This window comes from Schistocerca piceifrons, chromosome 7 (assembly GCF_021461385.2).
Source record: "Schistocerca piceifrons isolate TAMUIC-IGC-003096 chromosome 7, iqSchPice1.1, whole genome shotgun sequence".
In the NCBI taxonomy this organism is placed as follows: Eukaryota; Metazoa; Arthropoda; class Insecta; order Orthoptera; family Acrididae; genus Schistocerca; species Schistocerca piceifrons.
In genome coordinates this window covers 544671688-544743776 of record NC_060144.1, presented here as the reverse complement: position 1 = coordinate 544743776, position 72089 = coordinate 544671688, and the positions used below count along the sequence as shown (strand labels likewise).

At 42.5% G+C, this 72089-nt stretch overlaps 1 pseudogene; it reads right to left on the bottom strand.

Moving 5' to 3' along the window:
* Positions 1-23276: 23276 nt before the first annotated feature.
* LOC124709184 lies at positions 23277-23394 on the bottom strand (annotated as a pseudogene).
* Positions 23395-72089: the final 48695 nt, after the last annotated feature.

Sequence of the window (72089 nt, the reverse complement as noted above, 5' to 3'; positions counted from 1 at the left end):
CAACGTAGCACCGCCAAGAGGGAAGACAATCGTGTTCGACATATGCAGCAGCAATTTGAGCAGAAGTTGGAACCACAGTGACGCAACTAACTGTTACACATAGGTTGCTGCAAGGACAGCTGCGAGCCAGACCCACAGCTGCGTGCAATCCACTGATCCCAAACCACCACCATCTGCAGTGTCAGGCGAGAACTCATTGGAGGCCACGGTGGAGGTCTCTTGCGTTTTCTGATCATAGCTGGTTCTGGGTCGCTGCCAGTGATGACACTGTGTTGATTAGGAGGGCATTTTAGGACCCGCAACCAACCTGCCAACCTTTCTGCGTGCTAGACACATTGGACTTACACCAGGAGTTATGCTTGGTGTGCGATTTAGTACGACAGCAGCAGCACTATCGTGGTTATCCCACACGCCCTGACTGCAAATCTGTACGTCAGTCTGGTGATTCGACCTGTTGTACTGCCACTGATGAACAGCGTTCAAGAGCGTGTTTTCCAAACGACCACTCTCGCCCATATGGCTTTGTTGTAACACAACATGCTCTACAAAGAGACGCCATATTGTCTTGGTCTGCTCGATCACCAGATCTATCTCCAGTGGAGCACATGTTGGACAACACCAAACGACGGCTCGACCGTTATGCACAACCAGTATTATTTGCCCCTGTGTTAACCGACCTAGGGCACCAGGCATGAAAATCCGTCCGACAAACTGACATCCCGCACCTGTACAATACAATGCGTGCACTTTTGCATGCTTGCATTCTACATTCTGGTGGTTACACCGCTTATTAACGTACCACAATTTCACATTTGCAATGGCTTATCCCGCTGTGATGTTGCAGTTTTAATAACTGAGGTATGATGCCTAGAGAAATGTGCTCCAGATATTTCATTACTCTACATTATTTACTGTTTGGTGTTGCGTTTGTTTTCACATATATTTAACATATTTCACTCATATTTGTACACATAGTTCTCTTGTATCTCTAGCGAATTTCCCCCGCAGTTTCGTTTTCACGCAGCACAGTTTCTTTTTAGTCTACTGACTGGTTTGATACGGCCCGCCACGACTTCCTCTCCTGTGCCAACCTCTTCATCTCAGAGCAGCTCTTGCAACCTAGGTACTCAATCATTTTCTGGATGTGTTCCAGTCTCTGTCTTCCACTACAGTTTTTGCCCTCTTGAACCACGGAAGGCATTCCTGATGTCTTAAAAGATGTCATATTATCCTATCCCTTCCCCTTGTCAGTGTTTTCCACATATTCCGTTCCTCTCCGATTCTGCACAGACTCTCCTCATTTTTCACCTTCTCAGTCCACTTAATTTTTAACTTTCGCCTGTAGCACCACATCTCAAATACTTCAATTCTCTTCTTTTCCGGTTTCCCCTCAGTCAATGTTTCACTACCATACAAAGCTGTGCTCCAGATGTACATTCTCAGACAATTGTTTCACAATTTACGGCCTATGTTTGATGCTACTAGACTTCTCTTGGCTAGAAATTCCCGTTTTTCCGGTGCTAGTCTGCTTTTGATGTCCTCCTTGCTCCATCCATCACTCGTTATTTGCTGCAGATTTCCTTAACTTCATCTTCTTCATGACCATCAACACTGATGTTAACTGTCTCGCTGTTCTCATTTCTGCTAGTTGTCATTACTTTCGTCTTTCTTCGGTTTACTCTCCATCCATATGCGTTAGACTGTTCATTTCATGCCGGCCGGAGTGGCCGTACGGTTCTAGGCGCTGCAGACTGGAGCCGAGCGACCGCTACGGTCGCAGGTTCGAATCCTGCATCGGGCATGGATGTGTGTGGTGTCTTTAGGTTAGTTAGGTTTAATTGGTTCTAAGTTCTAGGCGACCTCAGAAGTTAAGTCGCATAGTGCTCAGAGCCATTTGAACCATTTGTTCATTTCATTCAGTAGATCGTGTAATTCTTCTTCACTTTCACTCAGGGCAGCAACGTCATCGGCGAATTGGGTCATTGATATACTTTCATCTTGAGTTTTAATTCCACTCCTCTTTCATTTCCATCATTTCTTCTTCGATGTACAGACTGAACACTAAGGGCGAAAAACTACATCCCTGTCTCACACCCTTTTTAATCCGAGGATTTCGTACTTGGTCATCCACTCTTATTATTCCCTTTTGGTTCTTATACACATTGTATATTACTTGTCTCTCCCTATAGCTTACACCAATTTTTCTCAGAATCTGGAAGATATTGCACCATCTTACATTGCAGAACGCTTTTTCTAGGCCGCCAAATCCTATGGACGTGTCTTGACTTTTCTTTAATCTTGCTTCCATTATCAACCTCAACGTGAAAACTGCCTATCCCTTGCGTTTACCTTTCGTGATGCCAAAGTGATCTTTGTCTAGCACATCCTAAATTTTCTTCTCCATTCTTCTCTGTACTAGTCTTGTCAGCAACTTTGATGCATGAGCTGTGAAGCTGATTGTGAGATAACTCTCACACTTGTCAGCTCTTGCAGTCTTCGAAATTGTTTGGAGGATATTTGTCGAAAGTTAGGTGGTATGTCGCCTGACTCGTACATTCTACACACCAACGTGAATAGTCGTTTTGTTGCCCCATCCCCCAATGATTTTAGAAATTCTGACGGAATGTTATCTACCCTTCTGCCGTATTTCATCTTAAGTCATCCGAAGCTCTTTTAAATTATAATACTGGATCACCTGTCTCTTCCAAATCGACTCCTGTTTCTTCTTATATCATGTCAGACAAATCTTCCCCCTTATAGATGCTTTCAATGTATACGTGTAAGTGATGAGTGTACCAAATTTGGTTGAAACTGATCCAATGGTGTAGCAGATGTGGCATGTACGTACATACAAACACACATACATATGTATCTACATACGCTTTATGGAATATCCACAAACACCGATACGAAAGTACACTTTTATAATATGTATGGACACCAAGTTTTATGGAAAACAAGAAGCCTGCGTAACGCCGTAAAGGACTTGAATCATTTTAAATAATAAAAGAAACTGACTGAAGTAGCAGGTTCTATACACAACCAAGGGAAGTGGTTTATCCGACGATCGCGGTCTTCTAAAACAAACGCCTTGCTTTCTATCTGCAATTCATTTAAATATATTCAGGGCCAGCCGGCTTTTCACAGGCGTCAGATGCCAAGGAGATAATGCGGATAACGTTGCTCGCTTGGAAAAGCCGTGTAGTTTTATACATTCAACCTTCTCTGTAGGACTTGATGCTATGTTTCTTCTTTTCAACAAACTAACAAGTAAACCTGACGTTAAATTATTGTCTGTCATACGACTTGGACTGGTTTACAAGAGCATGGAGGTCTGATTTTACAGCGTAGGTAGTAAAAGAAAATTTCTCTGTGGTTTTACTAACAAATGAGGGTACTTGAGAAAGAACAAATAAAAATCTCACTGATAAAAACATCAGGAAGTAATGTAAAGAAGCGTGTTCATTAATTTCTTGTTTGTAATGCTTAGGAATTTACAATTTTATTCCCAAACTGAAGAAATATTACGCACTTTACCTTCAAAACGAGTTGTGTGCGTAAGACTTCGTAATCTGTCTTCAAACTTACACGTACGTAATATACAAAGTGGAAAGGTTGTTACCAAATATGTCTAATAATTGTTGCTCGATTTACTTCAGATTTCTACACGATCCCCAGACGGACAGTTGGACGAACATAGGCAATAAGGATGACAGGATAACTTTTCCCACTCTAGGGATTGATCGATGAGAGGATATGGAACAAAAAAGATTAAATGAACTTATATCCGGAACTGCATGTTTTCCGTGCTAGATACCAGTTATTCAATCATAATTTGTTACAGAAACTGCGGTCTGATACGTGCTGTACCATGCATCCGAAGATACAGTATGCGTGGTTTCCTGCTACAGGGTGGTACTGTTCCTCATACTTCATGCCCTATCGCCCTCTCCTGCCATAGTCATTGTTATGTCCGATTCGCTTCTCTTACTGACTCACCTTGTGGTGGGTGTGATACAGCGTTGTAACAATGGTTCCGTATCCGAATCGAGCGCTTTTGCCGACATGGAATTTACTTACGGAAAGGCAAATGGCAACGGACGGCGGGCATCAAGGTTGTAGCGGGCGACCTATCCCTGCCAACAACAACCACAGCATTCAACGTTAGGAACAGTGTTTCGCCGTTTGAGACAGGGTCGTTTCAGGACACAGGAAATCATGAAGGATGTACCCAAAATGCTCAGACACCAGACTAGGAGCCAAAGTGAATAACATTGTGGACGGCGACCGCTGTGTCAGTACCAGGCAGTTGGCCCGCCAGTACAGTTAAGCCAGACAAACGTGTGGAACACTCTCCATGACAGCTGTTACTACCCTTATCACTTATAGCGTGTGCAGGGCTTGCTAGCGACAAACTATCCACATTGGGAGCAATTACGTCACTGGTTTCTCCACCAGGCAACCACGATTATGGGATTTGTGTCATCCATCCTATTCACAAATGAGGCCACGTTTACGCGGAGTGGTATCTTCAACTTACATAACAGTCGTCTGTTGGATAGTATGCAGAATTACCATGGTATGGTGACAGCGAATCATCAGCATCGGTGCAGCCCAACTGTGTGGGCCGGGATAATTGATGACCGTATTTTGTGGTCGGTCTTCCTTCCACGTAGCCTAACAGGCCGGAACTATCGGCGTTTCTTGCGGGTGACTGTGTTTCCCCTGCCGGAAGCAGTGCTATTGACGATTCGAAGGGTTATGTGGCCGCTACATGATGGTGCTCGAGCCTACTTCACCGTTAGCGTACGGAGGCATCTCAATCGCGTCTTCCCTTGTCAATGAATCTTGCGAGGGGGTCCAGTTGCATGGCCTGCTCTTTCACAGGACGGGCGCTGATAACCTCGTTGTTGTGCGCCCTAAAACACTAATAATCATCATCATCTTTCACAGGAACTCAATCCGTGCGGTGTATGGTCGTTGGGCCATCTCAAAAGTATTGCGTATGCAGATCGCATTCCAGATATGGAGACACTAGAGCAGCCCATTCATGCTGCGTTTGACGTTGTTCGGATGCAGCCTGACGGATGTGAACGTGTGAGACATATGGCTAGTGCAAGCATGCGTTGAGGCACATGGGAACCAGTTTCAACACTTACTGTACCTGTGGCTGCCCAGCACGGAGCGTATTAGACCGCAGTCCCTGTTTGTTTCAATAAGTGATCTCTAGCATGAAAACCAAGCCTTTCCGGACATAAGTTCAATAGATTGTTTTTGTTCCGTATCCTGTCATCGATAAGTCCCTTGTGTTTGTACACGGTGGAAAAAAAATCACCCTGTATATATAAAGGAGAAACTGTTACCGGACATCTCGATGAGTACTTAACCTATTTACTTCAAAATTTCCCGAACTGTGAAGTTAACTGCTTGAACAGTTCGAGTCGTACACAGACACATTCTTACATGAGACAGTGGAAACTGAGCTGAAAGAATAGAAGACGAACTCTCTAAAAGCACAATTTGGAACATTTGCATGAAGACATGAATTAAAAATACTAATAGAAAATCATTTTCTTCCTATCAACTTTTAAGAGAAATATCGGAGTTCTGTTTATCTAAGTTCTGCTTATCGAATACTCATAACGAAGCACAGCTCCACTTTCTCTGGAAGCAAACGTTTTAAATTCGCCTACGTTGTCATTTCGTATTTGGCTGTTGCTTTGTTAAATATTAAACATCCCAGGCAATGCCGATCACTGCAGCTAATTGTCGATGAAGGCGGAGGACGTATGGAAATAGACGAAGAAAAAAATAGATGGTTACGATATATGGTGACGAACACACCAGAGAAGCGATCTGAGTAATTTTAGACGACTGTGACATGAAGAACAAAATTACTAACCTACGATTAACAAATGTGGCGTTACCACTGTCAGCATTTAGCCATGTGTTCCATATTCAGTACGTAGACCACAAAGCTAGATGTAGTACAATACACTGCACTATCGTTGTTATGGAGTTAGCTTGGTATTTTACCGGTTGACATGTACTAGGACTGACTTCTTGTTTTAGGGTTCCCATGTTAGTCGTTAAGATCGGAACAGTAATCGGATTACTTTGTCGTCCGCGTGTCTGTTGGTCTGTTAAGACGCCTTTTTCTTAGGAAGTTGAAATTTAAGGAAATGAGAAGGGTTCAAAATGTGTGTGAATTCCTAAGGGACCAAACTGCTGAAGTCATAGGTCCCTAGACTTGCGCATTACTTAAACTAACTTAAACTAACGTACCCTAAAGAAACGCACACACCCATACCCGAGGGAGGACTCGAGCCCCCGGCGGGAGGAGCCGCGCGATTCGTGACATGGCGCCTCTAACCATGCGGCCACTCCCCGCGGCTAAGACAAGGGTCTACCGTCCCTTGCCGGTTTATAAAATTTAAACTTTTGAATGCATTCAAAAGATACGACCATTTGTGCACGTGTTTTAATACTCGCAACCTCACTCATCAAAACTCATGTATGAACTATCTATATACGAGGGTTGCCCAGACAGTGATGCACCGCATTTTTTTCAACAATTCTTTATTGAACATAATGAGAATTACACACGCTATTTTCCCGTGTAATCTGCATCCCGTTCTATGGCCCTTCTCCAGCACGAAACAAGGGCGTGAATGCCTTGTCGGTACCAACCCATATCCTGGTGGTGGAACCAGTGCTTCACTGTGTGAATCACCTCCTCATCGTACTAAAAATGTCTTTCACGAATGGCACCCTTTTATGGCCCAGACAAGTATAAGTCCGAGGGGACTACGTCAGGGCTGTAGGGTGGATGGGTTAACACTGTCCAACCCTGTTTTGCGATGTGTTCAGCAGCCCTCAGACTTGTCTGGGGTCTAGCGTTATCGTGTTAGAGCAAAACGTCTCCCGTGTTGCAGTGGCGGCGAAGTCGCCTGAAGCGAGTATTGGGTTTTGTTAATGCGTTGACACATGCTTCTGAATCAATGGTACCGCCTCTTGGCGTCACAGCGATGAGAATCACACCTCCACAGTCCCAGAACGCCTTACCGGCGGAAACAGTTGCTTTGAGCTTTGTTTTGGTATCAAAATGATGAACCCAGGTTTCATCACCTGTCACAATCCGGGATAAGAAGGCCTCCGCCTCGGCTTCAAAACGTTGCAGCAAATCGAGATAAATATTTTTTTCTGAGCGATATCTGATCCACCGTTAGAAACCGTGGGACCCATATTACACACACTTTTGAGTATCCAAGACTGGGGATAATTACATCCACCTTTCCTTTGCTGATTCACAGATGCAGCGCCGACTGCCGAGTCTAACGCGTATGTCCTCAAGAATGAGAACATCACCTCGCTGCAACATGTCAGGTGTGACAGCGGTGGATGATCTCCCAGACTGCCTTTTGATGACATCACCTCCGTGCCAAGCGACTAACTGGTTCAAATGGCTCTGAACACTACGGGACTTAACATCTGAGGTCATCAGTCCCCTAGAACTTAGAACTACTTAAACCTAGCTAACCTAAGGACATCAGACACATCCATACCCGAGGCAGGATTCGAACCTGAGCAGCAGCGCGGTTCCGGACTGAAGCGCCTAGAACCGCTCGGCCACAGGGGCCGGCAAGCGACTAACTGTACTTCTGTCGACAGCAGATGATCCATAGACTTTGCACAAGCGTTTGTGAACATTCCCCACAGTTTGTTTCTCTGCAGTGAGAAACTCAATGACGGCACGTTTCTTGTAACGTACGTCACCTGGAACTGTCTTGCAACTACACTATCTGTCGGAAGTGACGGAAAGCTGGCGCGCTCACTCAGGAGACTTCGAATGATACATACGTATTGTTTCGCATTCGTAGCATTGTTTTCGGCTGAGAAAAAATTGCGGTGCATTGCTTTCTGGGCAACGCTCGTATATAATTAAGTTTGTACGGAACCCTAACCGCATTTGTCAGTTTTTAGTGTGTTAAACTGTTAAAATGGAACTATGGCTTGGACACATGCAGGTGATCTAGGAAAATCAGATACACAGCAGCCACTCACAGCTCCACTCACAGCCGCAAGCAGGCATTTGGAGGACTTACATAATGCAACAGCTGCGCAGCTGCCAGACGAGACGGCGCTGCAGCCGACACGTACGAGTAGGGTAGCAGCTGCTACTCAGTAAGGTGCCGTGCCTTGTGTAAAGCATGACGAAGATCTATAAAATAAATAAAATAAATCAAAAAAAAATGTTATTTTAAATCTGTTAATTATTCTATCTGTATGATGGTGATTGTGATTACAATTGTGTTTGCTTATCTGGAACGTGGACGTTTAATTATTCGGTATCAGACGCTTGACAATGGCTTTTTCGTAAAGGCAATGTTACTCGTAGTTGACCGTGAAATAAAACTGAATAATCGGACTTCGTAATTAAATCGTTTCCAAAGACTGCTGCGGTAGGTGCGGACTCATAATCTAAATCTCAATATTACAATAATTTGCCAGCCATGCCAATACGTCGTACAGAGGTGATTGTCTACTAAACATAAAAAAGTTACACAGTTAGTTAAATCAGATATATTCAATGAATAAGCCTACAGTTCATAATCCTACTTACTTTTATAAATATAAATTCTTTACAGAATCGAGTGCCTAGTGTGGTTGCAACTCGCAGTATTCTTCTATAACATGAAATATGGCGGTGTGCCAGACAATAAAATAAAATACGTGCTTCTCGCACCACTTCAACCAGAGCTCTCTCATTTTTTTAATCAAACATAAGAGTAACGTAATTGTGCTTTTGTTTTATCAGCGACACAGCGCTGCAGTTGTGTGCCATAGGCTTTATTTATTTGTCACTGATTATTTATTTGATTAATATTTCGCGTTTCCAAGGAAACTCACGCTCGGCATGCAAATGTGCCTTTGTAGATCGTCAACAAGCTGTTTCCAGCGCTGGGCTGTTGAGTCCATAGGCTTGCAGTGCGAGCCATTACGATCACGACAGTAACCATCAGAAAGAAGAAGCACTAACGAGCCGGTAACAGTAAAAAGAGGAAACAGGAATTTTGTAAGTACATAGGCCTTATCACAAAAAAAAAACGCTGATTGTGGACAGCGTCAAGCGTCGTCCCCAATGTGACAGTTTGTAAGAGTGGGGAAAATATTACTTCGTTTTGTGTTTTTCCCATCTGCTGAAAAGGTTAATCAATTTTGGAGTGATATTTCGTCTTCCATATGACCAAATGAGGTGCGACCGTTCGATACCAAACAGAAAGTGCGCGGTGCAGCAGCTCGATCTCTTGGTCATAAAACTGTAAACACATTATGAAACCAGTAAATAATGAAAATAGGCATCTGAATTTACACCACTACAATTTGGTAAACAATCGTGCTGGAGTCTAAGAGTACCCCAGTGTGAATTAATAATACTAATTTCAACAACTCAGTGTTTTAAAGACAGGTATTCCAACTAGACATCTTAGTACATACTGACAAGGGAACCTCCCCATCGCACCCCCCTCAGATTTAGTTATAAGTTTGCACAGTGGATAGGCGTGGATAAACTGAACACAGATCAATTGAGAAAACAGGAAGAAGTTGTGTGGAACTGTGAAAAAATAAGCAAAATATACAAACTGAGTAGTCCATGGGCGACATAAGCAACATAATGGACAATACGAGCTTAGGAGCGCCGTGGCCCCGTGGTAGCGTTAGCAGCTGCAGAACGGCAGGTCCTAGGTTCAAGTGTTCCCTCGACTGAAAATTTTACTTTCTTTATTTTTGCATAGTTATTATCTGTCCGTTCGTTCATTGACATCTCTGTTCACTGCAATAAGTTTTGCGACCGCATCGCAAAACCGTGCGATTAATAGACGAAAGGACGTGCCTCTCCAATGGGAACTGAAAACATTTGATTGCAAGGCCATAGGCCAACCGATTCCTCTACAGGAAAACACATCTGATATATTCTATACGACACTGGTGACGGCATGTGCGTCACATGACAGGAATATGTTGTCGACCCACCTAACTTGTACACTTGGCGAATGGGTAAAAAGATTCTTCTACCTTGCCCGATTTAGGTTTTCTTGTGGATGTGATAATCACTCCCAAAAAAGTGATGAAAACATAAGAGTTTGACACATAAACTCAAAATAAAAAAATCAAACTTTTCACTCGATGGAAGATTTGACCCAAGGACCTTTCGTTCCGCAGCTGCTCACGTTACCACGAGACCACGGCACTCCTGCTTTCCTATCGTCCTTAATGTTGTGTATCTTCCCTTGAACTACTCAGTTTGTACATTTTGCTTATTTTTTCACAGTTCCACACAACTTCTTCCTGTTTTCTCAATTGATCTGCGTTCAGTTTATCAAGGCCTATCCACTGTGCCAACTTATAACTAAATCTGAGGGGGGGTGCGATGGGGAGGTTCCCTTGTGAGCAATAATATAATACAGTGACTGTGCTAGTATAGCAACTACGCATATAAATGAAAAGATCTTGAGCCATGGTGAGGGCACACATTAATTTCCAGTACCTCTCCAAAAATAAATGTGATATACAGGACACTGATGCTACTAGAGAAGAGGTGAATGATCCGAAAACTGGGAAAAATTACTTTATTCAGTTTCTTCATTTCGTTGAGGAAACGAACGGCGCCTTGTCTGGTCGCTAATGTTCAGTGTTCATACTTCACTTGGGACATGTTTTGAAATATATATAGTGTCTGTTCTTTCGGACAGAGACGGATCCAGCAACCACTACGGATTAAGTTATAAAGGAATTACGACATTGGCTGCAAACGGGCACTGATTTACATCAATGGGGAAAGCTGAAAGTTTGTGCTGGACTGCTGCTTACTAGGCAGATACATCTACATCTACATTACATTTGTACTCCGCAAGCCACCCAGCGGTGTGTGGCGGAGGGCACTTTACGTGACACTGTCATTACCTCCCTTTTCTGTTCCAGTCGCGTATGGTTCGCGGGAAGAACGACTGTCTGAAAGACTCCGTGCGCGCTCGAATCTCTGTAATTTTACATTCGTGATCTCGGGAGGTATAAGTTGGGGGAAGCAATATGTTCGATACCTCATCCTGAAACGAACCCTCTCGAAACCTGGCGAGCAAGCTACACCGCGATGCAGAGCGCCTCTCTTGCAGAGTCTGCCACTTGAGTTTCCTAACCATCTCCGTAACGCTATCACGCTTACCAAATAACCCTGTGACGAAAGGCGCCGCTCTTCTTTGGATCTTCTCTATCTCTTCCGTCAACCCGATCTGGTACGGATCCCACACTGATGAGCAATACTCAAGTATAGGTCGAACGAGTGTTTTGTAAGCCGCCTCCTTTGTTGATGGACTACTTTTTCTAAGGACTCTCCCAATGAATCTCAACCTGGTACCCGCCTTACCAACAATCGATTTTATATGATCATGCCACTTCAAATCGTTCCGCACGCATACTCTCAGATATTTTACAGAAGTAACTGCTACCAGTGTTTGTTCCGCTATCATGTAATCATACAATAAAGGATCCTTCTTTCTATGTATTCGCAATACATTACACTTGTCTATGTTAAGGGTCAGTTGCCACTCCCTGCAGCAAGTGCCTATCCGCTGCAGATCTTCCTGCATTTCGCTACAATTTTCTAATGCTGCAACTTCTCTGTATACTACAGGATCATCCGCGAAAAGCCGCATGGAACTTCCGACACTATCTACTGGGTCATTTATATATATTGTGAAAAGCAATGGTCCCATAACACTCTCCTGTGGCACGCCAGAGGTTACTTTAACGTCTGTAGACGTCTCTCCATTGATAACAACATGCTGTGATCTGTTTGCTAAAAACTCTTCAATCCAGCCACACAGCTGGTCTGATATTCCGTAGGAACGCCTTCCGGAAGTCAAGGAAAATAGCATCTACCTGGGAGCCTGTATCTAATATTTTCTGGGTCTCATGAACAAATAAAGCGAGTTGGGTCTCACACGATCGCTGTTTCCGGAATCCATGTTGATTCCTACAGAGTAGATTCTGGGTTTCCAAAAACGACATGATACTCGAGCAAAAAACATGTTCGAAAATTTTACAAGAGATCGATGTCAGAAATATAGGTCTACAGTTTTGCGCATCTGCTCGACGACCCTTCTTGAAGACTGGGACTACCTGTGCTCTTTTCCAATCATTTGGAACCTTCCGCTCCTCTAGAGGCTTACGGTACACGGCTGTTAGAAGGGGGGCAAGTTCTTTCGCGTACTCTGTGTGGAATCGAATTGGTATCCCGTCAGGTCCAGTGGACTTTCCTCTGTTGAGTGATTCCAGTTGCTTTTCTATTCCTTGGACGCTTATTTCGATGTCAGCCATTTTTTCGTTTGTGCGAGGATTTAGAGAAGGAACTGCAGTGCGGTCTTCCTCTGTGAAACAGCTTTGGAAAAAGGTGTATAGTATTTCAGCTTTAAGCGTGTCATCCTCTGTTTCAATGCCATCATCATCCCGGAGTGTCTGGATATGCTGTTTCGAACCACTTACTGATTTAACGTAAGACCAGAACTTCCTAGGATTTTCTGTCAAGTCGGTACATAGAATTTTACTTTCAAATTCACTGAACGCTTCACGCATAGCCCTCCTTACGTAACTTTGACATCGTTTAGCTTCTGTTTGTCTGTGAGGCTTTGGCTGCGTTTACACTTGGAGTGAAGCTCTCTTTGCTTTCGCAGTAGTTTCCTAACCACGGTGGGTTTTTCCCGTCCCTCAAAGTTTTACTCGGCACGTACCTGTCTAAAAGACAGAGAAAATTTATGTGAAATGTATTCCAAATTTTCTCTCAGCTGTTCTGCCACTAATGCTGCTGAGTCGAGAGGTCGGTAAAAGGAGCCAATTATTAACCTAGCTCGGTTGTTGAGTGTAACCTCCACCCATAATAATTCACAGGAACTATCTACTTCTACTTCACTACAGGATAAACTGTTACTAACAGCGACAAACACGCCACCACCGGTCGCATGCAATCTATCCTTTCTAAACAGTGCCTGTGCCTTTGTAAAAATTTTGGCAGAATTTATCTCTTAACACTGCTCCATCTGAACAATGAGGTCATCGCAACTGCACAGACTATCCTTCCATGGCCCCCGTCAGGCCCAAATTCTCAAAACACAATACTAGCGTAGTGGCCCCTGCCAATATCTTCATTAGCCGCGGCATTTTTCTTGTTCCCGTAAGAGTTCGAGCTTGGTGTATATCGGCACAGAAGAGATCATTGGCCTTCGCCTCAATTATATGTGCCCACTAGAGCCAATATCTGCAAGTCCATTGTGTCTTAATTCATAGTGATTGCTGCATCAAAATGGTGTCTGTTCTTTCGGACATGTCTGAAAGAACAACCACACTTATATACATGACTGAAGTGATGATGGTCTGTGATCTATTCAGCGCCGATGCACACCAGGCTCGAAATCTTGCAGGAATCGGTGAAATGGCGCGGAGTAATGAGGGTAATAGGCAAGGGGTAGCGTATTAGCAGTGTGCGGGTAAGCTGAGAATTTGGGTCTAACAGGAGGGGTGCTAGGATAGGCCGTGCAACTACGATGATCACTGAGTCCAGACTTGCAATGTTTAGCACACCTGACTATTGAGCAGGAGACGTGGGTTAGAAACCCGCTCTGTCACAAATTTTTAACTTTCCTTATTGTTTCAAATCAAAACCCGCTGTATCCATGTTTTGGAATCGTATGCTTTTTTTCTGGCTTGAAAGAACCTACTGCAAATGTGTCTAGCGTTTTTGCTCATTAGTAGGAATAAATGTGCTTCTTGAGTGTAGAGAGTATTTTTATCTTCTGGGGACTCTTGCGCGCAACGGAGTCAAATAATTTGACTAAGGGACTTTTATTTTGGTTCAGCACCACAAATGTCCAAAGGCATTACCCCATTCCATTCACATACGCAACAGAGCCTTCTCAGAGCATTATTAGTAAACACGTTAAAGTAGTACCGGCTTTCCGTCGTCTGGAAAGCAAGGAGTGGAATTTACAGCTCAACATCGGCATCGTACAAACAGTATTTCTATTGCTTACGATGTTGCCTAGGTATGGAGGGATTTCGTTACAAACGTGAAACGCAAAGCCAACCATGAAACTGAAATAAAATTCAAGTATTGAGAAACATAGCCTGCTCCTTGGTGGCGTGAAGAACTCCACTAACTAGCTTCTCTACTATCAGCGATATCTTCTTCGTTGTTGTACTCTCCAAAAACAGTTACATTTCCTGGAATACCTTTAGCATTACTATTTCCTCATAATATTCATATCACGTCATCTGCCGCTCACTGCTGCTTGCAGGCCTTATGTAGTTTTTTCCGTGCGTAATGGCCTTCAGGTCTAAGGTAACATGTTATTCATCCGTGTTCACTAATGTTTTAGCCCTACTTTCCATTAGGTCGTCTGCTTAGTCTTTTCATTTCTCTTATTTGCTAGTTTTCTTGTCACTTCTAGTTATTCCTAACTAACATGAGTTCGTTGTTGCTGACTCATCCGGATAGCCAAGCGAATTGGCATGTCACTTGTGGGATTCGGCTATGTGGACGTGTCCCGAACATAATCTGTGGATTCATGAAGAGGGCTGGTGGACCCGTCAGCCTGGCTGTGCCTTTAGCAAACCCTTGTAGAGACACAGACCTACGCACAGTGGCCGTACTGGAACGCGATGTCACCATCAGTTGACCGTTTGTCATATGGGGCTCCAGTCTGCGAGTGTGTTGTTTTGAAAGTTTGAGCCACCTGTAAGTGTTATATTTCATACAGTGCAAAACTGTAGTTCTCGTTTACAGTATAGGATCCAAGTGCTGTGTTCTCCATTGCCAACGAAATTATAAGTCCCAAGAAGAAATGAAAGTACTGATGTTCCGATTTTTCAAATGCTAGAAGCTGAGAAATTGCTGTCTCGATGCAATACCCAGGAAGATTTTTTTCCTATTCGTCATTCAACGTTACGTAAATGAAGATAAATTTCCAACTTGTTCTTGGTTTCCACTGCATCGCAACTGACGAATAATTTTGAAATCAGTTACGTACAAGGCACCGAGATTATTTGTTCTTCAATTCAACACCATTGCTGGCAAGATTAGTACAAAATTGGGTGTGGAATTGGGAATTACATTTTCGTGGAGACGTATGAGTCTCAGATTTATACACTTAACTTTATGTATACTTGACTTTATGTACAAACTGAACTTCAAGCGGGGTGTCTAGCTTACTAAGCAGATGTGCTAGTCACTACACGACCTTAGCACTGCGGCTGCAATACTGCCCTCCCCAACACAAACTTCAGTTTACACCTTCCGCCCATTTTCCGCTTCTTAATTACCTGCGCGACTTTCCGCGTTATATATGAAGCTGCGGTACGATTATAATGCCAGAGAGCGTTGGCAATAGTGACGGCTGACTTTTACGTTAGGAAGAGCACTGGACGAGGATAGTGTGTGCACCTGTGGCAGCCGCAACGCTACGGACCTGTAGTGCTCAGCACAGCTGCCAATAAGCAGGAGACCAGCGTTCAAGTCCAGGCACAAATTTTAATTCATTGCTTCAGCTTCTGTCCTTCTTGTTGTTGTTGTGGTCTTCAGTCCTGAGACTGGTTTGATGAAGCTCTCCATGCTACTCTATCCTGCGCAAACTGCTTCATCCCCCAGTATGTACTGCAGCCTACATCCTTATGAACCTGCAAGCAGGAGACCTGGGTTCAAGTCCCAGCACAAATTTTAATTCATTGCTTCAGCTTCTGTCCTTATGGGTGTAGAATGTTGGTCATTAACTTAACTACTTTGATGAAAGATACTTACACTGATTGTTATCTTGGTGTTTTAAATTTTTCAAACTGTATAAAGTACTGTGTGTATAGTAAGCTGCTTCGACAAGATAACACGGCGGATTATAACGGCATAATTCGATCGACCGAAGATAAAAGAAAGATGTGTTCGACAGTTATTTCCTGGTTGCCTATCCTACTTGTCATGGCAACTTGCTTTCTAGCGGTCTCCTGATGAGAATTGAATGCGCCTGGAAGCAGCACAACTTCAGAAAGCCATGGATGTAAGCATGAAATCAGCTGGACAACATGAAAGCGAAAATAGACTCTTAAGTTTATGTCAGGTTTTAGTGGTGGGTGGGTGGGAGTGGAGGGGGGTGCATTAGATCAACATTTCTTTTCTCTGAACCGTCAGCAGCAAGACACAGTATAATTTTCGCGCTAACAGACTTGGATGTAATGTAAATATTGTGTTAGAACATCAATTTGGAACTATTTACGTGAATGATGTTAACATTGTGATAAGGTCCATCTTTGACGATGACATGTATGCAGGTCGGAGTATTTTAGAGTCTAACAAAATTTTTTGTAGTATCACCTGAAAACGCTCCAAAGGCCGAAAATACAATAGTGAAATAACTAATGTCTGCAGTCAATGGCAAATACTCGTATTAAAAAAAGTGAAATTTTTCTTAATGTCGGCACACCAGGTTCTGTAGCTCGGTTGTTATCTGTAGTTATTAACGAACAGCGGGATGTCTGTTTCTTATAAGGAAATTTTAGTAAATAATTTGCCGGCCATACACAAATTTCCTATGAAAGTAAATTAGTTTCATGGTACTGAAAATCTACTGAAGTATGCTGTAAACACACGCGAAATGAAACAGCACTTACTAGAGATAGTGCAAGATACTTGAATGCTTACTGAAGACTACGATGATAAAGGATTTTTTCAGCTTGTGAAGTCTCAATTATATCTTGTGAGTAGCAGGCATAGAATAAGATACAAAGCACAGGACTTGCTGCTCTTTTCTCTTGTGTAAATCTGCCCATAGGCTCGTAAGGAAACTGAAAACCCAATTAGTGGTGGTCCTGAATAGAAAAATCTGACAGTAAGTTCTTATTTTACATTTAGTGTAATGCTTCTACAGAGCTGGCTACCTCATAGGAATTGTGAGCTCCTTCAGTAACCCTATAACTGCTTTTCTTCTTGGATCGTTCCACATCCATTCCGTAAATTCGTTTGCATGTAGGTATTTTATGTAGAACATTTCGTTTGAGCTGCAATCTGCTGGTGCTTTGAAGTGATCATGTATTACCCATATAATGCATTTTAATTTATTCGGGACACTAGTACCCTATTTTTTTACTATTTTTGTCTGTATTGTGACATTCATGCTGCATATTTATTGGTCTTCTATGGATTGCTGTAGTCTGGTTTGGATGGTCTGTCAAAAAAAACCTTGAAATGCATAAGTTGCTGCCATTTCCTGTAACCCAGGCGGCCACACTGCTACAAATAGTGCTGTTTAAAAGGCACTTAATGTTCCCTTATTTGTGACGCTTTTGTGAATACATAATTAGAATGTCAGGAAGCAGCTGGTTGATTATTAACTCTGTGTAAACTTTCATATGTGGTGTTCTGCGGACAGAGTTCATTGCGTCAACCTCAATTGCTACAAACCTCCCTGTGGTCACGTCCCAGCACAGGTGGTGTGCTTCACCAGTATTGACATGGCGTTACTTGTGTGGTGCGATCAGGACTTGGCAACATCGGGGTGCCTCTCTCAGATAGGATTCAGCTTTTAAAACCTTTTTAATGGAGATGAGAAGGAGAAAGAGTCCTGTAATTTTTTGAAATCCTGAAGTATTACTCGCTGAGAGAGAGACAGGCATTCTGTTCAATACTACTCCAAGAAATGTGTAATATCTACTTATCTCGCAGTTCTTTTGTGTCCCGAGAGTCTTTCCACTGGCTTCTCGCGGCTGAAGAAACTAAGTCTTCATCTGGTGCTACAATGGCGTTGATGCTCCCCAAGCTGACTGCTCCGTACTGATTAGCGAACCTCCTCTCTGCTCCTAACAGCCACTTTTATACCCATCATAACTGATCTGTTTGTACATAGCCTTCCCGTGCGACCTCAGTACTGTCTGGCTTAATCTACTAAGAAGTTTTCCGTCACATGCAGTGATGCTGTATTACCCGGTTGAACTCTCTCTTTGGGATAATTCCTTCTAAATGTGACTGCCTTAATGTTAAATGAGTTCTGTTGTCGTCCAATGTGTTCGTCAGTGGAATATTTTCTCCATCTTACTTGACTTTGTCCTCTCTCTTGTCAGTGTCTTGGCACCTTCTCTTGTGCCTGTGTGTTACTTGACTGGCTAAATGACTAGTGCCCTCTAGTTTGATGTGGCGTTATCTTGTCCAGATATCCTGTTAGTTGTCCTATTTGTCGTGTACTCAGGCGAGGCAAGACCCTGACACCATCCTCAAGTAATTCTCGTTTTGATCTCACTGTTAACTAAATCTTTAAATCGTCTGAGGGGATGACTCCCTCCTCACATGCTTAAATTAATGTGCAGTGTTCAAAGCTCATTAACACAAAAATGATTTTTACAAAGTCCACATGTCTTTTACAAAAGTTTCCATGATTTTTCCTGAAATAGAAACATCTTATCCTCTAAAACATTTCAACGTCTGCTCTTTATTTTTACTCTGTCATCCACCTCCCTTGGGTGCATTTCGTAGATGAACACATCGTCATCTCTTTCCTTTGTTCTTAAGCGTGTTCTATTTATTTTTTGAATTTGTACTTCTGCCGCCCTTACAGACATTGAACTACAGCAGTTCCTTCTTCATTTTCATAAAATAGGTCTTTTTACAAGTATTTGCAACAATTACAGTTTGCACAGCAATGAAATACAGTAACAAAAGTAATCAAAATTATGCTCAGGTAAGTGGCAATGGATAAGTGTGAACGTTCTTTTCCTGTTATAGCTCTAGTTGTTTTTTATCGATGAAGTTGTCAACGTCCTCTAGTTGTTTCCCAGGCTATCCTTAGATCATCTACATTTGATGTAATACGGTTCAGTGGTAAGTCGAATTGTATTTTTGAAGTATTGATTTTTCCTCGATTTCTTTACAACAGTCTAAGCTGACTTTGACATTTGGAGTCACATCTTTTCTAGTGCCATTTTCGTGAATCACTTTATCAGATTGGGTATAGAAGTGTGAATTGTACCGTTAACAAGTTCTCTGGGATTTTATTCTCCCAGTCCCATTTACTATAATATCTGTAGATGGATAGTTACTACATAATGTAGTCATGCCTTCTTCCTTGGGTGTTATGTAAAGCCACTCGTCAGCCTTTAAAGTAGTCCTTAGACTTCCTTCTAAGAAAATAGTTTTGTTCACTCAATTAGGGATATGATTATCCTCTAACAATTTTACTTCGCAATCTTCTTGGTTACACATCAACTTAACCCACAGATTTGTCGACGGATACGTATTTGTTTGTCCATTTCATTACGTTTTAGTTGATCCGGTGAGAGCTTAGCATACAATTTCTTAGAACTATCTATTAATAAATACTCCTTCTCTAATTTTATCCATTGTCTTGCAGTGTTTCGTCCGCGACTGTTTTACTTTCGTAAAATGAAGAACAAACCGCCTTCAGTCACAAGTTGCGTTTATTTATTCCACTATGCATTTAGAGCCCTGGAGGCTCATCTTCAGATGCTTTTTAGTGATTTAAATCAGGTTTCTTTAGTTGTTTGCCTGTTTATATTACATTTTTGTGTTACAACATGGTATATTGTAGATACAATTTTAAAAGCGTGAATAATATGAAATTAACTTACAGTTTAACATTGTGTGATGTCTGCTTCTGTTGTGCAGTTGGTATACACAATACACATCTTTAATTTTGCAGTACATACTGGGATATATACATATTCACACACTTTTTCGCACATTGTAGCAGCAGAACGTGAACATGCCAAAGATTCTCGTTCATACAGATGTTCTACTTCTAAATATTACCGATTTTCTTGTTTCACAGTATTACTAGTACATGGGTACTATTAAAATAATTATTTGGCACCATGTTGTAGGTTGTCAGCTGTTTGTACTATTATAGATTTGATTCCTCAGGAAAAAATAAACTTTTTTCTTTGTGTAACATTATTTCTAACTGTTCTAGTAGATTAAGTTTCTTACTGTTGGATTCTGTGTGAAGTACAGTTAGGCTGATGTGGATGTCGTCAAGTCTGTGTTTAAACCCAACTTGTGATTGAAGGCGGTTTGTACTCCTTCTCTAGTTCTATATATGCATTATCCTTGCCATGGTTTAATGGTAACATTTTATAAAGGCTGAATTCCTTATTTTCATTTAGAGATACGCTAATGACATAACCTGATATATCGTTGGGTATAAACACATCAGGCTCCATGACTTTCAATAATAGGTAGCCATACTTGACTATTAGCGGTACTGGAAATCGTACTCCTTTTAACTCTGTCTGAATCTGTTATTGGCACTGGACAGTTTAAACAGGATATACCATGTGTGGTGCTAGAATGCCTCTCTATGCGTAAATTATAGCACTTACTAATTGTTCATATTCTCTACTTAGTGGATTAAATAGTACATGTAACTTTAGGAGTTATTCGTTAAACGTCATGATTGCTTCAGTCCTCTTTAGACACTGATATGTGGTCCTTACAGAGCAAGTAATAAACTGTTTTAGCTTGGTAATTCCGTTTTTATGCAACTGCTCATTTGCGGCTACTGACGCTACTATTCGATTCAATCCAGACGATGTGGCTCTGACTACTGGTACTTGTTCTTTGGTTAATTTCAAGAACTAATCTGATCTCGAATCCATACGATCTATGTGAGACTTATAACAGGCAGCATCGACCTCGTTGAATGTTCCGAGAAACACCTTGCCGACTTCTCCCACAAAACTGAGAACTCTTCTCTTTTGTGTCCTCGCCGCTCGTGTTAATTGATTTATTAGCGACTTGGTTACTTTTAAGCTTTCTACATTGTGTGTCATCCCATTCATTAGCATATTACATTCTCACTTGCTAAGGTTTAGTTGTTTCAGTTTCTCCTTACATTGTTGCCCTGCCCTTATCCATAGTCTACTTAGTGTGTGAAATCTTTCGTCGAGTGTCGTCAGATTCAAGTAGGTTACAAATTTACAAGCGGTTCTGGTTAGTTCTACAGCTCCTTGATGATGGTAATAAAGTTCGGGGGATGTTTTAATGGTGTGAATCTCCACAATATCATCCATCTCGCTTTGCACGTGACACTGGAAGTCCCGCCACCAGCTAGCCGTCATCAAAATCCACGTGTTAGTGGTTGAGGACACCATAGTGAGTCTGTAATCAAAATTTTGATACGAAATGTCTTAATAATAAAGTTTCAATCTATTACCAGGCACTTTCAACTCTTGCCTCCTGTTTATTCTGATGAAGACATTGGGCAGTTACTTCTGTTACGTCATGAGGGCCTCTGCTATTGGTAGGTTGCTTTCAACCTTACCGTGTGATAATACTCCACCTATCACAGTTCCGCTAGCACCAGAGGTAATAATAAATGGTTTCTTAAAGTCGGGATACTGCAGTATGGGAAGACTGATTAATTTTGCTTATAATTCCTCAAAAGCTTCTTCTTACTGTCTTCCCCATTCGTACTTTTCGTTGTTCTTTAGCAACTTATGCAAAGGAGTTACTTTTTTACTGGAATCCTGGATGGACTTGTGATAGCACCCTAGCAGTCCCTTTTAATTATTTCTCTGTCTTGGGTACTGGGAATTTCTTCTCTATGTTTCGGCCGTCTGGCTACCCTCCGTTATCTATTATTTTATGTCCCAAAAGTATCGCTTCCTTCCTTAAAAATTCACGTTTGTCTGAGTGCAATTTCAGTCTGTGTCTCCTTGTGTTCCTGCAACGAACTTCCATAAGAGATGATGTCATCGACATATACTAAGCATTTTCTTCCTTGCAATCCTGTCATCGCGATGTTCATTAATCTCTTAAATGTACTGAGTGTCCCTTTTAATCCCATACCCTTGTACTCGTAGTGCTGGTAGTTAGTACTAAACACCGTTTTCTCCCTGTCTTGTGGATCCCTTAATATCTGATGGTATCCACTTGCTAACTCCAATGCGGAAAAATTCTAGGCTTTTCCCAGTTGGATCAGAATTGGTGATATATTCGGAATTATGAATATCTCACATGGTGAAACCTCATTTACCTTACGGTAATCGGTCGTCAACCTACACTTCCGTTTTCCTCTGGCATCTACTTTCTTCTAAATTAATGATATGGTTGACGGTTGCTTTTCAGGGATTTTGGCTTTCGAACACAATACCGCCAGCCACTATGTTTTTTTTTTTTTTTTTTTTTTTTTTTTTTTTTTTTTTTTTTTTTTTTTACTCTCTTAGGATCCCCCTCTGTAATTCTGGTTGCCTACAGGTCGGAATATTTACTACTTTGCCTTGGTGTTTAGATAAAATCAGCAATGTGTATTAAATTGCAATGCTATTACTCCTGTTTTCCTATAAAGATTCTGGAGATAAATGAGGTGGAAATCCAGACAAAGTTGTGAGCATACTTTCTCTAAAAGGGCTAACATGTTACTGGAAGGCATCAGGCAGAAAATCAGAAATTCTATTAAAAAAGAAAAAGACTAAAAGAGACCTTATTTGCCATTCCACACTATATCTAAATATGAGGACGAAGGTATGTAACTCCTCAGTCACACTATTACTCATATTAACCAGTTTTTAACTATTCCTGAGTGTAGACAGATAATTGTGTTCTCTGAAATGAGTAACGTTATATAAACGCTTAGCATGAAGTTCAAACGGCTCTGAGCACCATGGGACTCAATTTCTGAGGTCATCAGTTCCCTAGAGCCTAGAACTACTAAACCTAACTAACCTAAGGACATCACACACATCCATGCCCGAGGAAGAATTCGAATCTGCCACCGTAGCTTAGTATGAAGTAGTAGGTAAAAACAGCAATTGGATATTACAGATGGAGTCAAGCGACTTTTTTTTTTCAACCAGCTAGTGTCAACTCGTCGTGATTTGTTATTTGTGTACCATATCTGAAATAAACAGGTCACAGTGGCACTTTATGGCCATTAATGCATATCTTGACTTGTTCAACAGAATGAGATATTGGAGAGTGATATGTCAATGAACGAATAAATATGACAAACCATAATTACTTGAGATAAACTCCTCCCGGACAGGCTATGAAGGCCCAAAGGTACCGACCGGCCGCCATCTCATCCTCAACCACTGGCGTCACTGAATGCGGATATGGAGGGGCATGTGGTCAGCACAGCGCTCTCTCGGTGGTATGTCAGTTTCCGAGACCGGAGCCGCTACTTCTCAATCAAGTAGCTCCTAAAGCTCACAAGGGCTGAGTGCACCCCGCTTGCCAACAGCGCTCAGCAGACCAGATGGTCACCCATCCAAGTGCTAGCCTAGCCCGACAAAGCTTAACTTCGGTGATCTGACGGGAACCGGTGTTACCACTGCGGCAAGGCCGTTGACACTTAAGATGACGCTATACGAGAAAACCATTCAGGAAAACCAACCCCCTCCTCTGCCAGTTTCCTCCCTTAATCTGATCTCATCACAGTGTCATGCTCTGAGACGATTTAAAAATTTAATTAATAATCAGTTCAAAAAGAGAATTACTTAAGGATGGAGTAAGTGCTTTGCGTCACCAGAGTACGTAACAAATAAGAAAGCTAACAGCAGATTTGGAGAAGATAACGCAACTTTAAACTGGAGGCCACTCGTCATTTAGACAACCAGCCAGCACACGGACACTAGAGAAGTCGCCAAGACACTGAGGGGACAAGGTCAAATAAGATAGAGGAAATATTCCACTGACACACATAATGGGCAACAACAGAATTTATCTAGCTGTAAGGCAGTTCAAAGGAGATGGAATTCTACAAAATAGAGAGTCCAGTCGGGCAATACAGCATCAGCATACGTACTTGATTAACCCAGACAGTATTGAGGTCACTCAGGAAGTCTGGGTGGAACCAGATCAGTTATGACGCATATAAAAGTGGCTGCTCTCAGCAGAGAGGAGATTCGGTAATAAGTTGCAGTACGGAAGAGTCTGCTTACGGAACAGCGACGCCACTGCAGCAGCAGATGAAGACTCGAGAAGTCTGTGGAAATACTCTCGGGACACATAACAACTGCGAGATAAGTATCTATTGTACCTCACTTGGAACTGTACTGAACGGAGAATACTATCTCTGTCTCAACGAGTAATACTTCAGGATTCCACTAAATGAGAGGACCAAGTTATAACTGACGACTTGTCTCCTGTACTGCGAAGCCAAGTGGCTATATACTAATACTGAAATCGGCCCAGGAGCCAATAGTTAGCAGATTGTAATAGCACTCGTATCAGATTCATTTCGCTAGTTGACCGTCTGTATAGCATACCGGATACCTTATCTACTCTAATGCTCTATAATGCCAGTTGTATCTAACAGCTCAGATAAACTGTTACATTCAAGTAACAAGTTACAACTTATGGAGACTCTGTCTGCTACACTACTTCATTACAGTCGACAATACTGACTTCAACAAACTCCCAGCCAACCAAGGAGGCTATTTCTCCTCTCATATACACATATCAAAAAAGATTTTGCATCACCCCGGTTCCCAGAACTCCTGAAGACAGACGTTTACTGTGGATATTGCATGACAGACGCAGTCCCTTTGACTGTTCAGAGATGACACTAATCACTAAACTCACCCAAAGATGTAAACAACCATGCATCTGCAGCACCTATTAGACGGAGGGGGTACGACAGCCGATCAGTTCAGTCCGCGGTTCGATCACGTCCGTATCGTTACTTTGTGCCAGGAAGGGCTCTCAACAAGGGACGCGTCCAGGCGGGTCGGAGTGAGGCATAGGGATGTTGTTCGGAAATGCAGGAGATACAGAGAGAAAGGAACTGTCGATGACATGTCTCGCTCAGGCCGCCCAAGGACTACTACTGCAGTAGATGACCGCTACCTACGGATTATGACTCGGAGGAACCCTGACAGCAAGGCCACCATGTTGAATGATGATTTTCGTTCAGCCTCAGGACGTCATTTTACCACTGAAACTGTGCGCAGGAGGCTGTATGATGCGGAACTTCACTCCCGACGTCCATGGTGAGGTCCATCTTTGCAACAGCGACACCATGCAGCGCTTTACACTCGGGCCCAACAACATGCTGAATGGACCACTGAGGATTGGCATCACGTTCTCTTCACCGATGAGTGTCGCATATTCCTTCAACGAAACAATCGTCGGAGACATGTTTGGAGTCAACCCGGTCAGGCTGAACGCCTTAGACACACTGTCCAGCGAGTGCAGCAAGTTGGAGGTTCCCTACTGTTTTGGGGTGACACTATGTTGGGTCGACGTACGCCGCTGATGGTCATGGAAGGCGCCGTAACGGCTGTACGATACCCGAATGCCATGCTCCGAGCGATAGTGCAACCATATCAGCAGCACATTGGCGTGGCATTCGTCTTCATGGGCGACAATTCGCGTCCCCATCGTCCACATCTTGTGAATGACTTCCTTTAGGATAACGACTTCGCTCGACTAGAGTGATCAGCATGTTCTCCAGAAATGAATATTATCGAGCAGGCCTGAGATAGATTGAAAACGGCTGTTTGTGGACGACGTGACCCACCAACCACTCAGGGATCTAATCCGAATCGCCGCTGAAGAGTGAGACAATCTTGACCAACAGTGCGTTGATGAACTTGTGGGTTGTATGCCACGACGAATATAGGCATGCATCAATGCAAGAGGACGTGCTGCTGGGTATTAGAGGTACCGGTGTGTACAACAATCTGGACCACCACCTCTGTAGGTCTCGCTGGATGGTGATACAACATGCAATGTGTGGTTTTCATGAGCAATAAAATGGCGGAAATGATGTTTATGTTCCTCTCTATTCCAATTTTCTGTACAGGTTCCGGAACTCTCGAAACCGAGGTGATGCAAAATTTTTTTGCTGTGTGTATATTATGAAGGTTGTAAAAAGTGAATCCTATTTCAGAAAAGCACCAAACGCCATGATTGCGCCTCGTGGGTAATACTAAGTCTGTAGTGGTGAGAGGCACCACCTGTGCTGGGATTCGACAGTAAAAATTTGGTGTCAGATCTAAGGTTTGCATAATAGAGGTGGAATGAGGCACTGAGAGAGCATAAATGTGGGTTGTAGACAGAGGTTATCAGAGAAGCAGCTGGGTCACAGACACTCACCGTAAGAAGAAGAAGCCATTACGAGTAGCAGTGCCCAAGATTACGAACAGCAGCGCCCCAGATTCGGAGAGCCCAGCAGGCGCCATCCAGTGCGAGTAGCAGAGCCCAAGGCTACGAGTAGCGGTGCGCCAACCCAGCAGAGCAGTCGAGGGTCACCGGCTCCAGACGGCAAGACAACGCAAACCATCAACTATAAGATCATTTGAGAAAATAAACAAAAGTAAAAATGACGTCCTCCAGTAATGACAACATAGGAATAAGTGCTAAGGATGCATTAGTTTTAGTCCCAAAAACCTTTGAAAGGAACAAAACGGAGTTGCTGGAGTCTATTGAAAAGAAACTGCCGTGTTTGATGCACTGAAAACAGAACAGATTAATCAATTATTTCAATATGTGAACTGTAGATGCTAGACCAAATTTGTTGGTCACAGAAAATACAAATAACTGGCAGGAAAATTGTGCGGACAAACGAACCATTGATTTCTATGCAGTTAGAACGTTTCAAGTCAGAGAGTTCTCTGGGGAATCAATAGCCTCATGGGGAAATAGGATAGACGAGCTATTCAAACCGTTGCTGTGGCGAGAGTAACTCCCCGAGATCAAATAAAGGGTGCAGTCGAATTGGTGTATGCACTAAGTTGTGCGTTTTTGCCTCAAGGGTCGTAAACGAGAGATTTCAGACGATAGTACACAGTCGAGACCAGAATGTTAATTTAAACGTGGCTATGAAAATTGCACAACAGGAAGACAGTGCGATCTGTCCATCTGAGAAAAGAATCAGGCTACAAGGGAATAGTGGGCCCAGCTAAGATTGATAAGTAAACGAAAGGTGTAAAGTGGTATAAGTGTGGGAAAATGAGACATATAGGAAAACGGTGCCGAAAGAACGCCAAGGTAAGGGTGGTGTAGACACCCAAGAGGGCAGCCGGAGCTATGCAGTTTCAAGATTTTTATTCTCACTGTGATGAGAAAGGGCATACCAATGCTACATGTACCAAGATTATAATGCCGGGCCATGGGCATATGGCAGAGGGCATAGGACTGTCGATCTCCCCGGTGTTATATCAGCAATAAATACGGACATACAGCACCTCAATGTCGAGAGAAACACGGAAAGTTTCCAACTGTCGAGAGACACACGAAAAGATGCCAGGAGAATGGCGAGGAAACTAACCAGATGGTACGGGCAGCATTCTCACGTAGCCTCCGAGCGGCCCAAGGACAGTGTAATTGGCTGCGACGCTGAAAATGATATGCTGGTGATCAAATGTGACGAATTTGGTAAGGAATTGAAATTTTTTATAGAAGGAGCACACATCAGTTTACTCGAAGAAGCAGCACTGACTACCAAATTACTGATAGATCGGGAAGAAAAATGTTCAAATGTGTGTGAAATCTTATGGGACCTAACTGCTAAGGTCATCAGTCCCTAAGCTTACACACTACTTAACCTAAATTATCCTAAGGACAAACAGACACACACCCAAGCCAGAGGGAGGACTCGAAACTCCGTCGGGATCAGCCGCACAGTCCATGACTGCAGCGCCCAGACCGCTCGGCTAATCCCGCGCGGCAGATCGGGGAGAGGTACGAAGATTAAAAAGAGTAACGCAGGGCACAATGAGCACACTTCGTACAGTGAAGCTGCACTTACAAACAGACGGAAATGTGCCAGGAGAACACAAATTTCGTGTGTTACGAAATGGAGCAGACTTCCCGTGCAATGGTTTGGTAGGCAGGGATTTCCTACTAAATCTAGGAGCCATTACTGGTTATCGAAATAGACGATTAAATGTGAGTGGATATGATACTCTAGTATTGACTGTACACGAAGGGAAGGAACCACAGTGACCGACAGGAACATGGGTAAGTGACCAGAAAGATAAGGATACGTCAATGGAGATACATGAACAGAAACAAGGACACAGAAAATGAAAAGGATAGAGAACTGAGTGTGGAATTAATGAAAGAAAACAATTTTCAGTGAAAAAAGAAGACACGTCAAAAAATTTGGAAGACGCGATCACGAAGAAACGATAGGACCCAGGGAAAAATGTAATGAGATTCAGATTAGAAGGACATGACAGGATTCCAGAAGGATGAACTTATAGTGCCAAAACAGGAAGTAAGGAAGGGTGTATACAGGGTGGTCCATTGATCGTGACCGAGCGAAATATCTCACGAAATAAGCGTCAAACGGAGAAACTACAAAGAACGAAACTTGTCTAGCTTAAAGGGAGAAATCAGATGGCGCTATGGTTGGCCCGCTAGATGGCGCTGGCATAGGTCAAACGGATATCAACTGCGTTTTTTTAAGTAGGAACCCCCATTTTTATTACATATTCGTGTAGTACGTAAAGAAATATGAATGTTTTAGGTGGACCACTTTTTTCACTTTGTGATAGATGGCGCTGTAATAGTCACAAACATATGGCTCACAATTTTAGAGGAACAGTTGGTAACAGGTAGGTTTTTTAAATTAAAATACCGAACGTAGGTACGTTTGAACATTTTATTTCGGTTGTTCCAGTGTGATACATGTACCTTTGTTAACTTATCATTTCTGAGAACGCATACTGTTACAGCGTGATTACCTGTAAATACCATATTAATGCAATAAATGCTCAAAATGATGTCAGTCAATCTCAATGCATTTGGCAATACGTCTAACGACTTTCCTCTCAACAGCGAGTATTTCGCCTTCCGTAATGTTCACACATGCACTGACAATGCGCTGACGCATGTTGTTAGGCGTTGTCGGTGGATCACGATATCAAATATCCTTCAACTTTACCCACGGAAAGAAATCCGGGGACGTCAGATCCGGTGAACGTGCGCGGGCCATGGTATGGTGCTTCGACGACCAATCCACCTGTCATGAAATATGCTATTCAATACCGCTTCAACCGCACGCGAGCTATGTGCCGGATATCCATCATGTTGGAAGTACATCGTCATTCTGTCACGCAGTGAAACATGTTGTAGTAACATCGGTAGAACATTACGTAGAAAATCAGCATACATTGCACCATTTAGATTGTTATCGATAAAATGGGGGCCGATTATCCTTCCTCCCTCAATGCCGCACTATACATTAACTCGTCAAGGCCGCTGATGTTCCACTTGTCGCAGCCATCGTGGATCTTCCGTTGCCCAATAATGCATATTATGCCGGTTTACGTTGCCGCTGTTGGTGAATGACGATTCGTCGCTAAATAGAACGCGTGCAAAAAATCTGTCATTGTCCCGTAATTTCTCTTGTGTCCACTGGCAGAACAGTACACGACGTTCAGAGTCGTCGCCATGCAATTCATGGTGCTTAGAAATATGGCACGGATGCAATCGATGTTGATGTAGCATTCTCAACACCGACGGTTTTGAGATTCCCGATTCTCGTGCAATTTGTCTGCTACTGATGGGCGGATTAGCCGCGACAGCAGATAAAACACCTACTTGGGCATCATCATTTGTTGCAGGTCGTGGTTGACGTTCCACATGTGGCTGAACACTTCCTGTTTCCTTAAATAACGTAACTATCCGGTGTACGGTCCGAACACTTGGATGATGTCGTCCAAGATACCGAGCAGCATACATAGCACACTCCCATTGGGCGTTTTGATCACAATAGCCATACATCAACATGATATCGACCTTTTCCGCAATTGGTAAACGGTCCATTTTAACACAGGTAATGTATCACGAAGCAAATACCGTCCGCACTGGCGGAATGTTTCGTGATACCACGTACTTATACCTTTGTGGCTATTACAGCGTCATCTTTCACAAAGCGAAAAAAGTGGTCCAACTAAAACATTCATATTTCTTAACGTACTACACGAATATGTAACAAAAAATGGGGGTTCCTATTTAAAAATCGCAGTTGATATCAGTTTGACCTATGGCAGCGCCATCTAATGGGCCAACCATAGCGCCATTTTGTTACCCCGTTCAAGCTAGACGAGTTTCGTTCTTTGTAGTTTTTTCGTTTGATGGTTATTTCGTGATATATTTGGCCCGGTCACTATCAATGGACCACCCTGTATATACCTGAAGCATTAGTGCGAAATATACAGGGGAAGTTTATTATCAGTATGGTAAAGGCAAATGAGGCCCAGTGCGTCGTTAGTTCTGTGTGGTTAATCAACGAAAACATTTGCAGAGAAGCAACCAGAAGGAGAGTGAGAGGAACGCTAGAATGGGCACAAGATTAGAAAGCATGAATGTGGAGGAGAAAGGTGCGTTGCGAACGGAACGTCTAAACGAGAAGGAATGACATGAGTTAGAGAAATGTTGTAGAACATATTGCGATGTGTTTCACTTCAAGGGTGACAGGTATTACCCCAAATATTTATACCTAAGGTAAGAGTATATTTTAGAGGATATATAAAAGTCCTTCTGAATGCTCACACAGTGGCCACTTCTCCGTACCTAATGGGCTACACTGCTCAGACCTTGGCCACCACTCACAAATAGATTGTTTAGTTATAACAAAAATGGGTAGCCTTGTACTACTTATTTCTCCGGTGATTATTATTAGGCGGACAGTAATACAAATGAGAAAGAAATGTATTGCAGATACACTGTTGGCACAGAAAGGTCAACAATACCTAATGATGTAAATAGAGAAATAAACAACTAATTATGGGTTACTATTTCAACCTATTTCATTCACTGTTTATCCACTGAGATGCAATATTAATATACACTAAGATGGTATCTGTTCTTTCGGACATGTCCGAAAGAAGAGATACCATCGGTGACCATGCAGCTCGTTAGAATGAAATTGCAATGAAATGAACACCCTTAGCTGCTTACAGGCGTTGACATACGTCAGTGGGGACAGATGAAAATGTGTGCCCCAACCGGGACTCGAACCCGGGATCTTCTGCTTACATGTCCGAAAGAACAGATACCATCTTAGTGTATATATATATAGTCAAGGCACACCGGCCACTTGACCATCTTCTTCTCCTGTGCGAATGCACAAACAGTGCCCGAACTCTTACGGGAATCGGCAACGCGCCGCGAGTAATGAGTATAATGGGCGAGGGCACTACGAATGTAGTGCGGGACAATACGTTGACAATGTGGGTTTCGCGGGAGGCGTGCCAGAGATAAATCCATGCAGTCGCGCTGTCCTCTGTGTCCTCGGTGGCTCAGATGGATAGAGCGTCTGCCATGTAAGCAGGCGATCCGGGTCGGGGCACACATATTCATCTGTCCCTCTTGACGTATGTCAACGCCTGTAAGCAGCTAAGGGTGTTCATTTCATTGTAAACAATATTAAGTCAGGTAGAAAATTATCACATGAGGTTGTTATCGTCCTCATTACATACAGCACACAATATACAGCATACAAAGTTTACAGTTCTGACATCTTATCCACCCAGTCATTGCCTGCCATTTCAGACTCTTTGCTGAAACGATGTTGTATTTTGCTGTGCCCTGCCAACTGGAATGCTAACCACCACAAGTCATTCACTGTAATTCCATAAAATTGCTTTTCTATTTGAGAAAAGTAGTTAAGGATATTTTGCTGTTGTTCTTCACTGAACACTACCCTTAAGCTCCGCATAACCTTGTTACTCCAACTGCACCTCTATTTTGCCCCAGAGATTTTCGTTTTAGCGTATTACCTGGAATACTGAATTGTTTTGCTGCTGCTGGGAAAGACATGTTACCATTCTTTACTGATTCAATTACCTTTTGCATCGCAGCAGGCTGCCACATTTGTTGCTCTGTTTTTTTGGATGTTTCTTGTTTGAAGCTCTTGGAAACCCTTGCAGAAGAACAGTACACAGATATTAGTTATGTGTATAAAACGATCTCTGATGTTTTAACTTCAAATAGTATACTATGCATAAACTATGGAATTAACTAATTGTCATTGGGAGAGGCAGACAGGAAATGAATTGTAGGGAACAGTGGCTATCTGTCGGGAAGAGTCGTCACCTTGGCCACTTTTGCCTACGTGTAGTGTGGCCAGTTTCCCCATCGAACGCTGTGTCCGTATCAGTGGTTCACACGAAGGAAACGACATTGACTTATATTTGTAAGCCAAGAGGCACTGCATGAACAGTGACCTCGCAAAAGACCTATTGCTCTACATATGAGTGACGTAAATAAAGTAATACGAGTGACTTAATTTACATCAAACGACTGAAAAACCTAAATGTTTTCACAGAAAGATAATGAAGAAAGCTTACTTTGTCAACGTCACTGACAACTCTAATGGTATCGATTTCGGCTGGTTTGGCCACTTCTCTGTAGGAAGCAGCAGTGTTGAAGACATTAAATAAGCAGTGGATGCTTTCCCCAACCTGGCCACTTTACCCATCTTTTCCCTACTTCTTTTCATTTACTGAACATGACTGATGAAGGTACCGTTTTGCTCCCAAACGACCATCAGTCAAACCGTTTAGTATGGAGTTCATCTGTTTCGTGAAAGATTGCTGACATTAGTGCAGTCAGTATTATGCAAGATGAAATTAATATTGAAATGTGCACTCACAATAACTTCCTAGCTGTTTGTACTAAGTATTATTATAACTGTAATTGCCTGGTGCAGTTGAATAAAAATTTAGTTGTGGGCCTTTAGACTGTGAGAACTAAAATATCTTAACAGCAGTATTCATTTATGACTATAGCCTGGAAGTTTATTCCATTTTTTGTGCATGTAACCTCTTCTCCTTTATTTATATTATGCCTACTGTAACTAGATGCATCTGTTCAATTTCTACTATTTACAGAAATAAGTTTTGTCTTTTCAGTTACCTGTAGTCACATTAGAAATACGTCAATTAACAATACGCTCATAATGAAATGCGTGTCACTTTTCCTTTCAGTATATACAGTGTGTGCTCTTACACCAGCACATCGACTCTTAGATGAGACAAAAGCATCATTAACGTCAATACTAAAATTAAGTCTACAACCACAGAAAACACAGGTCCGTCGACAAGTGCAATAGCACTCTTAACAGGTATGCGGTTCTTCTTGTCTCCAGATGTTGTGGCCTCAATGGTTTTATAAACTGTCTGTTTAGAACGGCGACGAAATCTCCTGTAAGGCATCGAGCGAGAGCCGCGCAGAGGCTCATTCGCGCTGCTGCTGCTGGTGCTGCACAGGCAACTGCACTGAACGCCGCCACGATGCTTTACAGGAGAATTCGTCGCCGTTCTAAACAGACAGTTTATAAAACCATCGAGAACATCGAGTTCACCACAACATCTGGAGACAAGAAGAACCGCATACCAGTTAAGAATGTTGCTGCTACTGCACTTGTCGACGGACCTTGTGTTTTCTGTGGTTGTAGACTTAATTTTAGTATTGACATTAATGATACTTTTGATCATGGTAATGGTTGGCTCACAGTAGCCATTGTACGTGGAGGTACGACAGTTCCTAACGTACCTGGACTTGAAAGTTTCGTTGATAGAGACATTACTGCATATCGTACCTACCACATGGCAGAAAAAAATGGCTCTGAGCACTATGGGACTCAACATCTATGGTCATCAGTCCCCTAGAACTTAGAACTACTTAAACTCAACTAACGAAGGACATCACACAACACCCAGTCATCACGAGGCAGAGAAAATCCCTGACCCCGCCGGAAATCGAACCCGGGAACCCGGGCGAGGGAAGCGAGAACGCTACCGCACGACCACGAGCTGCGGACCATATGGCAGAACTTGCAAATAAAGACTTTGGTAAATCTGCTTATATGTCGCCTTCTGCATTGTCTTTGTATACTCGTAATAAGAGAAAAATATCCGCAAATGGGTCTGTATTCATTTGGGTTAAAGGTAAAGGAGTATGTGAATATGTAAAGTTTGTTGGTGACTGTGTTCAAACTGATCTGTAGCGTGTTCTAGTATAAGTGGGTTTTCTGAGAGAGTTACAAGAAAGTATGTAGCTACTGCTTCTTCCTGATTTATTAGATGCTGATGCAAACTACACTTTTTGCATGATATTAGAAATAGCTTGGGTGAGTTTTAACAACATCTGTATTACTAGTATTCAAGAAAAGAAATACTTTGTCTTCATTTCTGTTATGTTCTGCTATACCACTCAGTGGCTCGAAAATATTTAGTATTCCTGTGAGTCGTAACATTTCAGCGTTTCCAGGATTTTTATTTCAGTGAGGTACAGGACCATTTTCGATACTTATACAAATATCTGCAGGATTATTTTCGTCAATAATATAAATATGGCTTTTTATTAAGTAATTTTAAACTTAAATTACCTTCTAAGCTTCTTGTAACAACATGCAGCGCTTTACAGATTAAGCAGTGTAGGAAATTAAGAGGTAAGTGCTTTATGATGAACTTAGTAGCTCTCTCTGACAGGATTCTCAGTCAAGGATATAAAGCACAAAAATATTTCATGTTTAAGTTTCTTACATGTCTTTAAAATTAGGGAAATCAAGGATCTTTGTCGTGTTATTTGAGTTATTGAACATTGCCTTAGGAGATGCTCCATTCCGTCGAATGATATGGGTTTCGTGCGCACTTGAGATTAATAAAGGGGAAAATCTGCTGGAATAACGGGGAAAATGAACACTTACATTACGTGGGGACCTTGTCGCTTCATTACTAATGAGAAATTTATGCTTCTTGTTGTATATGACTGATTTCCTACTGCAGGAAAAGGTAAATCATCGAGACGAAAGAAAAAAAAAACGAATTTAAAATTACAGTTTGTCTTCGGGCCTACAGATGCATATTTACAATAAAATATCAAAACAGCTTTGTATGCTAAGAAATTATAAAGCAGTCCAGTTATTTTACGTAATAGTACAATTTTCTTAGTTTGATTACAAGGCTGTGTAGGAGAAGAAAACACGGAAAAAGAGATGCAGTTTCAGTTCGGAAATTCCCTAATTCCGTTTTGCTACAGCGTACTTCACAGCGCAGTTCCGATACAGACTCGATCGTCAGTGTGTGACGTCACCAGGGTTCGCGCAAACCTGTAGTCCAGATGGCGTTGCTTTTAGGCGGTTTCCCACTTAGAATATGTTGAATATGGCCTGATACGTCCAGACACAGGCAGTCATATGCAAAATGAATGTAAGGGGGGGGGGGGGAGGGTGAGAACTTTATTAATGTGACCAAAATCAATGGATGCCACTTATTCTCATCTGTTAATCCAGTTGTCGTCTTTAACTGCTCTAAATACAAAATATCGTCATGTAATTGTATGACTTTGCTCGTAGTTTGTATTATTTTCTTTTCAGTGCGTTGATTGTACATTACTTTGTTCTTATCATCGATGCCACACAAGCCTAATATCAAACTTGCTGTATTAGTTTCTTTGCAACTAGAGTTGTTGAAAGTGGCTAACCGAGGCTGCGATATAAATTAGTAATTTTACACTAGTAAAGTCCGTCTACTGCTTTTTCAGTAGTTAGTTTACGTCACCAGAATACATTTCGAAGCACAGGTTTATCATCAGCGATTCAGCTATTTGCCGAAAGACCATTACTGTGTTGTCAACGCACCAGAAATGTCTGTGAGTGGTATATTATAGTTCGTTAAGAATCGACATTTGCGAAATTATGGTGGAACACAAACACAATTACAGAAGAGCACGAGGTTCATAATAAAAGTAATAAGACAGATTTTTTATCTATCACAGTTTTTTTTTCCAACAGCAATACTGTCCCATTCAAAACAGTTATCCTCGGCAGCTGTACACTTCGGAGTCGTTGTTCCCAGTCTCAGTACCACAGCTGAAAGCCTCCAACTGGTGGAGCCTTCAACATCTCGGTTAGATTCTTCTGGAAGTCCGCCAGTCACAAAATGGAGTAGTTTTAAGACTTTTTCGACTTATGAAAACAAAGTCGAAAGAACTTAGATACGGTGAATAAGGGGGCTGTGGAACAACAGGAATGCCTTTCTTTGTCCAAAATTCCGTGATGGGAGTGGCCGTTTGAATGCAATATCAGCGGGTACATCGAGAATGATATATCCCGTAATTTGAAACAATGCAAACTGTGTTGAGAACTGATAACACATGAATGTGACGGAAATGTAAGGACGTGCCTCTGGCTGTAAACAGCCAAAACAAAACAAAACAAAAAAAGGCTCTGAGCACTATGGGACTTGACATCTAATGCCATCAGTTCCCTAGAACTTAGAAGTACTTAAATCTAACTAACCTAAGGTCATCACACAACCGTGCCCGAGGAAGGATTCGAACCTGCGACCGTAGCGGTCACGTGGTTCCAGACTGTAGCGCCTAGAACCGCTCGGCCACACTGGCCGGCACAGCCACAACATTTCTCATCATTTTCACTGATCATGGAACCATTCATTGCATTACGACTTCGGTACTGGGAGTCTTCATATGATTACTCATCATGCCTCCTTTTTGCTTCCTGCAGACATTATTTGCCTTTCCTTGGTCTCTTGGTGAGACCTTTAAAAATAAATCTAAATCTGCTTAACGTGGAAGTGTGTTTCTTTTTATTCCAATAAAAAATAAATTTCTGGATCTTGTACCTCTGCTAAACATTAAAAAATAAAAAAATTAATTTCCAGTTAAGCTAATATGTGAGATCTTAAAATTTTTTTAGTGAAAGCAGGGAGATAGAACTATCTATTAAAATTAGTGAAGAGAATAAAAATATAGAATTTCGTTTTTTTACTGTAATAACGCAACATTTTAATCCCGTAATTTCCAAATTATATATAGAAATTATCACGTAATCTCATAATGACGTGTTAAACCTATGACACTATTTAACTGGTTGAGTTGTATGTTGCTGGTCAATTACTCACCAGTCACTCGTTAAACCTTAGAATATGTGTTGTCAAAATAGTTGAAAGTTGATAAAGCTCGCCAAACTTTGTGTGTGTGGCGATAGAGAAATCTTCTATTAATAAAGTCATGTATAATTCCTGCAGCTGTTCAGTATACGCATTGAAAAAATGATTCAAATGGCTCTGAGCACTATGGAACTCAACATCTGAGGTCAGCAGTCCCCTAGAACTTAGAACTACTTAAACCTAAGTAACCTAAAGACATCACACACATCCATGCCCGAGGCAGGATTCTATACTGCGACCGTAGCGGTCGCGCAGTTCCAGATTGAAGCGCCTAGAACAGCTCGGCCACACGGGCCGGGCTATGCATTCACAGTTTTTTTCTAGTTGACCAGTACGTAGTTGCTTCTACACTGTCCAGTAACATCAGTTTTACCACCTGTCATCCCGCGCCCGTGTTCCCGGGTTCGATTCCCGAAGGGGTCAGGGATTTTCTCTGCCTCGTGATGACTGGGTGTTGTGTGATGTCCTTAGGTTAGTTAGGTTTAAGTAGTTCTAAGTTATAGGGGACTGCTGACATCAGATGTTAAGTACCATAGTGCTCAGAGACATTTGAACCTTTTTTTTTTACACCACCTGTCAACAGTATGAATATCTCCTTTTGAAGTGCGGACCGCTGCGTGCCTTGCGGGAAGAGGATGAGTGAGATTCTGGAAGGTGTCTGCGGTGATGGAGAGCCATGTCGACTCCAGTGCCGTGGCCAGCTGCGATACGTTTCTCCATGGCGAGTTGCTCGCAAGGATTCTAGATTTGTCTTAAATCCGGGGAGTTGGCTCGTCAAGGGACTACAGCAAAATCATCCTGGTGATCTTCGAACCACGCGCGTGTACTGCGAGCTGTGTGATACGATGGCTGTGATGGCTGTTCTGCAGGTAGACGTCATCGTGACAAGGAAAGGGAAACAGCACCGCATGGGCGAGCGTGGTCCCCAAGGATAGACGCGTACTGGTGTTGACACATCGAGCCTTCCAGAATGACGAGATTACCCAGGGAATCCCACGAATGTATTCCTGAAACGCCTGGTTAAATCCGCAGGACGGAACAGGTAGTTGGAATCGTGGAAAGGGGCCAAAAATGAGCGGCTGTCAGTTACACTCGAACACATATAACTTCATCTAGTTGTCCAAACATTACAGCGCAAATTTCCGAGCTTAACTATCGACTGAATATGTCACACAATCTTATGGATCAAGGGCACAACTTCTTTAATTTTTAAAATGGCTGAAGGCCCATGATTTAAAACACCACTACAATAAATTTTCAAAAAGCAGAAAGCGCAAGGTTTTATCCTTAAATAATATTTCAGATAAGGCTGAAGACCCAAACATCTAAGAGTTGACAAGTAAGGAATTTTAATTTTAAAGTGACTGAAGGCCCATGATTTAGAAACACAACTACAATAAATTTTCAAAGGCGACTTTATCGTTAAATAATTTTTAAGATAGGAGGCTGAGGGACCAAATTATCGAAGACTTAACGATAAGGAAGTTTACTTTTAAAACAGCTGAAGGCCCATGATTCAAAGCACAACTACAATAAATTTTTATGAGGTAGAAAGCCCAAGGCTTTATCGTTAAATAATGTTTTTAAATGAGGCTGAAGGCGCAAACAATGCGAGACTTGACAATTAAGGAACTTTCAATTCTAAAGCGGCCGAAGGCCCATTATTTAAAATCCAACTAAAAGCAAACAAATTCAAACCATCGGCTATGAGCCATTAAAATACACAATCAAACAACAATAAGAAAAGGCAGTACAGCCACTGGCGCTCAGATGTTTCTGGGGATCGGTCTGCAGTTGAAACAGTAACGTTCGCTTAGGGGAGACAGGTAGTCGGCCCAACTATATCCGATCCGCCGGCGACCCAACCAAGAGGCAGTCAACAGACCCACGGACAAGGCGACTTGCTTTCCACTCGACCAGTACACAAGGAACTCCAAAACGAAAACGTAAAAGGCATAGTCGCCCACAACCAAGTATGCATAAGCTGTCAAAACTACACACACAGGTTGGACAGCGACAACACAGTGAGGAAAGGACACTGCCTGAATTTTACGTCCCACGGCAGGTAACTAGAACGCTAACGGCCACAAGGCAGAAAACTCCGTCGGTGCACTTGGACTTCAAATAACCAAAATACAGTTAATCTCCACTGGATTGTGGCCAAACTTCCGCCAACTCGAACACTCGCTGTTGCTCAAGGGGATACCCCCAACAGCCAACCATGAAAACCAACGGCACAATGTGAAGAGACTGGCTTCGGTAATTAAATCACCACTCAACTTCGATGTCCTGGGTCGGTGAGCCACGAACCTCGTAGCAATCGGAACAGCTCCCACACACTCCGACACTGCGAGCGGGCCCGGCCCACTGCGCCGCGCGGAGATTTCCTGGCTATTCCACACCAACCGAGCGACTGCCGCACACCGGCTAGCCGGAAACAATAAGCACCAGACCAAAGATAGCACAAGGTGCGAATATCGATACACACCGCTGCTTCCACACGTAGAAAGAGGAAGAACCACAGCACAACGGCAATAAACGAGGGAAACCAAAGGCACAGTAACAGTCAAAGTTTAAACCAACGCATAAGCCGGGGCCAGCACGGCTCAATTCCCCAGGCCATAAAGTTCCTTCCTTCGGCGTGGACTCTTTCAACGACTGTCGTAGTATGTTTGCCTTCAGATGTTACACGCCGTTCATGTCAATAGCCATGAGTCTGATGGAACACAAAACATGATACGTCTGAAGAAGCAATCTCTCGCCATTCATTGGACATGCAGTTGAGGTAATGGCGTACAAATTCCAGCCTTGGTCGCCGATGAAGAGCGGTCAGCACGCGTGCGTGAACGAGGCGCCCGCTGCAGCAACATTCGCAGGACACTAAGTGAGGAGACACTGTTCGCAGCCGCTTGGTTCATCTGGGTGGTCAGATGCTCAGCTGTCGGGCGCCTGTTCGGCCCCGTGTGCAGCTCTCCCCAACCGCCGTTCAGTTCACCTCCGTCACAGTTGCGACGGCGGCCGTTTTGGATAGCGCCATTTTACCACTTACGAACGTAGCCGTTCCGGAAATGCTTCCACCCTTGACGTCAAGGACAATGATCATACCCCTTAACGCCAGCTCCGTTTCCACATCAAAATGAGTGGACCGTTTCTCGCGTCCCCGCTCCCCTCCCAGCCGCCCCCCCCCCCCCTAACCCGACGCTCTTTTTACACCCACCACTGCCGGTATTGCCCACTGTCGTCTGAGAGAGGTTACTGCACTTTACTTTGACGTCGCAAGTAGGCAGTGGTCCACATTAACGTGACTGGACCGTGTATTTTCTTACGTTCTCACTGGTGTCAGTTTACGCTACTACTAATGATACGCCCCGTGTACAAATTGTTGACTTACGCTCCTCCCGCGCCCCACTCTTCTTGGCGCCACAAACGGCCTCTTGTGTCGCGTGGATCTTAAACCGGCCCTGCTTGAAGGAGAATATAGACTGATCAGCCAGAACAACATGACCACCTATCTAACAGCTGGTGTGTCCATTTTTGGAACCGATAATAGAGGCGAAGCGTCGTGGCACGGAAGCAATGAGGCCTTGATAGGTCGCCAGAGAGAGTTGGCACCACATGTTCACACTCGAGTGACCTAATTCCCACAAATTTCGGTGACGAGTGCGATGAGCTCTGACGCCACGTTCAATCACACCCCACATGTGTTAGATAGCGTTCAGATTTGGCGATATTGGGGGGACTTTACATCAATTGGAACTCACCACTGCGTTCCTCGAACCACTCCTTCACACTCCTGGTCTTGTGATGCGGCGCTTATCACGCTGTAAAATGTCACTGGCGTCCCGAAACATCATCGTCACGAAGAGGTATGAAAGTAGTGTACGATACTCCTTGGCCGGCACTGTACCTTACATCAGCTCCATTGGACCCGTGATGTCCATGTGAATGTCCCACACACCATAATGGAGCCGCCGCCAGCTTGTCTCCATCCTGCAGTACAGGTGCCAGGGAGCTGTTCCCCTGGAACACGACGGATTCCCATTCTCCCACCGGTGTGAGATGAAGAAGGTATCGGGATGCTTGAGACCACGCAACGCTCTGCCACAGCGCCAACGCCTAGTACCCACGGTCACATGGCCATTTCAGTCGTAGTTTCCGATGTCGTTAACATTGCCCCATGCACGGGCCGTCGGCTGTGAAGGCTCATATTTGGAGTGTTCGGTGCACTTTGTGTTCAGACAAACTTGTATAATGCACTGCATTAAAGTCTTATGTCAGTTCCGTCACAGTTCGCTGCCTGTCCTGTTTTACCTCCCTGCCCAACTTGCGACGTCCGACATATGTATTGAGGGTTGTCTACCTAACCCCACAACGTCTGGACGCGGTTTCACCTCGGTTTCGCCACGTGTTGCAGACACACACCACAGCACTCCTCTAACAGCCGAGCCGACATAGAGCTGGTCATGATGTTCTGGCTGATCACTGTATGCAGATGTATGAGCTCCTAGGTAGTACTAGGCAATGTTGCAACTTTACGTAGCGCCATTGTAGTGACATGTCGTCACTAAAGAAGAGTTGGTGAGGAAGTAGCGACTTGCGTCGTATGGATGCATTTTTTTTTTTTTTGTGTTGTGCCGTGATACAGTAGCCGCCTCCCTGGCCTATCCGACAGTTTTGTAGCTTCCGCGTATACTGTAGCGCTTCCGACCAATCAATGTCGCACAGTGGTGTTTCCGATCAGACCCTCCCCTCCCCCTGCCCCCCTCCCCCCCCCCCCCCCCGCCCCACCTTGCTGCAGCTTCCTTTGACGCGGCAGCAGACACATGTCCCACGCGCAGCAGTTTAAACTATACTCTTTGATTTCTGCCTAACCACACCTTCGGACACAGCGAAATACTCGTAAAACTGCAAAATATTTGTGACAAGGAAGAAAACATTACGTCACTACTGCTCGTTTCACTCTCAGCAGTTTAATTCTTCGTTTTTTAATAAGACTAAAAATTAAAAAAAAACATCGATTAAGCACATGTGTTTTGTGCATAGCCAGTCTTAAGCCTGGAAAAATATGATGTTCTTACTACAAAAGGTTCGGGAAACCACAGACAACACCAACGGGGTTTGCACCGTCGTATTGCGGACCAGAGCCTCCCTCACTGTTGCGACTTTCTTTGAGTGTCGGAAAACTCACTGATAAAATATTTCTGGTCGTCGACGTCACGGATCGCAAACTCCACGGCCGGGAAGTCTGCGACACCTGCTAGACCTGGGCTTCTTTGGAATCGATCCGCTGCTTTCACAACCAAAGAGCTTGCAGCTCACATCTAGTAGACAATTTTGCTCTCTTTTCTCCACAACACGTTTCACGTGAAATTGTTGGTTTATTCCACATTTACATATACCTGTAACGTGATCTGACAACGTGACTTTCGTCGTGTTTCTTTTCCATCTGTAAAACGCTGACGCCCAGGAGAAAAAGTATGCATAGCACATTGAACTCTCGTCGGGCAGTTACGTCACACCAGTCAATACCCCGAGCATGGTGTACATTTGTCTTCATATATTTACATCATAAGGTACAAAAAATTCCAGAAGAAATTACTCTTGCAGAGTAAGGCTGCTTTCTTTGTTATTTTATCTCTTTCAGCATTGTTAAATAAGTATAACCTTCCCTCCTTTGAGCAACACTCATATTTCGAACGAAAACATATGAATTAATGATATTTTATGACTCATTGTTATCTGGGCACCTAGCTTCGGAGCACACTAACTCCATAACATTTTGCGAGGTATAAATTCAGTTATTGTCTTATCGTACTGTAACACGCATGATATGAACTGGGGAGCGATTGATCTATGAGCCATAAACTGTTATCTCTCGATTGCAAGAAATGCCTCTTCTCAGTGCATTACTTCTGTGAGGTATAAAGTGACACAGCAGCCACATACGTTGCGGAAACAAGATATACTGTCATTGACTAGTCGTGGCTACAGTTTCTCATCGATTCGTTGCTTATCATTTGATGTCCGTCGGAGTTCGATTTGTCTGCATTGTAAACAAGTTGAAAAAGCAAAGGAGTGCCTAAAATGTTGGGAAAACGAGGAACTTAATTAAAAGGAAAGCTGCTTTTATCGCCTCGGATTTATTTTTTGTGATACACTAGCTTTTAGGAAACGCCCGAACGTCCCGGGCGGCGCTAACTAGCGGAGCGGGACCCGTGTAGGTCAGCTGGAGTATCTGATGCCACACCCAGCGCCGCGTACGCGGGCTGAATAGCGATGACACACTTAGCGCGGGCTCGGGGGTCCGCTGGCTGCGCGGCCGCTGTCCTTGTTCGCCGGCTTCCAGAAATCCAGTACAGACACGTGGAGGGTACATGGCCCACAGACTCTGCACGAGTCAAGGATCCACTGCAGCGTGAGCGGCGCCGGGGGCAGCCTTCGCGGCATTATGAAGGAGAGAGGGAGCTGCATTTCATACGATCGTTATTCACCGAGGAGCCGACAACACGATTTCTATCCGGGCATGAAACCTACGTCGCTGCTGCTTGTATAACCCACTGACCGGCCGCCCATATGGGCGACCACCAGAGAGCTTTGTCTTTCTCCTCTGCTTTCTCTGTTGAACTGATTCTGAAAAGCTTTGATACGTCGCTGGGGAGCCGGAGGTATACCACCTGATGTCCACTCTAAGGCCATGACGTTATTATACACAGCAAGTGCCTTTTTTCTAAGCTATGACCTGAGGAAACGTAACAAAAATGGTTCAAATGGCTCTGAGCACTATGGGACTTAACATGTATGGTCATCAGTCCCCTAGAACTTAGAACTACTTAAACCTAACTAACCTAAGGACAGCACACAACACCCAGCCATCACGAGGCAGAGAAAATCCCTGACCCCGCCGGGAATCGAACGCGGGAACCCGGGCGTGGGAAGCGAGAACGCTACCGCACGACCACGAGATGCGGGCGAAACGTAACACTCCAAATGTCTTCGATAGGTATGAAATCTCTCAAATTGGGAGAACAAACCAACATCTGTAATCGTGCACCTCAGATAACTGAACAGACCACTGTTCTTGCACAAAAGGGGATGTCAGTGGGTCAAAACATCAACTTGATGTTTCACGATAATGAGGTGTACCTGCGGAGTGGAGCTGTTAATGGAATTGAAGCGTGATCAAAAAATAGACCAGGTAAGGAGGGAATAGACGCTTTTCAAGTGTGTTACGGCAGAGCAATGTGGAAGAATAGGTAAGTTGATAGGTTACCCAATGAATGGAAGAGAGAAATTACTGTATCGTACGTCACAGCGTTCACGAAACCGCTTACAGTTTCGAGGCTTAAAAAATACAATAAATAAGCTACCTGTAACACACCAAACATATATCAGCACAAATTGAGTTAATACTCACATACAGTAAAATAACCTGTCCTCACTCCAACAACTGAAAGTAATTAAAGCTTGAAAATAAACATTATTACAGAACGGACACATCTGAATGAGCCACCAAAGACAACGTTCTTTGCTTAAAATAATTTTCTAACGAATCAGAAAATTTACATGCCAAAACAAAGAAGTACAAAGTAACGGCAGAACTAGTCGCCCGTCAGAATTACACAGCAACTTGTGATAAATGACAACTCTTTCTTAAGCATAAGGCAGTGGAACACATTACTTGATACTACAGTTTATTCTAAATACAGCTTACATTACGCTGCACTATCAGTGAGCTCCAGGTAAACAAAAATGGCTGGCCATTGTGGCCGAACGGTTCTAGGCGCTTCAGTCGGGAACCGCGCGACCACTACGGTCACAGTTTCGAATCCTGGCTCGGGCATGGATGTGTGTGGTGTCCTTAGGTTAGTTAGATTTTGGTAGTTCTACGTTCTAGGGGACTGATGACCTCAGATGTAACGTCCCATAGTGCTCAGAGCCATTTGAACCATCAAACCAAAATGCAAGAGATTGAAAAACAGACTGATATAGACTGGTAGGCTCCCTTAAACAAACAGGGCAACTTCTTTATAGAACGTAGTAAAGCAGGTGCTCACCGTGCTAACACCAGCACAACCCGCTCGCAGTACGTTCTAAATATAAATGTCGTAGTCTGTACAAGGGCGATATACTTGAGGGCAATGTTATGGAAATGGAAGAGGATGCAGATGCAGATGAAATGGAAGATATGGTGAAGAATTTGACAGAGCACTGAAAGACCTAAGTCGAAACGACGCCCCGAGAGTAGACAACATTCCATTAGAACTACTCATAGCCCTGGGAGAGCCAGCCCTGACAAAACTCTACCATCTGGTGAGCAAGATGTATGAGGCGAAATACCCTCAGAATTTAAGAAGAATATAATAATTCCGATCCCAAAGAAACAGGTGTTTACAGCTGAGAAAATTTCCGAAATATCAGTTTAATAAGTCACGGTTGCAAAATACTAACACGAATTCTTTACGAACGAATGGAAAAACTGGCGGAAGCCGACCTCATGGAAGATCGGTTTGGATTCCGTAGAAATGTTGGAACACGCGAGGCAATACTGACACTACGACTTATCATAGAATATAGACTATCATTTGTAGACTCAGAGAAAGCTTTTGATGATCTTGACTGGAATACTCTTTCTAATTAATACTCTTTCTAATTCTGATGGTGGTAGGTGGCAAATACACGGAACGAAAGGCTGTTTACAATTTGTGCAGAAATCAGATGGCAGTTATAAGAGTCGAGGGGCACGAAAGGGCAGCAGTGATCGAGAAGGGAGTGAGACAGAGTTGTAGTCTCTCCCCGATGTTATTCAATCTGTATATTGAGCAAGCAGTGAAGGAAACAAAAGAAAAATTCGGAGTGGGAATTAAAATGCATGGAGAAGAAATAAAAACTTCGAGGTTCGTCGACGATATTGTAATTGTCTCAGAGACAGCAAAGGATCTGGCAGAGCAGCTGAATGAAAAGGACAGTGTCTTAAAAGGAGGATATAAGATGAACATCAACAAAAGCAAAACGAGGATAATGGAATGTAGTCGAATTACATCAGGTGATACTGAGGGAATTAGATTCGGAAATGAGACACTTAAGGGAGCAGATGAGTTTTGCTATTTTTGGAGCAAAATAACTGATGATGGTCGAAGTAGAGAGGATATAAGATGTGGACTGACTATGGCAAGGAAAGTATTTCTGAAGAAGTGGGATTTGTTAACATCGAGTATAGACTTAAGAGTCAGGATGTCCTTTCTGAAAGTATTTCTATGGAGTGTAGCTATGTATGGAAGTGAAACACGGACGATAAATAGTTTGGACAAGAAGAGAATAGAAGCTTTTGAAACGTTGTGCTTAGTGCTACAGAAGAATGCCGAAGATTAGATGGGTAGATCACGTAATTAATGAGGATTGGGGAGAAGAGGAATTTGTGGCACAATTTGACTAGAAGAAGGGATCGATTGGTAACGCACGTTCTGAGGCATCAAGGGATGACCAATTTAGAACTGGAGGGAGGCGTGGAGGCTAAACATCGTAGAGGGAGACGAAGAGATGAATACACTAAGCAGATTCAGAAGGATGTAGGTTGCAGTAGTTACTCGGAGATGAAGAGGCTAGCGTTGCACACGATAGAGGAGCATGGAGAGGTGCATCAAATCAGTCTCTGGACTGAAGACCACAACAACCCAACAGTAGCACGACAGCGAGAGTTAGTGTAGCTACGGATATAGAGCACAACTGCCGTGCCGTCCTAGCTACCGCTGCTCCAAAGGCACAACACACCACTGTACAGTTAAATGCGTCCGCTGTGGGCCTGGCTAGCGAATCCTCCCGCACAATTCACTGCACTTGGCGGGAGACTGCGCCCTGTTGGTTACTGCCTGCTACCAACTGGACTCCACGCTGCACTAGGCCTATCCTGCATCAGGCCAAACCCAGAAACACAGCCGAGCGTTCTTGCAGAGAACACGGCGCTTACACTGCTTACAGACCAAATAATTACTAATTGTTACCAATCCCTGAGCATTGTCACCATGCGCGCCTCTACATCCCCCGCTACACTACTGGTGACAACAACCGAAGATCCACCTATCGATCAATAGCAAATTTCTCTTAGTACCCACAAGCTTAATCGAAAAATTGTGCGCCATGGCTCAGCATCCGATCAGAAAACTGCCTTTTCTTGTCCAACTGTTTATTGGTGCTGTTGCAACGCCATCTGAATAGTAACCGAGAACGTGTTTGGGTGAAGAATTGCCTACAAGGTCCCGTCGTCAACAATACTAACCGAAACGCATGCGATTTCAGCCTCCCTACAGATCTCTACTGCCCTGTTACTTGCGGTTCAGATTCCTGTGCATTTCCGTTTGTAGAACGGACAATCTGGCTGTGTCAAGGGCGTTCAAACTCTTCCGTATACATGCGGCTTCATTATCAGTTGCTCATGTCCAACAAATACAACGCAAGACAGCCAATGGAGCTTGTATGTGGCTGCCATCCCTTTTACTTGTTCTCATCCCTCGGCCCTTAAAAATGTAGTCTTTGTCACGTATCAGTAATTTGACCCAACTTCAACACACTAAATTTAGTGACTGTCTATCCAGTTTCGTATTGGGCCACGTATCGTTCTAATATCCAAGGATATTTTTTATTTGCCGCCACGTAGTGAATAAGAAAGGTGGTGTTTTCACAAAGGTGAATTGTACATATACTTAAAATTAAGGAAATTTAGTTTCTCAATGTTTAAAAAAGTTGCAGCTTAAATATTTGGAAACTTAAAACTCATCAGGAAACAGAAGTGCTTAAAATTAACAATTTTTATGTATTAAGAGACTAGGAAAATAGTAAAAAAGGAAACAATTTATATCTGTAGACAACTTATTCCCGCGAAAAAGTGGTTATTCTAATATTCTGCAACATCAATTTGAGCGCATTGGCATCTAGATAGGTTTTTGAAATTACAGGAAATCAAACCCACAGATCCAGGTGGATTATGTGTATAAATTCTGATTAACAAAAAAACGTACAGGCTCATTGGTTCGATCTCACCCACTGCTTAAATTCTCGATAAATAAGTCATCAGTACTGATGGTCAAAGACATACTTCATATGCAGTCATAGGCGAAAGGTGAGAACACTTTATGCACCCAGGGACAACATTCTACATCTACATCCATACTCCGCAAGACACCTGACGGCGTGTGGCGGAGGGTACTTTGAGTACCTCTGTCGGTTCTCTCTTCTATTCCAGTCTCGTATTGTTCGTGGAAAGAAAGATTGTCGGTATGCCTCTGTGTGGGCTCTAATCTCTCTGATTTTATCCTCATGGTCTCTTCGCGAAATATACGTAGGAGGGAGCAATATACTGCTTGACTCATCGGTGAAGGTATGTTCTCGAAATTTCAACAAAAGCCCGTACCGAGCTACTGAGCGTCTCTCCTGCAGAGTCTTCCATTGGAGTTTATCTATCATCTCGGTAACGTTTTCGCGATTATTAAATGACCTGTAAAGAAGCGCGCTGCTCTCCGTTGGATCTTCTCTATCTCTTCTATCAACCTTATCTGGTACGGATCCCACACTGGCGAGCAATATTCAAGCAGTGGGCGATCAAATGTACTGTAACCTACTACCTTTGTTTTCGGATTGCATTTCCTTAGGATTCTTCCAATGAATCTCAGTCTGGCATCTGCTTTACCGACAATCAACTTTATACGATCATTCCATTTTAAATCACTCCTACTCCCAGATAATTTATGGAATTAACTGCTTCCAGTTACTGACCTGCTATATTGCATCTACATGATTAAGGATCTTTCTTTCTATGTATTCGCAGCACATTACACTTGTTTACATGGAGATTCAATTGCCATTCCCTGCACCATGCGTCAATTCGTTGCAGATCCTCCTGCATTTCAGTACAATTTTCCATTGTTACAACCTCTCGATATTCTACAGCATCATCCGCAAAAAGCCTCAGTGAACTTTCGGTGTTATCCACAAGGCCATTTACCTATACTGTGAAAAGCAACGGTCCTACGACACTCCCCTGCGGCACACCTGAAATCACTCTTACTTCGGAAGACTTCTCTCCATTGAGAATGATATGCTGCGTTCTGTTGTCTAGGAACTGTTCAATTCAACCACACATTTGGTCTGATAGTACATATGCTCTTATTTTGTTCATTAAACGACTGTGGGGAACTGTATCAAACGCCTTGCGAAAGTCAAGAAACACGGCATTTACCTGGGAACCCGTGTCTATGTCCCTCTGAGTCTGGTGGACGAATAGCGCGAGCTGGGTTTCACACGATCGTCTTTTTCGAAACCCATGCTGATTCCTACAGAGTAGATTTCTAGTCTCCAGAAAAGTCATTATAGTCGATCATAATACGTGTTCCAAAATTCTACAACTGATCGACGTTAGAGATATAGGTCTATGTTCTGCACATCTGTTCGACGTCCCGTCTTGAAAACGGGGATGACCTGTGCCCTTTTACAATCCTTTGGAACGCTACGCTCTTCTAGAGACCTACGGTACACCGCTGAAAGAAGGGGGGAAGTTCCTTCGCGTACTCTGTGTAAAATCGAACTGGTATCCCATCAGGCCCAGCGGCCTTTCCTCTTTTGAGCGATTTTAATTTTCTATTCCTCTGTCATCTATTTCGATATCTTCATTGTCGACAAGATCATTTTCGTGCTCCATGTATTATGCAGTGGGGGGCGACTTAACGTCACACCGGCCTACTGACCGCCAAGCCTTGGAACACGGTACACGCACCAGTCAACGTCACTGTGAAACTTCACTCCTTCCTGACGTGCGTCTTTTCAGGGATTCATTCAACCCTGACTTCATTTTTATAGATGAGATTGCTCGACTGCATCTAACACGCCGGCCGTTGTGGCCGAGCGGTTAAAGGCGCTTCATTCCGGAACCGCGCTGTTGCTACGGTCGCAGGTTTGAATCCTGCCTCGGGCATGGATGTGTGTGATGTCATTAATTTGGTTAGGTTTACGTAGTTCTAGCTCTACGGGACTGATGACCTCAGATGTTAAGTCCTAAAGTGATTAGAGCCATCTAACAGCGCAGGCGGAGCCCTTGGAACGAGAGGACATCTATATCTAAATCAACATACCGCAAGTCACTTGACGGTATAGGGAAAGAGTACTTCTGGTAGCACTAAATGATCCCCCCCCCCCTTCCCCGTTGCACTCGTGAATGGCTTGTGGAAAGAATGATTGTCGGTAGTCCTCTGTATTATCTCTAATTTCTCGAATTTTCTCATGTGGGAGGAATCAAAATGTTTTCGACCCTTCCCGGAAAGTATTACCGAGCGAGGTGGCGCAGTGGTTAGCACACTGGACTCACATTCGGGAGAACGAGGGTTCTAACCCGCGTCTGGCTGTCCAGATGTAGGTTTTCCATGATTTCCCTAAATCGCTCCAGGCAAATGCCAGGATAGTTTCATGATCAGATTAGAGATTAGATTAGATTAATACTTGTACCATAGATCATGAAAACGACACTTCGTAATGATGTGGAACGTGTCAGGTTAATAAAAGATGTCTGTACAAGATATTACATTACACAAAATAATGCATGACACTGATGTTTAAGATGTTGTTTCTTTTTTTATTTCATGAAAGGATAAGGCCGATATCCTCCCCCATCGTTGACACAATCCGAGCTTGCACTCCGTCTCAAATGACCACGATGTCTACGGGACGTTAAAGCCAATCTTCCTTCCTTCAGGAAAGTACTGTCTTGAAATTTCAATAGTGAACCTTTCCGTGATGCACAACGCTTCTGTTGTAGCGTCTGCCACTAGACTATCAGTTCTTCCTGGTAAGGGTCCCATACTAATTAACGATACTCGATAATCGGTCGAACGAATACCTCGTATGGCACTTCCTTCAAGGATGAGTTGCATTTCCGTGAGATTCTTTCTATGAATCTTTTCCTTTTATTTGTTTTATGAGGTTGCTCTAGATCGTTACTCCTAGATGTTTTACGGAGGATAGCGTTTCCAGCAGTTTGTCATCAACCGTGTAGTGAAACAGCAGTAGATTTCTTGGCCTATTTATATGGAATTGCTGCCGACACTATTTCTTTGAATTCAAGCCACACCTTGTCTACACTTGTATTCTTAATTTGGAATGAGTGGATATCGTCTCTTTGGAAGGCGTCAAGTTAACTTTTATCTGCTTTTTTGAATAGGTATATTTTTCGCTTATTTTTGGGGGATTTGGGGATTACAATATTCAATCTCGCTACGACAACCCTTTGTTGACTAATCCCTCTATCGGTTTTAATGCTCGTTATTAACTCATGAGTATTTGTTACTAAGAGGTCAAGTGTGTTTTCACAACCGTTTACCATTCGCGTGGGCTCTTGAACTAACTGCTCGAAATAATTTTCAGAGAATGCTTTTAGCACAATTTCGGATAATATTTTAGCGTACCTCCGGAATTAAACATGTATTTTCGCCAACATATCAAGGGTAAATTAGTCACCACCAACTACAATCGTATGAGCCGGGTAAGTGTTTGAAATGAAACTCAAGTTTTCGTTGAACCTTTCAGCAATTGTATCACCTGAATTGGGAGTTCGGTAAAAGTATCCTATTATTATATTATTCCGGTTACCAACAATGAACTCTGCCCATACTGACTCACAGGAAGTATCTACTTCCTGTTCGCGACAAGTTAAACTACTTGTAACACCAACTAACACTCCACCGCCAACCGTGTTTAGCCTATCCTTACCAGTTATAGTAAGGCTATTGGTTTTATCCAGGCTATAGGTGGAAATTTTGAATTTGACAGCTGTCAGCTATGTAAACTGTGTCTACATCATTGGGACGTCAAATTACCGCATAATTATGACCAGGTGATAATTTATTGGACTGTTCATTTATAACTGAACCGAATTACAGTCTGTCTCTCTACAATTTACGAAATTAATTGCGGGATTTTTTAAAATTTGTGTTCTCTTGAAGTTCGTTAATAAACTCTGCCGCGTTACTTTAGTTAGCTTTGGAAGGAAAATAGACTCTTCTGAGTTTCTGTAACCAAAATTTACGGTAAAAATTATCTAAAAGAGATCTCTGAGAAAGGATTTCTTCATATATATGGTTGATTTTGTGGTGGGGCTAAGTTATACAGCGGGTTATTTACGTTATGTCCACATTTCGTGTTACCACTTATTCATTCTCTTCACGGCCGGCCGGAGTGGCCGAGAGGTTCTAGGCGCTTCAGTCTGGAACCGCGCGACCGCTACGGTCGCAGGTTCGAATCCTGCCTCGGACATGGATGTGTGTGATGTCCTTAGGTTAGGTTTAAGTAGTTCTAAGTTCTAGGGGACTGATGACCACAGCAGTTGAGTCCCATAGTGCTCAGAGCCATTTTCATTCTCTTCACAATGTCTTGTCCGAAAATTTCTTGGAGCAGATAATTAGAATATCAGTTCTGGACGGTAACGACCTAGGCTTGTTAGCAACAAAGAGAACTCAGCTTACCGAATAAGTTTATGTAGAGGGAGGTGTTTGTGATCGTGAGGCCGTGACAGCAGCTATTAGTAAGGGCATTAAAAGGTATATTAAGAACTGCAGGAATATAATTTTTGCTCGGCAAAAAGTCAGGATACAAATTACAGAACATCTGAGTAGCCAACAGCAATTATTGTGTGCCGAAGACGAAGATGTAGTGCACGAACGAAAAATCAAAAGCATCGTTCAATACGCATTAGACCAGTATGTTCCGGGAAAGAATAAACCATTGTTTAATAGCCGGGTTAAAAAAACTGCTACGTAAACAAGGAGTCTTCGTCAAAGACTGAAGAAAAGTTAAAACCACGAAACAAAGACTGAACGAAGCGAAAATGAGCGTAAGGAGAGAACTGCGAAAAACGTTCAGTGGCTTCGAAAGTAAAATTTTATCAACCGATTTGACCAAAAACTCTACGAGATTTTGGTCTAATACAAAATCGGCATGCGTTTCGAAATAATCTTTTCAGTCACTCAGTGACCAATTGCCACCGAAACGAAAGTTAAGAGGGAGAAGCCTGAAATAGGGAACTCGGTCATACGAAACTGTTTCATAACAGAAAATCGCAATACGATCCTTTCAGTTAAACATCGCTAGCACGTCGAAATGGCAGAAATTTAGATAAACGATCGCGGAACGGAAAAGCAACTACAATCTCTTAGTAGTGGTAAGACATCATGACCAGGTGACACACATATAATATTGTACCAAGATTATGCGCAAGTACTTGCTTCCCTTCTAGTAGCAATTTATCGGAGTTCGTTGGAGCATCGAAGAGTAGCTAGTGACTGGAAAATAGCGCAGGTCATTCCCGTTTTCAAGAAGGGTCGCAGAACAGATGGACGTAATTATAGGCCTATATCGTTGACATTAATCTGTTGTAGATTTGTGATACATGTTTTATACCTAAGAATTATGACGGTTTTGCAGAACGAAAATTTCCTTTACAAAAAATCAACATGGATTCCACAAACTGTGAAACTTCGCTCGGTCTGTTCCCCCATGAAATTCATAGCGCTTTAGACAACCATGTCCAGGTTGATGCTGCGTCCCTTGACTTCAAGAAGGCATTTCACACCGTTCCGCGTTGCCATTTAATGAAAAAAGTGCGAGCTCACCGAGTATCGAACCAGGCTGACGACCACATCCAAGACTTCGTCGCGGACAGAACTCAACACGTCGCTCCTAACAGAACTAAATCGACAGATGAAAGGTAATTTTCGGAGTACCCCAAAGAGTGTGATAGGAGCGTTATTGTTTAACATGTTTATACATGATCCAGCAGAAAGCGTCGGAAGCCCTTTAAGGGTGTTTAAACAGACGCAAAATCCCCAAGATAGGCGATCTTTTACAAAAGCTCGAAATTTAGCGAGGACTTCAATGCGAGATGCTTATAACAGCTTCCAAAACGAAACTTTATCTCGAAACCAGGTAGAAAATCCGAGGAGATTCTAGTCGTATGTGAAGTATAATGTAGAAGTAAATACCCTCTGGGTAGTGAAGCAACTTAATTCACTTAATAAAAGTGAGTCTTCTGGTACAGACTGTATACCAATTAGGTTCCTTTCGGAGTATGCTGATGCAGGATTTTGGAACATATATTGTGTTCGAACCTTGTGAGTTACCTCGAAGAAAACGGTCTATTGACACACAGTCAACATGGATTTAGAAAACATAGTTCTTTTGAAAACCAACGAGCTCTTTATTCGCATGAAGTGTTGAGTGCTACTAACAAGGGATTTCAGATTGCTTCCGTATTTCTGGATTTGCGGGAGGCTTTTGACACTGTACCACACAAATAGCTTGCAGTGAAATTGCGTGCTTGCGGAATATCGTCTCAGTTATGTGACTGGATTAATGATTTCCTGTCAGAGGTCACAGTTCGTAGTAACTGACGGAATGCAATCGAGAAAAATAGAAGTGATTTCTTGCGTTCTCTAAGGTAGTGTATTGGGCCCTTTGCTGTTTCTCATCTAAACAAACGACTTGGGAGCCAATATGAACAGCCGTCTTAGGTTGTTTGCAGATGCCGCTGTCGTTTATCAACTAATAAAGTCATCACAAGATGAAAACATATTGCAAAACGATGTAGAACAGTTATCTGTGTGGTGCGAAAATTGGCAGTTCACCCTAAATAACGAAAAGTGTTAGGTCATCCACGTGAGTGCTAAAAGGAATCCGTAGAACAGTTATCTGTGTGGTGCGAAAATTGGCAGTTCACCCTAAATAACGAAAAGTGTTAGGTCATCCACGTGAGTGCTAAAAGGAATCCGTAGAACAGATATCTGTGTGGTGCGAAAATTGGCAGTTCACCCTAAATAACGAAAAGTGTTAGGTCATCCACGTGAGTGCTAAAAGGAATCCGTTAAACTTAGGTTACACGACGAATCAGTCAAATCTAAAGGCCGATAATTCAACTAAACACCTAGGAATTACCATTACGAACAACTTAAAGTGGACGGAAGACATAGTAAATGTTGCGGGGAAGGCTGACAAAAGACTGCGTGTTATTTGCTCGACAGTTGTAACTGATCTACTAAGGAGACAACCTAGACTGCGCTTGTCCGTCCTCTTTTAGAATACTGCTGTGCGGTGTGGGATCCTTACCAGATAGGATTGAAGGAGTACATCGAAAAAGTTTAAAGAAGGGCAGCACGTTTTGCATTATCGCGAAATAGGGGAGAGATTGTTACTGAAATGGTACAGGATTTGGGATGGACACCATTAAAACAAAGGCGTTCTTTGTTGCGAAGCAACCTTCTCATGAAATTCCTGTCACCAACTTCACCCTCCGAATGCAAAAATGTTTTGTTGACACCGACCTTCATGGGGAGAAATGATCACCATTATAAAATAAGGAAAATCAGAGCTAGTACGGAAAGATATAGGTGTTCGTTCTTTCCGTGCGCTATGCGAGATTGGTATAATAGAGAACTGTGAAGGTGGTTTGATGAACCCTCTGCCGGGCACTTAAATATGATTTGCAGAGTAGATTTAGATTTAGCCGTAGACAAATACTTATTGACCTCAGAGGTTGCCACTCTGATAAACTTCCATCCCTTGTTTGCCAAATGAGCTTGTCGAGACCATCTGCGAACGTTGCTTTATTCCCACAAAAAAGTATAGAATGAAGATCGAAGTTGACAAGAATATCCTTTCAGTTGGAATAGTGTTAGCGAAAGATTCAGTCGTAACCTGCTGTAGGATCCTACTCAATATGCGTCTGAAATGATTTTAAAAAAAGTACAGAAAATCTAAAATTTTGTGTACGGATGCAGAAGATGCAAACCAAGCTTCGTAGACACTACGACGACCAGGTCGGTATAAAGCGGTAACACTTTCGAATGATAGACGAGATTAAAACGAGAAAAAGGAATTTCTTCCGTAACACCGAAAGCTACTTTACTGCTCGCTTGTCGAGTTCTGCCGTGACTCCAACCTTTAGCAAAGACCCGTGCGATCGGACCCAAGCTGGCGAGAGGGAGAAGTCTGCCGAGGTCAGCCGACTGCAGCGGTGGCCTCAACACGTGGCAGAACCGGTGCGCACGCGGCACGCGGACCTTCGCGTATCTGTGAGACATCGATTGTCCGCGCGAGGGCCGTCCACTTCCCTGGACACTGGGCACCCACCCCAGCCTGAGCGACGTCTTCCATAACGAACAGCCAACGCCTGTGGGCTCTCCTGACGAGTTTGCTGGCCCTACTACCAATGCACGTCTGTTTCCACTAGGCACCCATTTAGGATCTGTGAGTGAGAAGGCAATAAAGATAGTTAAATTTTTTGTAAAGTGTAAGTTCTAATTATGCAACCAAAACGTAAAACGGACAATAAAATGAGTACACTAAAAGATGAGAGAGTAGGCTCGCTGCTTGTAAATCCAGAAAATACGAGTATGTATATTTAATTTCAATAATGGAAATGTCGTATGACTACAAGTATGCAATTTAAGCTGCTTATTCCTTAAGAAAAACAGAGTAGAAACACTGTCAGAGACTGCAAAGAATGAAATGACCTGTATGTCTGAACCCCATGTATCGTTGGTAGTGACAATCCTCATAGTCATAGACTGTCAGGTAAATAAGATGCAACAGGTGTAAGGAATGTTACACACATACATAAACAGAGGGCTTTAATGAGAATGATGATTACCATAGTGTATTGTATACTGTGCTCACATCAAGTTGTGTTACACAACTCCCGTGATGTACAGCCTTTCTTCACGTGTGGGACGGTTGGCACTTTCCTTATTTCTATTTTCTTACTTCACATAAGCACAGTATACAATACACTAGGATATCGTCCTGATTAAAACCCTGTGTGTAGCTCTGTGTGTAACGTACATTATACCTGTTGCATTCTACTGACCAGGCAGCATATGACCATGAGGATTCTTACTACTGTTACTACCACTACCACCACCACCACCACCACCACCACCAATAGTAACACATATAATTCAAACATATAGGGCATTTCATTCTTTCCAGTCTATGGCACTTCTACTCGATTTTTTTATAAGAATAAGCAGCTTGAATTGTGTGCTTGTTGTCGTATGACTTCTCTTTTTTGAAATAATTTTAGTGTTGAGCCTAGTGTTCCATCTTTTACTTTACTCATTTAATTACCATTTTAACCTTTTGGTAGCATAATTAGAACATAGACTTTATCAGCGGTTATCCTCTTTCGTAGGCTTTTCATTTTTTATATACACACATGGAAGATAACGTGTGCGACCTTCTTATTATGTGGTGACTGCATAATGTGAACTTACTCATGTTTTATTGATTAGTGACCAATATAATTTCATGTATCTACAGATAGTATCCTTATTCAATGTAAATCTTGTCGGTAATATTGCTGTAAACTTTTTTAGGGCCTGATGTTGGTGTATTATATCGCCAAAACTTGATGCCTATTAAGCAAATAGGAGATGAACTTACAGATCACGACTTTTTTCATATTTCCTACATAGCCGCGGCTGGTCCCGGCGGAGGTTCGAGTCCTCCCTCGGGCATGAGTCTGTGTGTTTGTCCTTATGATAATTTAGGTTAAGCAGTGTGTAAGCTTAGTGACTGATGACCCATAAGATTTCACACACATTTGTACATTTTTTTTGCTACATAGCCCACATATCGGCTGCTGTCCCGTTATCCAACATAGCAGAACCGGCTCTTCCTAACAAACCTTAAGCTATAAATCTCCTTTACTTTGCGTCTATTGTCACAAATTTTTTGGTATCAGACTACCGATTTCTGTCTATAATGGCCATTTTCAGATCCCTTTTATGAAAGCATGTCCTAATGTACTGCAGCAATAGTGGCATCGTCAAATGTTAAAAACAAAATAAGCACCAGTATCGTCAAACATATATAAATAACAGCTTGTGCAAAAGTCATTTTTGGGTGCTGCTGACAAGATGACTCTAGCATATACTGTTGTTTATGTATATTTGACGATGCTGGTACTGATTTAACAGTTGACATTTAACATATGACGATGCCATTATGGCTGCAGTACATTAGGTTATGTTCTTATAAAACAGATCTGATGATGGTCATTATAGACCAAAACCGGTAGTCTGAAGACAAAAAATTTGTGACCATGGACGTAAATTAAAGGAAATTTATTCTATATTCATGTCGCAGCTTGTGGAACCTTACACTCTTGGAACTTTTGGTCGGGATGAAACTTCCGACTTAGTAGTACATCTGATGGGTGCCCACCCAACAAAGTTGTAAAACGCACTAGCCAGGAGATTCCGAGAAGAAGGCTCTAAAGTGTTACGCACAGCACTTTAACTGGTTAACCGACACGCGCTGGCAGCGCAGCGAAGCGGCTGCCCCTGTAGCGGACTTGCATGCCACGTGGGCGATCCCTGTTCGACCCTACCTCGAAATAACTTTCTTTTTCAATTGTTTTAAAAATTATAAGAACTTTTAAATAAAGTTAACTACCTACAATATTATGAACTAAATCATAGGGAATTTTATTTTATTTATGAAATGACACAGCTAATGTCAATTACAGTCAACATTTCCTTTTCAAGCAGTTAACCTATTTCTAATGCATTTTAAATGGAAGTAAATTAAAACTTTAATTACCACAAAATTTCGATTAGGGTTTTATTTATAAAATTTTTTTACAGTATCGTATTTAATTGTTAATTTCGTATTTCACATACAGGCACCAGAACAATTATCATAAAAACATTTTAAAAAGTTGTTTTCGACACCTTGTATAGTTTACGAAGGATGATTGTTTACGTGAACAAGTTCTTTTAATAAAAGATCTCTTGGAAAATATACATTAACGTTCATGAAAACTTCTCTTTCACCAGATAACCTGGATGTGTAGCAGTCATACCGGATCATTTCACTAAAAACTGATAATGACAGTTGATGTTACTTTATTTCATATGCTGTTTGTTGTGAACGGAAGAAATCTCGCCCATTCTTACACTTATGAACAACACTCTTCCATATCTACAATTTACGCTGTGGTACCGAAATCTGCTTAATGAAAAGCTAAAAGGAAGGGAACTTTGGATTGGGCCTGAAAATAAACGTGAGAATACGAACTGAAATTTTGTCCTCAGTGATTTGGTGCAATATTTTGTCACAATTAGTTTCCCGTACAGGAATCTCCCACACATTTCTCGACCTTCAAACAACCAAATAAATTTTGCAGGGGACATATCGGAAGAAGCGAAACATCATCACCATTGACTTCACTTCAATCATTAACCATCGTTTCCTCGGTCTTCCTTGACTTTTTCTTCCAAATGGCTAAATCTTCTTATCCGGAGAGCTAATCTTTCTCCGTTTATTCTTTCGATATTTTCGTTCCAGTTTATCCTACTTTCTTGTAATTTATTGAAACGAAACATGAGAAAAAAATAGATCGTTTTTGAAATGAGTGATCAGAAAAAAGTGAAAAAGTGAAGGAGATGCACAACTGAAAATTAGCAAGAGTCCTTGGATAAATAAAGAGCTCAGTAAAAGGTCATGCATCAACTGCGTATCTTTAAACCTGTGGGCACTTAAACTGAAGCGCCAAACTAACTCGCATAGGCATGCATATTCAAATACAGAGATATGTAAACAGGCAGTCTACGTCACTGCTGTGGGCAATGCCTAAATAAGAAAAATGTCTGACGCAGTTATCAAATCGGTTACTCCTGCTACAATCGCAATTTATCAAGATTTACGTGAGTTTGAACGTGATATTATAGTTGGCGCACGAGCGAGTCTCTCCGAGGTAGAGATGAAGTGGGGATTTTCCCCCTGCCATCATTTCACGAGTGTACCGCGAATATCAGGAATCCGGTAAAACATAAATCTCCGACATCGCTGTGGCGGGAAAACATCCTGCAAGAACGGAGCCGGCCGTGGTGGGCCAAGCGGTTAAAGGCGCTACAGTCTGGAACCGCGCGGCCGCTACGGTCGCAGGTTCGACTCCTTCCTCGGGCATGGATGTGTGTGATGTCCTTAGGTTAGTTTAGGTTTAAGTAGTTCTAAGTTCTAGGGGACTGATGACCTTAGAAGTTAAGTCCCATAGTGCTCAGAGCCATTTAAAACCATTTGCAAGAACGGGACCAACGACGACTGAAGAGAATCGTTCCAAGTGACAGAAGTGCAACTCCTCCGCAAATTGCTGCAGATTTTAATATTGGGCCGTCAACAAGTCAAGCTGGTGGAGGCTCTGTAATGGTGTGGGTGTGTGCAGTTGGAGTGATGTGGGACCCACCCTCCCCCCCCCCTCCCCCCCCCGATATGTCATAGATTCGACTCTGACAGATGACGCGTACATGTTCTGTCTGCATCCATGCTAATTCAGTATGCATTCCAGCAGGACAATGTGACAATACGTCTCCTGAGTTTGAACACTTCCGTTGGCCACGAAACTCCTCAGATAAGAACATTATTAACCATGATTGGGATGCCTTTGCAACGTGCTGTTCAGAAGAGATCTCCACCCCCTCGTACTCTTACGGATTTATGGACAACCCTGCTGGATTCATCATTTCCCTCCAGCACTACTTCAGACATTATTCGAGTCCATGCCACATCGTGTTGCGGCACTTACGCGTGCTCGCGGGGGCCGTACACGATATTAGGCAGGTGCATCAGTTTCTTTGGCTCTTCCGGTGTAGCTTTAGGGGGAACGGAGAACTCAACAGCGATGCTTACTGTAACTCAAAGGCCAAAACAGTGGCAGATTTAACTTGAACAAAACCGCAAAACAGCTGTTAATTGACGATTTATTAACAGCATCACGTTTAGATGACAAGTAGAGTCATACAGGTAAGCACACGGGAACGCCACAACGTTCGTGCTCACAGAATCCCAACACCAAGAACAGGAAGAACTCATCAACAAATAGTAATCAACAGAAGAATTGGCACGAATAGTGTAGGGGCTAAGGCTCAATGACAGTTTAGTTGAAACAGAGAACGAACATATCAGATGCAGGAGATCCCATTTTTAATGGCAAAACCCTGTAGTTGGTTGTCGCGAGGGTGTGATCCTCTGAATATACACTCCTGGAAATGGAAAAAAGAACACATTGACACCGGTGTGTCAGACCCACCATACTTGCTCCGGACACTGCGAGAGGGCTGTACAAGCAATGATCACACGCACGGCACAGCGGACACACTCCAGGAACCGCGGTGTTGGCCGTTCGAATGGCGCTAGCTGCGCAGCATTTGTGCACCGCCGCCGTCAGTGTCAGCCAGTTTGCCGTGGCATACGGAGCTCCATCGCAGTCTTTAACACTGGTAGCATGCCGCGACAGCGTGGACGTGAACCGTATGTGCAGTTGACGGACTTTGAGCGAGGGCGTATAGTGGGCATGCGGGAGGGGCCGGGTGTGACGTACCGCCGAATTGCTCAACACGTGGGGCGTGAGGTCTCCACAGTACATCGATGTTGTCGCCAGTGGTCGGCGGAAGGTGCACGTGCCCGTCGACCTGGGACCGGACCGCAGCGACGCACGGATTCACGCCAAGACCGTAGGATCCTACGCACAGTGCCATAGGGGACCGCACCGCCACTTCCCAGCAAATTAGGGACACTGTTGCTCCTGGGGTATCGGCGAGGAGCATTCGCAACCGTCCTCCCATGAAGCTGGGCTACGGTCCCGCACACCGTTAGGCCGTCTTCCGCTCACGCCCCAACATCGTGCAGCCCCGCCTCCAGTGGTGTCGCGACAGGCGTGAATGGAGGGACGAATGGAGACGTGTCGTCTTCAGCGATGATAGTCGCTTCTGCCTTGGTGCCAATGATGGTCGTATGCGTGTTTGGCGCCGTGCAGGTGAGCGCCACAATCAGGACTGCATACGACCGAGGCACACATGGCCAACACCCGGCATCAAGGTGTGGGGGAGCGATCTCTTACACTGGCCGTACACCACTGGTGATCGTCGAGGGGACACTGAATAGTGCACGGTACATCCAAACCGTCATCGAACCCATCGTTCTACACATTCCCTAGACCGGCAAGGGAACTTGCTGTTCCAAAAGGACAATGCACGTCCGCATCTATCCCGTGCCACCCAACGTGCTCTAGAAGGTGTAAGTCAACTACCCTGGCCAGCAAGATCTCCAGATCTGTCCCCCATTGAGCATGTTTGGGACTGGATGAAGCGTCGTCTCACGCGGTCTGCACGTCCAGCACGAACGCTGGTCCAACTGAGGCGCCAGGTGGAAATGGCATGGCAAGCCGTTCCACAAGGACTACATCCAGCATCTGTACGATCGTCCTCCATGGGAGAATAGCAGCCTGCATTGCTGCGAAAGGTGGATATACACTGTACTAGTGCCGACATTGTGCATGCTCTGTTGCCTGTGTCTATGTGCCTGTGGTTCTGTCTTCAGTCGTGATCATGTGATGTATCTGACCCCAGGAATGTGTCAAAGTTTCCCCTTCATGGACAATGAATTCACGGTGTTCTTATTTCAATTTCCAGGAGTGTATAATACAATAATATACAATACACATTTCGTTCTTGACAATATATTGTTGCTTCGACATCAAATGCAATCTGTGCACGTGGCTTCTTCGTAAGTTATTTTTCTGTTGTACGTAGGGGCAAAAATTTCCTTATGGTCTACTAAGATGTCTCTTTCGCACATATTGCTCATAATCGATTTATTGTGTTTATAATCTATAAGTCAATGAAAACAGGGTAAAAAATAGGACCTAATAGGACGGTAGGTTCATCTGAAGAATAGAGAAGCGTTATCGACTACGAGCTGTCTTCTAGAGGTATTCGGTTGTAAGTTGCTTTGAATGCGATAGGTGTCCGTAAGTTATGGACGAACAATGTCGTCTGAAAATAAGTTCCGCTTCAGCTCTTGCTGCTTCTAATCTTGTCTGGATGAAGCAGCATTCTCTCTGTAAATTACTAAAGACAAGTAACAAGAGACGCTCTCGACAAGGAGACCCCCCCTATTTTCTTTCCCCCCCCCCCCCTTCCCCCCGTCACTCTGATTGTTCATTCCGATTTCGTGTTTTCGCTAATAACCCGACCGATCGACAGATCTTTAAATACCTAATCTACTACCTCTTTTCCAACAGATACTGTTTACCCAGTTCGTTTCGGCGTATGCTGTCCATCCTGAGATGCCTTAGTGGACAACTCAATTCAACACACTGGTTAGCGACTTCGCGTGTCCCCCGAGACCTGTGTTATCTGAGGCCACTCGGCAGCTTGCGTATCGTTTACGTGGCTTACATGTTCAGGCTGATTTCACAAAGATGAATGGTGCCTTGTCATCATAAAATAAAATCTGAACACTGACAGGGAACAGAATCCTGAACTTCAGAATCATTAGCCAGCAATTCTAACCACCTAGGTCACAAGTGCATTAGAGTTTGCGAGGTATATAGGCATAACGAAACAAAAGTTATTTTCGAAAGCGAATTAGCGTTTAGTAATCTGTGAGCTATTATAAAATAAGCGACATCGGCGTGTGTACTCCAATTTTATGCACAACGGCTTTAGTTACGAAAAATAATTATGGTGGCGTGTAATAGATGTCACAGAATTTGTCTAAACAGATATCTTAACTGTCAACGTTTTATTATTAATGACAGTGAGCAGTTTATTGTCTTAGTGGTGAAAACTGATAAACGGCGCATGAGTGAGAACAAATTTTACCATCAAGGATATATTTTGTCTAACACTTCATTCAGGACGTAAGCCGTACTGATTGAATAAACAAGAGAGGGCCAGGCCAGTATATGTCACATGAACTACGATCTCGCACGTGTCAGAGCCGCTGTTCCAGAAGCTTTTGTGTAACGAATATACGCTCACATAAGCATGGAAACCTTATATGACCCGCAGACCTGATTTACATACCTACTTAGGGGGGAGGGGCGGGAGGAACGTACATGAAATTGACCGAAAATGTCAATTTTCACTCTAATTTTTTATTTATTGGTAGAACTCATCGATAATAAGTTTCTAAAGTTTAAATGTTGAATTCTCATTTGAAGTGCCTGAAAAATAATGAATGTGCAATGTGACCTTTCTGCCATGCCAACTTTCTGCAGAAACACTTCAATACCAGCTCAGTGACCAACGATTCCGTGGATTACTTCCAAGTAAACTTGCATGTTGTACCTCTAAAGGCTGGTGTGACACATACTCTTTGGTGGATTCCGTGGATTACTTCGAAGAAACCCTGCGTGCGGTACCTCTAGAGACTGTGTGGTACATACTCTTTGGTTTTTTGTATCATCTATGATTATTCCATACCTTAGAAACTATAAAAATCTGGCTGTTTTGTGTATGAAGAAGCAATTCTTGATTTGCCATGTTTTCATTTGCTACAGTTGACCGAATTACAACTAGGAATGCAGTTCTTGTATTTAATGATGGGGAAATAGGTAGAATAAAGCTATTAGACAAAATTAGCCATAAGATAGGAAATTTCACTCAAGACATATTGAAAAAAAAAATAGATTTACAGCGCCTCTCCGCATCTGAAAAGTCATTCAAGACATGGTAAAAGCAAGAAGGCAGAAACCACGAAACTATGAGAGAACTCTTGAAGGGAAAGAAGACATGAGTACTTATCTGGGGCTCCCGAAGAGGTTTTGTGAAGTTTATGTACCTTTCTCTCAGAATTCATGAAGGCTAGAATTATGATTTTTTAAATACTTATTTCTATAAACTAAGTGTTGTCTTAAGAGAAAATTTCGAAATTCTAAGGTGATGAAATTTCTCCTGTTCGATATATTTAAAAAACCTTATGAGAAAAGCTTACAATAAGCAAAGAGATTAAAAAAAGAATGTTTTGTGGAAATCTTTTTAATAGTTTCTGAGGAAAACGTACATATATTATTTTCTGAAAATAAAATGTTAGAATTAATTAAGAAAGTAAAATATATGTAAACAATGAACCTGACAGTAAATGTGTTAACTCCTTTTAAAGCATGATACAATTCATGTAATTTAGCATCTTACACTTGCAGATCTAGTATGGATAAAGGAGGAGTTGCCATTTTCATAAAACCAAGGTATAAATACAGAACTGTTGAAGTAAGCAAATTTTGCGTTGATCAGCACTTTGAGGTTTGTGCATGTGAACTTCAGCTAGATAATGTTGTGTTGATATTAGCAACAGCGTGCAGGTCTCCACTAGGAGATTGGGAGCTATTCGAAAAAAAAGTTTGAGTCCATATTATGCTGTCTGTCAGACAAAAAGAAGTTATTAATCTGTGGTGATGTCAATGTTAACTTTCTAAGCAATTCGGATAGGAAAAGTGAACTAGAAGTGTTGTTAATAACATAACTTAGAATCGGTGATCAATTTCCCTACACGTATAGGTCAGGACAGTAGTACTCTAATAGATAATGTATTTCTACAGCAAGAGGATGTGGAACAAATACATGCTTTCCCTGTGGTAAATGGATTATCAGACTGTGATGCACAACTGATTAACTTACAAAACCTAACAGGGTGTACACTTCAGAAACCATTAAGAAAAAGTCTCAGGGTGCTCAATCCGGTATGTATAGATCACTTCAGAGAAAGTTTAGGAAATGTAAAGTGGGAAGATTAATATAATGAGCCAAATGCTAATGATAAATGCAGCATATTTCTTGATAAATATATATCCCTTTTTGAACATTCTTTTCCAAAGAAAGTAACTAAATGTAATACCACTTTTCAAAGAAACCTTGGATTCTTCCAGGTATTAAAGTGTCTTCAGAAAGAAAAGGGAAAGTGTATGATACAGCAAGAAATAGTAAAAATCCAGAAGCAGTTTTACACTATAAAAATTATTGTAACATACTGAGAAAAGTTTTACGTAAATCAAGAAATGTTTATTTTAGAGAAGAAATTAACAACTCCAGAAATAAAATAAAATCAATATAGAATGTTGTTAGAAGGGAGACAGGAAAAGTAACTGGTGTAGGTCGTATTACTGTTAAAGAAAATAAGACCATCTTAACCAACAGTACACAGGTGACTTGACAACCACTTCTTAGCGTAGGAGAAACAATTGGTGAGAATAGTTCAAAAGAAAAAGCCAGGCAATACATGGAGGAGTAAGTTTTGAAAAATTTTAGTCAGATTAAGTTTCATCTAACAACCTCTTGTGAAATAAGGAAAATTATTATATCTTTGAAAAATAAATGTTCTGTTGGAGTAGATGACATCTCTGAGAAGTTATTAAAACAATGTGGAGCAATTACAGCTGATGTTTTGAGTCATATGTGTGATGCATCACTGACTCAGAGTATTTTTCCAGACAGGTTAAAATATGCCATTGTCAGGCCTCTCTACAAAAAGGGGGAAACCACAGATGTCAATAATTACCAGCCAGTATCGTTGCTTAAAGCATTTTCAAAAATCTTTGAGAAAGTAAAGTACTCAAGAGTGATTAGCCATCTCAGCAGTAATGGGTTACTTAGTAAATCACAGTTCGGATTTCAGAAATGCTGTTCCACTGAGACAGCAATATACAATTTCACTGTCCACATAATAGAGTCTTTAAATAGTAAAATGCCACCAGTAGGAATATTCTGTTACTTGTCTAAAGCATTTGATTGTGTGAACCATGATATTATGTTAGAGAAATTACAATTCTATGGTATAACTGGAGCAGCATATGAGTGGTTTAAGTCATATCTACAGAACAGGAAGCAAAAGGTCTCTTTGTATGCTTCAAGTGATTCAAAGCAGTTTGCAACTTCATCTTACTGGGGTGAAATTGCATTAGGTGTTCCACGAGGTTCGATCATACGTCCCATCCTATTCTTGATACATGTGAATGACCTCCCTTCTTATGTGAAACAAGATGCTGAACTGACACTGTTCGCTGATGATACAATCATAATTATTAATCCAGTAAACGAAAGTCCGATAGAAAATGATACAAATAAGGTCTTTGGAAAGTTATTAATTGGTTTTCTGCGAATGGGCTCGCTCTGAACTTTGAAAAAACACAGTACATCCAATTTTTTGCTGCAAGCAGTATAATTCCTTCAATGAACATAACACATCAAGAGAAGTCAGTAGCCAGTGTAGAGCGTACTAAGTTTTTGGCTGTACATATAGATGAGAATCTTAATTGGAAAATTCATATTTTGGATCTCCTAAAGCAACTAAGTTCAACAACTTTTGCAATCAGAATAATTGCCAATTTTGATGATGTAGAAATTAGTAAGCTAACATACTTTTCATACTCTCTGATGTCATACAGAATAATATTCTGGGGCAATTCAACACTTAGGCAAAAGGTATTCACTGCTCAAAAGAAAGTGCTTCGAATAATATGTGGGGTTCATAGTCACATATCTTGTAGGCATCTGTTTAAGAGGTTAGGAATTCTTACAAGTGCTTCATGCTTCACAGTAAATTTACTCAGTAATGGAATTTTTTCTCAAGAGCATGGACCAGTTTAAAATCAACAGCAACATTCATGATTACAATACCACAAAAAAGAAAGACCTACAATTTCCTTTACTTAACCCATCTTTGACACAGAGAGGGGTAAAATATGCTGCTATAAAACTTTTTAATAAATTATCAGATGAAATAAAATGTCTGACAGACAGCACTAACAGTTTCAAAAACAAACTGAAATCATACCTCCTTGACAACTCCTATACCATAGATGAATTCTTGAATATGAGTAAATAAATCTGGATATATAATATACGCGTTTCGTGCTATTTAAGGGAATGGGATAGATAATAGAAATATTTAGGGACAACACTATAATGTAAACAAAAATTAAAAAGAAAAAAGATCTTGTTTCCTGTGCGCATTTCATGCACATTTGACACGTTCCACATCATAACGGTTTTCCGTGCTATTTATCAATTAAACACGTAACTAACCAACTAACTAACTAACCTGCTGTATCTTCAAAATTGAGGATTTGGTGCATCTGTTATATAGTGTATGTCTGTCTCATGGACGTCTCCACTTCAGCTCGCTGACAACCTCGTCACGTGACGCGACAGCACTGCTCCTAGCGCATAAAATCTAAACTGTAGCGTCCATGATGTTTATGGGATAACACAAGTCGTGAACATCGTCTTTTTACTTTCAACATGTTACAAAAGGTGTCTCAAAAACATGCGTTTGATTGTCGTTATTAACGAAACAATATTCTGGATATGTAAATGAATATACACATCTGAAGATGGGAGGACAGGTGTCTTGAAATCTCATCATTGGAAAATAGACGCCTGGAAAGCAACTGTCTGCAGCTAACTAATTTCAAATTACGTTCAGTTTTACGTTCAGTATTTTGATACGCCCACGCCGAACAAGAAGTATCTACTATAATCCGTTCATCGTAAGAGTAAATGTCATGTAAACATTACACTATGTATTCTTCCGCGTATGCGGAAACATCATTGTATTTAGTTCCACTTCAAGCGGAAGCTAAGCTGTCTCGAGTACAGACAGGCACGATAATGAGGATACGCTTTACCCTCTGCGTTACGCATAAATCGACTCAGCGATATTTTGGGCACTGCTTTACCGCTGCGTTTAACTTGGGCAGCACCGGACAGGTAAGTGTTCCAACTAACCTGCAGTAATGTGAAAGGTTGCAGTAAAGACGTAAAAAGAGACGACCAGTGAACAATATAGCTTTGAAGTTTAAACAGAAGGAAATTATTTTTTGGCAAAACGCTTCTCAAATATGCCCTTGATCTTAGCTAATATAGTACTGTAATTTCTTGCTTTAACAAGTGCAATTTTTCTGCATGGGCTATGCGTGCGGTAAAGGCGCACTGCTGATTTCACATTTAGTTAAATATTGAAGCCACTTAAGGCCTTATAGTCAGTTGTCTCGTAATCTCTAAGATCCTTCCATATCGGACTCCGAGAAATACATTTCAGTACTGTTACGTTGATAAACAGGCGATCATTTACAGAATCCCATGCCACCAAAAAGCCCACATTTCCTCCTCCTCTTTTATGAGGTGCTGTTCTGCATTTCCGCATCGTTCGGCAGTTACGTGACAAAAAGGTTCCTCCATCAGTTCCAGAACGCTTGGCAGCTTAAATGTCTAGTTATTTCTCGCAACAAATCCCTTAAGTTGGCTCCAGATCCGTTCTATTGGGTTCAAATATCAGTGGCGCGGAGACAACGGTAAAAATTCAACATTTTCACTGAGTGCTCGGCAACGTGAAAAACATTGTTTTCCATGTCTTACGACGCTTATCACGCTGACTCGTCTGAGACCAAATCTGTCCTACAAAACAACAGGCCTATTCAAATAAAATTTGATTTTTATTTTTCTCCAAAAAATTTGATTACGTAATGTTTTCTTAATTACAGGAATCTTTGACAACTCTTCATAAAATATCGATACTTGAAAACTTATATTTACTAAGAAAACCATATTTTTGAGTGCCGTATGTAATCAGAAACTAGAATACATGCATTTTTCTTGAGAAATGACGGTTTACTATGAGTTAATTAACATATATTTGATGAATTTCCTGTTTATATGATCTAAGTATTCAAAACGAAATTAAAAAATTGTAGACTTCAATAAGATTCAAACTGTCGTCCCAAAACACTGAAGATTACCACACCACGACGGTACCGATTACGCCATGCGTGTAACTGAAATATTAGCTCTTAACTGTTATCTAGTCTTTCTCGAAAAACGTCAGAGCTATTTTTTTTTTCTCTGTACGCTTGTGAAAAACATTAGGAACAACTGGTTTCTCGCCATGAAGGGTGTTCCGTGCTCGTGTTTCACCAGGAAGCGGGAAGAAATGTCATCCATTTCCACAGGACCTATTAACAGCGAAACAATTAGAGCATAAGTAGCATTTACGGAGACTGTGACTGACACGATTTTTGAAATGAAAATTGCGTAGCTAAAGTATGATTAAGACAAACGTTTATGGCTGTTAATACACCTGAATGATATTATGTTTGGTATAAAATGGCATAGTAATAACATACCTAATACATAATTTGAGTCTGCTTCCAAGAGCGGAACAACACCAGTGTTCGAGAGTTACGACTGCTGACCAGTCATTGCACTTGTGTTTGCTCCAATCAGATTTATTCTTATGATGAACGAAGTGTATTATTAATTCGAAAAAGAATAGAAAAACTGAATACGGCAATGATATAGTGACCAGCAATCGACAAGCAGTTACGAGTAATTTGGCGAATTTTTGCCACAGACCGGTCAGTGGAATGTTGTACAAATCCAGCGGCTGCGAAATGGCAGTGTGCAAGCGCGGAGAATGACAGACTTTCTCCTGTCTCCGTCAGGAGTTGCAAACCCGAAATGTAGGCTGGAACATCAGAAAATTAGACCCTGTCGGAGTGCAGTATGAGCGCCTCTCTCTCTGTCCCTCCCTCCCTCCCCCCCCCCTCTTTCTCACTGTCTCACTCTCACTCTCTCTCCCACAAATTTCTTCCGCGTGCCAGACTGAACCAATCACGGGCGAGATACGGTCGCCGGTTGCCCACCTGTGCGTCACCAGACGGGCTGTGGGGTCAGCCACAAGAGCAACCGCCGTGGCATTCGCGGCCACGTCCAACAGCACGTCCTCTGCGATGCAGGCACGTGTAACTGGCCAAGGCCCTCGTCTCGAGTATCAAAGGCCTCGCAGAAATCCCCGAAACAAGTCCCCGCAGCCCTGCTGACTACGACCTCACCATCCTACGCGCGTGCTGCTCGGGAAAGGAAACGCGCACGTGTTTCCTGACTTGCAGGGATGCTCATTTTTAGCGCAGCACTCAGTCTTCATTTTTCATTAGGCGAAGGAAATCGCACACGAAAGAGAAAGTGCTGTTTCTGAAGCTGTACACAACGTAAAGTCACGATCTGAAAAACATACATTCTGATGGTACCTAAGGCTACTGCCAAGAATAGCTGCTCTTCCAAGCAACGTCCCATACGAGCAAACCAGTTGCATCTTTACCTCTAGGTATTCGTACTTTAAGTACTTGGGCTATGCATGAATCTGTTTTAAAAGAATAGTAACACATACGCTGTTTGCTCTCAGTTTCGTAACGCAAGCGGAAAAAATAGAGTCCTGTTCTGAAGCACATTCATCTCTCTCGAAATCTAAATTCCCTTCAGAAGATAAAGTATTGAAACTTCTGTTCGCCACCCAGAATCAATCGCACCACAATTGATTACCACTCGTTACCACAGACAGGTTTACTGCTTTCCAGAACACACCTTAGATTGTCCAGAATCGCTCCCATGAGCTCTTGCATCGAAAAGCCACGTCAGATGTTGGATGAGCTGAGGTTCGGGCGGTGAATTTGATACCCCTCATGCTGCTTGAAGTATTCCAGCCATTGATAGAGACAATGAAATCAACATTGTCGAATGCATTTTGCTAGCATGTTACACTTTGGATAAGCTCTTCAGTGAGGCAGATGGTTGACATCAATAGCTGTGGAGCTTGTTTTTGCTTAATGAGCTTGTTTTTGCTTAACAGCTCACCTAGCAATTCCAAGCAAATAATTACTTAATAAACTGAAACAGCTTTCCTATATCAACACGAGCTTAGTGAAGTGATTTTGTGCACACACATAAGAAAACTGATAGGGAATCCTGAGGAGGTACAGTCTGTCTGCAACTGAAAAAACGAGCAGTGCTTTTGATGCGGGTAGCTGCCCTGCTCAGGAAATGTGAAAGCTGCGTACAGGAAGACTAATAATCAGTTTCCCCTCTATCAGTATAGAACAGTGTGCAGGGATTTACGTAGACTGTCCTTACGTGTTTCTTGCATTACCATTGTTTATTTATTTTATTTACACGTCAAGTTCGGTAGGACCAAATTGAGGAGCAAATCTCCAAGGTCATGGAACGTGTCAGTACATGAACTTACAACATAAAAGTAATAACACGTAACAATAAATGTTCATGAACCTGAATAAAAGTCTGTCCATAAGTATAAGTAAACGCAAATCAGCAATACAATAAGAATCAGCTTAATTTTTCAAGGAACTCCTCGACAGAATAGAAGGAGTGACCCATGAGGAAACACTTAAGTTTCGATTTGAAAGCGCGTGGATTACCTCTAAGATTTTTGAATTCGAGTGGTAGCTTATTGAAAAT